General features: G+C 35.4%; 2 protein-coding genes and 2 long non-coding RNA genes across 7 annotated transcripts; 2 read left to right on the top strand and 2 right to left on the bottom strand.

Moving 5' to 3' along the window:
* Positions 1–9022: 9022 nt before the first annotated feature.
* Positions 9023–23646, bottom strand: LOC127092881 (uncharacterized). The gene is made up of 2 exons (XR_007792323.1): positions 22870–23646; positions 9023–9268 (listed from the first exon to the last, which is right to left on the bottom strand). It is a non-coding gene; the product is annotated as an uncharacterized LOC127092881 (long non-coding RNA).
* A 21624-nt stretch (positions 23647–45270) lies between these two features.
* LOC127092292 (uncharacterized) lies at positions 45271–47230 on the bottom strand. Its single transcript, XR_007792150.1, has 3 exons — positions 46933–47230; positions 45943–46390; positions 45271–45561 (listed from the first exon to the last, which is right to left on the bottom strand). It is a non-coding gene; the product is annotated as an uncharacterized LOC127092292 (long non-coding RNA).
* Positions 47231–50632: 3402 nt separating this feature from the next.
* LOC127092291 (OVARIAN TUMOR DOMAIN-containing deubiquitinating enzyme 9) lies at positions 50633–56964 on the top strand. 4 transcript variants are annotated; one of them, XM_051031137.1, is made up of 11 exons: positions 50633–50886; positions 51312–51730; positions 51839–52081; positions 52291–52364; positions 53496–53550; positions 54769–54843; positions 54934–55007; positions 55103–55151; positions 56008–56092; positions 56374–56430; positions 56584–56964. In XM_051031137.1, the coding sequence occupies exons 2-11, from the start codon at positions 51686–51688 to the stop codon at positions 56637–56639; spliced, it is 813 nt and encodes a 270-aa protein (XP_050887094.1). In that variant the 5' UTR covers positions 50633–50886; positions 51312–51685; the 3' UTR covers positions 56640–56964. The 4 variants fall into 4 exon arrangements, with proteins under 4 accessions (XP_050887094.1, XP_050887093.1, XP_050887091.1 ...); XM_051031136.1 differs by having other exon boundaries at positions 50646–50886; positions 51822–52081; XM_051031134.1 differs by having other exon boundaries at positions 50658–50886; positions 51807–52081.
* A 1596-nt stretch (positions 56965–58560) lies between these two features.
* LOC127095843 (uncharacterized) lies at positions 58561–60982 on the top strand. The gene is made up of 4 exons (XM_051034474.1): positions 58561–58906; positions 60060–60139; positions 60713–60783; positions 60892–60982. Exons 1-4 carry the CDS (start codon positions 58561–58563, stop codon positions 60980–60982), a joined length of 588 nt encoding a protein of 195 aa, XP_050890431.1.
* Positions 60983–72089: the final 11107 nt, after the last annotated feature.

The following is a 72089-nucleotide window of genomic DNA, read 5'->3' as shown; positions in this document are numbered from 1 at the left end:
TCCTCTTGATCTAACCTTTCCAAAAAGTCCAACTTCATCCATTTTGGATAAGATTTGCTAGGGCTGCGCATGGTTGGAACTTTGCATCATCAATTGGCAAAGATCAAACTTCAAGCTTCCATAATACATTTGCCTTGCATTCCAAGTTGATTTCATACTTACTCACACTCAATTATGGACCAAATGGAATGATCTCATGGGCCTATACACGCCCATGCACACATGCATCACTCATTGCCAATTTTGGAAACTCATCTGGAAGGTGCAAATATAACATGATCCAGCTATAAATAGAGCTCCATATGCTCAGAATTAAGGACCCCTTCGCGCCAGCTTTGATCCCAAACACCAAACCCTTTCATTTGAGAGGATAATCCTGAGAATTTCCTTTGGAAATTGAGTTTGAATCTCACTGTTTTGAGGTTCAAAACTCCAGGGATCCAAGACCTTTTGTGCATTCTAATCTACTTCTGCAAGCATCATGAGCAAGATCAAGCACATGCCAAAGAAAGAATAAGTGAATGACCTGCATTAAAGGTATTTTCCAGAAAATTTCATCTCTTTGATTCTCTCTCAATTCCACTAAATTCTCTTGGATCTTTGGTTGTCTGAAGTCCTACCAATATAGGCAAGAAGATTGAGTTGCTTAGAGGTTAAATCGAAGCAACTCAGTTGACACACCTCAAAGTTCAACTCCTCGTATCTTTTTATATATGTGGAGTTAGTTAAAATTGAGGTCAGATTCGTGCTCTACGCCAATTTTTCTTTCAGATCATGTCCTCCTTTTTCATTTTCTTGATGGTGATGAGTGAACCAGTCCGGCCAGGGTCACCGGAGAAGATGACCGGCCTTTGGACGTCGGCGATGCGCTGGAAGTGTTCAGAGCCATTGATTTGTTTCAAATTGTTTTAATCTCGTGTGTTGCTTTTAAATACCAAGCCTATGCCGCGTTGACTGCAGTACACCATGGAATGTGCGCTTCTCACCACTTGATCTGCCACCTCAATTAATGAGGGAGATCAAGTGGTCCATGTTTTTCCTGATTATTTGAATTTCATTTTAATTGTTTTATTTTCATTAATTCATACTAATTTTAATATTGATCTAAAAAATATGAGAGTTTCACCAAACATTTTCAAATAATTTACTCTTTCATATTCTGAATTAAAATTATTTTTTGGATCATTATTAATATTTTTCATGATTTAATTGATTTTGCATTTGTTTTTAATTGTTTAAAAATACTTTTAAGTCTTTAAAAATTCTGAAATTTTTTCTCCAAGGTCATTTGACCTTATTTGACCTATGATAAATCTCATGGTCATTTATTTGGTGTTTTGATGAGGTTTTAGGAATTTGACAAACCATATTTAATTTAAATGCCTTATTTTAGTTTTTTTAATTTGAATAAATGCCAAATAATTTTGTTGACCAATTGTGATGACTTGTTTGTGTTTGACTCTTGTTGTTGGGCCTTGGTCAAGGTTGATTTGACTTTGTCAAATTAATATAATTGGATTTAGGAGATTGATGGAATGTACATTCCATCTCCCAAAATGAATGGATGATATTAATTTGGTAAAAGCCCTCCTTTGACCAATTTGAGTTTTGATCCATTCCCCTCCCTCTTCATCTTATTCCCCTTCTTTATGCATTCATCTTATTTGGTCTATGATATCTCAAAATCCTAAAGCTAGTTGATTGAAAAATTAACATGAGTATGGATGAGATTAGGCCACTTCTTTTGCATATTTCTTTTTGTGTGTGGTATGTTTCATGAGCATAGTCCATTATATTATGTCTCTAACATGCATTAACACTAAAATTCTATTGCCCGATCTCAAATAGTTGTAACTTCTACGTAAGTCCAATTACGATTGCTTAACATAGCGATAAATTTGTGACATAAAAGGCATAGCATTCTAGTTAGTGAGATTGTAAGTCTCCCCTCTTTCATGGTATTGTGTGGAAACTTGGTCTTTTTTCCTTCCTTTGGAAGATATCTTGGCTCAAGGATCCATGCTTGTGACAAGTGGGTTGAGTGTTATCCAAAGAATGTCTAAAAAATGAAAAGCAAAAGCAAAACAATACTAACTTCTAATCCATGAATAACTAACTTTTAATTTCAAGCCATTTACTTTAATGTCATTTAATTTTAGCCTTTATTCATTTGCCACTGTTCATATCATTCTAATTGTTTATGTTAATGCAATTTTCACTTTGTCCATTTGGACCATATTGTGTGATATTTCTTGTTTGTATATACTTTGCTTGTTTGTGTGGTCTTTGACCATTAATGTACATAATAACAACAAAAAAACCTAAAAAACTTTTGTGTGGACTGTTGGCTTGATCTTGGACAAATGGACTTAGAACTTAGGCAACATTCCTATGCTAAAGGACTTGGCCAATGCCAACTTATTGAGAAACCAAGTGCTTGCAATGTGAAACTTCATCTGATACATCATTCAAGATCCCTCTGAGTTCATCTGCAACATGATCATTGTGTAGCTGTTATTTTGAACCCGTGACTTGTGGAATTCATCTGCTACATGGGATAATTTTGAGGAAGATCATGGAATGGTTAAAGCTTGGATGTGGCTATCTTTATTTGATGCCTTTTCTCTTCAAGATAATATAATTGTGCATTTGTGTGTTGCTTGCTTCTAATGTCCAAGGGAATTCTGGGTTTCTATTGACATTCTTGTCTATTGGATTGCTACCCATTTGGTCAGATCTTTTCAACTCTTAATTTTTAATTTTGTGCATAGGATTAGTCTATTCATCTTCTCTCCATTTCTTTAATTTCAAAATCTCTCCCTCCCTTTTCAAAATCTTCTTCGTTTGAACTTATCTTGTTCTAAACTTTGACCAATTTGCAAAAAGATAGAAACTTTGGCCTTATACCATTGCATTTTCAAACTTCTTTTCTTAAAACAAATTTGTAAATAAACTTAACTATACTTGACTTAAACTTTCAAAAAGCCAAAAATAATTAACTCATTCAAACCATTTTTAGGCCTTTGTTCCTTTCAAATTTAATTTTTGTTAAAAGCAATGCATCCACTTTGAATTTTGTATCACGAACTACGAGGTTTTGATCCCTCATTTTTATGTTGATACGTAGGCACAGGTCCGAAAGGCTTGTCAAACACAAAAATATAATTAATGAATTCTTTTCTCATCCCCCCCATTCTATTTGTTTGTAAACATCATTTTGTACAAAATACATATGCACACAAAAAGGTCTCCCTATGAGTACCTAGGACACTTTGGGTGCTAACACCTTCCCTCTGTGTAACCAACCCCCTTACCTATAATCTCTGACATTTTATTAGTTTTGATTTGAAAACTTCTTACTTTTGGGTTTTGTTCGTACTTTTTCCCTTTTCCCTTGGAAACAATAAAAGCGCGGTGACGACTCTTGTTATTTGATCTCTAGCTTATCCATAACTTGATGGTCATGAATTTACCACTACATAAATTAAATGGCGACTCTGCTGGGGAGTAGTCTCTAGTGGGTTTAGCCTACTTTTTGTGTGTATATATTTGTATATATGTGATGTTTGTATATATGTATGTGTGATATAATCTACTTGTTATGCTTGGTGATCTCTGAGTGGTGAGATAAGTTCTAACCCGAACTTGAGTGCAATTAAGATAGGAGAATGGTATAGTCATGTTTGACTTGTGTGGAGTAGTCCTTAACAAGTTGGCTTGAGATCCATCTGCTCAGTGGAGACTCTTTTAGATTTGAAAATGTCACACAAGTATTTGTGGTTAGGCATTACTATCTCTAATTTGGGTCTGAGAAGCTGAGGATCGTAGACCATTTACCCCTTCTTGGCCTATTTAGGATGTAGTGCGGAAATTGTTCAAGTGTAGACTTGATAACAGTTGTTACGTGATACTACACTCAGACGAGTTTCTCTTGAGAATATTATGGGTCGATGAGTCAGTCATCTTAACATATAACATTCGATAAATGGAATTAAGACTCTGGGAACTTTTTAGAACATGATCTACAGGTTTTTATCCTTAGTTCACTCCTTTGGGATGGTTCTTACCCAGGCTCTATGCTTGTGATCTACAACAAACCCTTGATTCTTGGTTGATCCAATCAAGTCTTGTCAATATCAATGGAACTTAGGTGTTGATAAGGTGTAAACCATAATCCACCAAAATGGAAGATTAATCTTGACAATGATTTGATTCATCCCTTGACCTTTGTTTGCCTTGTGTGTGACCCCTTATTTGTGATTGTTGCATTCATGCATTCATGCGCATCATAACATTCATCACACGAAAATTTCAAGGAACTAAGATGTCATTTGCAGATAAAGGCTCATTGGGTGAAGAAAGGAGGATTGTTTGGGTTGCCATATGATTTCCTCATCAAGGAAGCTACTGCCTTTGCTCAAGCCGATAGTGTGGATGCTTTTGAAGCTATCTTTGTGTTGCTCATTTATGGATTAGCTTTGTTCCCTAACATTGACGGTTTTGTTGATGTTAACGCCATTAGACTTTTCTTGATTGGGAATCTTGTGCCTACTTTATTGGGTGATATGTATTTCTCTTTGCATCTAAGGAATTATAAGGGTGATGGAACGATTGTCTGTTGTATTCCTCTTCTGTACAAATGGTTTATTTCGCACTTGCCTCAGACACCTGCTTTTGTGGAGAACAAACAATGTCTAAGGTGGTCTCAGAGACTTATGTCTCTCACTAATGATGATATGGTTTGGTATGATCCTTCTTTGAGTAGTTTGGACATTATTGATAGTTGTGGTGAATTCTCTAATGTGCCTCTCATTGGTACACAAGGAGGAATTAACTATAACCCTACTTTGACTCGTCTTCAATTTGCGTTCCCCTTGAGAGACAAACCTAATAACACTTTGTTAGAAGGTATTTTCTACCAAGAGGGTAAAGATCCCCAACATTTGAAGCAGAAGATTGTGCATGCTTGGCATAATGTGCATAGGAAAGGAACGTCTGAGCTTGGTCCGTGCAATTGTGTAGCTTTGGAAGCTTACACTCTTTGGGTAAAGAAGAGAGCTTTGGAGTTGAAGATGCCTTACCCTTGTGAAAGACCTATGTCTATGGTTGTGGTTGGGCCATTAACTCTCCCTAACCAAGACATAGAGGAGTTGGAAGATGCGCTCATCAAGATGAAGCAAGAGAAAGATATGTGGGAAGAGCGTTTCCGTGCTTTGAGCAAAAAGCATGAATAGTTGGAGTTGGAGTCTAAGTACAAGGATGCACTTATTGATCTACTTGAAGACCAAGTGACAAAGAGACAGAGAGAGCCAGATGTTTCATCTTCTAGCATGCCTCAGCCTTCCGTTTCTTGGAATAAGATTGTTGACCAGCTTGTCCTCGAGAAGACTTAGATGAAGGCTTCTTTTGAGACCGAGATCCATCGCATTCGAAGGAAGTACGCGCCTTCATCCAGATCTTCTGACGTTGTTAGGGATCCTTAGGATGACTAGTCTCCTTTTCTCTTGTATTTTTCATTTGGTTTCTGAAATTGTACTCAGTGTAATCCTTCCAATTATATAAATGAAAAAAGAGGTTTTTGGTCATATGAAAGTTATTTCAATTGTTGATATATATATATATATATATATATATATATATATATATATATATATATATATATATATATATATATATATATATATATATATATATATATATATATATATATATATATATATATATATAATATATATATAATTATATATATATATATATTTGCAAAAGATATAGTAAGTTCCTTGAACACAAAAATCAATAATCAAGCATTGCATTTCATGCATCATTTGCATAAGCATGTTTTCTCTTTCGCCAGATGTCTCATTGGTGTTTCTTCCGTGCTTTAGCCAAGCTGACTCACCGATACAACACCCATGCCAATCATATGAGAATTATGGAGCATCTAGAGCAAGAGAACAACGAGCTGAAGGACGAGATCACCCGCTTGACTGCCATGATGGAGCCAGTTCTTGCTGCTCAGAGTCAATATTCTCCAACGCCTGCAACTCCTCCTATGAGGACAGTTATTTCAGAGGTGGCTACCTCTACCATGCCTGCTACTACCACTCATTTTGCACCCACCATGTCTTCCGGATTCCCGTGGGGAATGCCGTCCAACTTTATGCCTGAAGGCTTTGCGCCTGCTTTTGCTTCTATGCCGGCATCTAGCCCGGTCATGTCCGTGCCACCTCCCGTTGTGCACACCTTACCCCGTGTAGAGGATACCATTTATCCCTCCGAGCCATTTGAGGGTCCGGATGTCTACGAGAAAATGGATGAAATGAAGGATCAGTTTCTTGAGTTGCGCAAGGAATTGAAGACGCTAAGGGGTAAATACTTGTTTGGAAAAAGTGCTGCTGATTTGTGTTTAGTAAATTGAGAAATGTACATTTGATGTTACACCATTATTTTTTACTTGAAGTAATTTAATCAATTCTTTATTTCCAGAAATGTACTTTTACCCAGAAGTTTATCTTTACTGCCATTTACTTTCGATTTACAACATTCTTTTTGCCCTCTTTCATTCTATATTTTCATTAAATCCTTTAACGAATTACTGTTGGTATGAACACCATCGAAGTGTTAATATTCATTAGAATTAACCTTCAAAAACAATTAGCACATGTCTTAAGATCAATCTGATTGATCCTGTAAGTAACCAAATATAGTAATTTGGAAGATCAATTATTGTTTACCAATTTTCACGGTAAACAGGTAGAAAGAGTTGCATGTGGTAGAACTTATGGTGTTATAACACAATTTGTTGGAGAAATTTAGAGACCTTGAATAAAACTTCATTTTGACTCAATAAGAAGTCTTGTTGAGCAAAATTAACCTTCTATGTAATCTTAGATAAAGGATTGGTCAAGCCCAAATAAGGGATGAAAACCTATAATAGGTTGAACCAACATGGATTCACTCGAGCAACAAACATAGTCTTTTTATTTTTAGAGAAAGGTGTGTGTTCGGAAGGATATTATCTTGAAGAGGGTGATTTTGGAAGAAGACCGTAAGAGTAATTTCAATATACATCCTTGTTCAACCAAAATGTACAATGACTTAAAGAAAGACTTTGGTGGTCAGGCATGAAGAGAGAAATAATAAAACTTGTAGCTTAATGTGCGATATGTCAACAAGTGAATATTGAACTTCAAAGACCTGGGAGAATGTTACAACCTCTAAAAATATTGGAATGGAAATGGGAGAACATTTTCATGGATATTATAGTAGGACCACCTCATACCCTGTGTGTGTATGATTAAATTTGGGTGATGATGGACAAATTGACAAAGTCAACTCACTTTTTGTCGATTAAGACTACCTATAAGGTTCTTCAATTGGCTCGACTTTTCATCTGAGAGATAGTAAGATTGTATGGTATACCAATAAGTATTATATCTTACCGTGACCTAAATATCACATCGGCATTTTGGAAGGATTTTCATCAAGCCATGTGAACGAGATTGAATCTTAGTTAAAGAACCCACTCATAATCATATGGTTAGACAAAAATAATAATCCAAACAGTGAAATATATGTTGAGAGCTTGCATCTTATAAGACATGGTAAATTGGAACAAAAACTTACTGTTAATTGAGTTTGTGTACAATAATAGTAACCTTCTAATATCATAATGGCACCATACAAGGCTTTGTACGGTAGGAAGTGTATGACATTTTTGTGTTAATAAGAAGTAGGAAATAGAGGAATTTTGGGACCTGAAGTAATTCATGAAACTATTGAGAATATAAAGGCAATACAATAAAAGACAATAAAGGCTCAAATCTGACAGAAGAGATATGCATATTATCATATCCTCGAATTTACCCTACCTCCATATCACTCTCCATAACCCTAATACACGAGCATGCATCCCTCATACATCACCTCATATACATCTACACCCACAATAATCCACAAACTCAAGGCATGTGGTTCATCCATGAAGCTTCAAGACCTTTGATCATGTTAAGGTGTGCCCAAGCCACCTTAACCCTAATCTTCATCCTCAAGCATCCTTGAATCTTAAAGGATCATTCAAGTCATCTCACTAAACCCTAATTGAATGGTGAGTCCCCATTGAAGATATGTGAAGATTCATCTGGTCACCAAAGGACCTTATCCCTAGCTCTTGACCCTCATTGGCTTGTGCAAGTCATGGTTCACCATGTTTCATACCCCAATTTTATCCGGTCATTTGTGGTTCACCCATGAGATCTTTTTATTTCAAAGGCCCATTTGCATAAGTGTGTTCATAATCTAAAATGTGGTTTGAATCTTTTTACAATACTAATCCAAAACCTATCTTTTTATTAGTAAGTGTTAAAAGCCATGTTATTATTTCTATGATCACTATTTACTAGTCCATTTACTCATCCCAAATATTTATATCAAGTTCAAAGTTCTTCATGGATTCCCAAATTAAATTTGCATTTTTTAGAAACATGTATGTGTTTTTTTAAAATTAAAAGTCCCATGTTTAGATTTTTGTATTTAAAATAGAATTGTGTTTTTTAAATTAAAAGTCCCATGTTTAGATTTTTGTATTTAAAATAGAATTGTGCTTTTTAAATTAAAAGTCCAATGTTTAGATTTTTGTATTTAAAATAGAATTGTGTTGTTTTTTTTAAAAATTAAAAGTCCCACATTTAGATTCATGTGTTGAAATTAGAATTGTTTTGTTTTTTAAATTAAAGCACCATATTTAGATTCATGTGTTGAAGTTAGAATTGTGTGGTTTTTAAATTAAGTCACCATTATTTGGGTTCTTTGTGCCATAGTTGAAAGTATGTTGTTTTTGGATTAGAGTTGAAATTGCAATAACATGTTTCATTTTTAACTCTTGGTCACAGTTGTATTTTGTTAAAAAACATGCTAAAAGTAACCTCTAAAGTTGAATGACTCATAATGGTCCAAACAGATTCTAATTGAGATAACAAGACAAATTTTAAAACACCTTAATGGAACATGTACAAACAAAATATTAAAATAAAATTTAGTTGTTTTTAAACAAAAAGAAAATTAATTACATAAACATTTTTTTTAAAAAAAACTTCACACGTTACAAACCATTCAAGAACAGTTGCATAATTATCCACAATACAAATCCAAATAAAAGTTGTTGCAACAATGACAGGTTGAGAACAAAGCTTTTGAAGAACCAACGGCCAAAACCTTTCTTCAGGCCAAAACGCTCCTAAATCCAATTGCCTCATAGAGTGGATCCAACCTTCCATTCAATCAAGTCACTACACGTTGTAACCTGCAGAGAGAAAAAACAGCTTAAATAAAAAGCACTTTTTAAAAGCACTTAAAAAACTAAAAAATAACTAAACAAATTACTCAGTTTGAAACTTTACCCAGCAGGTTAACTTGAACATCCAAAAAGGCATCGCAATAATAACTTAAACCAGAACAAATCCACAGAAATTAAATCCCATATAATATGGGATGGGAAAATCGAAAAAGAAAGGAGTTAAAAAAAACTGATAAAAATTCTTCATAAAAGGTTCATGAGGCGTTAAGAACAACAAATCATAGTAAGAGACCTTAAAAAAAACAGAAACCAAAACAACAATAGAAAACACAACAAGAGATACACATCACAGTAAGAGATTCTTTCAAAAGAAACTAAAAAAACACAACAGCAAACATAGCAATAAACACAGCAAAGCTTTTTTTCAAAACCTTAAAAAAAACGAAACAGAAGAAGGAGGCTTATCTGAAGACGGGACGCATCAAACTCAGCTTCATCTTCTTCTCCTTCCAACGAATCCTTCCAAACCTACAAACGCGCACCTCTTCTCCTCCTTCGACCGCGAACCCCACACGCTCCACACCCTCATTTTCTACCTTCAACGAGCACCCTCACAAAACCACAGTTTCTCCGCCGACCACAATCGACCTTCAATCGCTCCTCACCGGCGCAACCTCCATGGCGGCTTCAGTTGGTCTGTGAGGTCTCACAACCACAATCACTCATTCTGGGAAATTTTTGAAGGTACGATCTGAAGTTTCTGTTGTAAAAACCTAATTATGTTGGTGGGAACTTGGGCCTTTGGCCCAAGCAATTTTGGCCTGCGTGTACACTCCCTCAATGCTACTGCACCCCATCCGAATGGGCTCTGATATCCTTTGTTGAGCCCATTCTCAACTTCTTTGGGCTTATTCCTTTGTTTTTGGTTACTAGTTAATTAAATTTAGTTAATATAGGTTACATATCTTATTTAGATGATTAGGTATTAATTAGATTAAATTAGTTATGATTAGGATTAATTAGAAATAGTTTTAGGATTAGAAATAGTATTAGAAATATTAGAAATAATTAGGAATTTAGGTTCATTAGAATTTTTTAGATTTAGGTTATAACTTTTTTTGAAGAGTTGGATTTAGAAATATTGGAAATATTAAATTTAGTTTAGAAATAATTGTAGATTAATTAGAATTCTATTGTGATTTAGATTTATTTTAGAATTTTTAGTTTAATTTAGAATGATTTTAAAATTTAATCTTTGTTAATATTTTAGAATTTAATTAGATAATTTTTTATTTAGAAATAATTGTAGATTAATTAGAATTCTATTGTGATTTAGATTTATTTTAGAATTTTAGTTTAATTTAGAATGATTTTAGAATTTAATCTTTGTTAATATTTTAGAATTTAATTAGATAATTTTTTATTTAGAAATAATTGTAGATTAATTATAATTATAAGGTGATTTGGAATTATTTTAGATTTTTTAATATAATTTAGAATGATTTTAGAATTTAATCTTTGAAAATATTTTAGAATTTAACTAGATAAATTTAGTTTAGAAATAATTGTAGATTAATTAGAATTCTATTGTGATTTAGATATATTTTAGAATTTTTAGTTTAATTTAGAATGATTTTAGAATTTAATCTTTGGTAATATTTTTGAATTTAATTAGATAATTTTTTATTTAGAAATAATTGTAGATTAATTAGAATTCTATTGTGATTTAGATTTATTTTAGAATTTTAGTTTAATTTAGAATGATTTTAGAATTTAATCTTTGTTAATATTTTAGAATTTAATTAGATAATTTTTTATTTAGAAATAATTGTAGATTAATTATAATTATAAGGTGATTTAGAATTATTTTAGATTTTTTAATATAATTTAGAATGATTTTAGAATTTAATCTTTGAAAATATTTTAGAATTTAATTAGATTTCTTTCTTTTAGAAATAATTGTAGATTAATTAGAATTATAAGGTGATTTAGAATTATTTTAGAATTTTAATTTAATTTAGAATGATTTTAGAATTTAATCTTTATTAATATTTTAAAATTAATATTTTGGATAATAGTTTAGAATTGAGATTTTCGATTGTTTAATATTGTTTTGAGTTTTAATTTAATGATACTTTTGTTAATTGTTTTAACTTTAGTTATTTGTTTTAGATTTAACATTTTATTACAATTCTCTTGTCATTTCATGTTGATTTCAACTAACACCTAACATTTAACGATTAACTCTAATTTTTTAATTTCCGCAATTAACATCTAATTTTTAAAATCTCGCTTCTAATATTTATTTATTTTGTGTATTTACTTTACTTCGCTTTATGCTATATCATTGTACATTCTTCATCTCATCTTAAAATGAACCTAAAGATAATAAAGACTTAAAAATACAAAAAGATTATAATTCCCATGCCATCAATTCAAACCAATTTTTAAAACAAATAGAACTTCTCGATTCAAAGTCGAGCCCATTTTAAATGCCTTTGTAAGTCGATCGCTTGAAAAAGCATCGCCATCAACCTCACATGGCTTACTCTTGGGCCTTCTTACAATGAGACCTATTCGATTTTAATTAATTCAATTCATTCATAAGAACACAAATTTTAAAACCTCGATCCGACATCGAAAGTTAAATTAAAATACTTAATCACATTTAAAACAACACTTCATTTGAAAATGAAAAGGGGGATGGTTTTGAGTTTTCAACTCCTCTCCTCGATTATTTGAATACGAGTTTTCTTACTCGGTTAGTCAAATGGTCGTCATTTCTAATTCACTTAAGAACAAATAAATCAAATTCTTTTATAATAAAAAATGAAAAGGGAGATGACTTTGAGCCTTCAACTTCTCTCTTCAATTGTTTGAATATGAGTTCTCTTACTCGGTTAGTCGAACAATTGTCATTCTTCCACAAATTAATAACTTAATCAAATCATTTTCAGAATAAACTGTACGAAAAGGGAGATGGTCTTGAGCCTTCGATTCCTCTCCTCAAATACTTGGATACGAGTTGTCTTACTCAGTCATTCAAGTACTTGACGTTTATCTAAAATACACCAATCATACATAAAATTATGTTCATAATCAGTCAGATGAAAAAGAAAGTGGTCTAGAGTCTTCTATTCCCTTTCCCGATTATTAGGATACGAGTTGTCTTACTCGGCTATCCGAATATTCGTCATCCATTCAAAATACCTTAATCATCATTAAATCCTTTTTATAATTAAGGATGAAAAAGAGGGTGGTCTAGAGTCTTCTATTCCCTTTCCCGACTGTTAGGATATGAGTTGTCTTACTCGAATATCCGAGTAATCGTCATCCAACCAAAAACATATCAACCAAACAAAATATCCAACATATTAATCCAACTTATCACCCTCGTGTGATCAAAACTTTTTTCAAAAGAACACTATTTAATCCTTTTTGATGCGCATAACAAACCAATGCTTAAGCCTCCTCCGAGAGTGGACAAGCCAGTGTTTAGCCTTTAGGATGCGATATAAATAGTTGTCCGTTAAAAAACACCAACCAACCGTAGTTTCCCGAACTACGAATGCTCTGATTTCCTTATTATACCATAAGGATACGTAGGCAGGAGATTGCTCTATCTTCGCGAGCACACTAATAAAAAACCTCCCATTTCTCCTTTCTGAGGTTCTCATCCATTTCTATTTTCAATATTTTATAACCCAAAGATAACAAACAAACATAAATTAACACTCGAAACGCAAATTAGAACTAAAAGGTTCCCGTTGAGTACAACGGACGTAAGGGGTGCTAATACCTTCCCCTTACGTAATCCACTCCCGAACCCGAATATGGTTGCGACGACCAATATTCCATTTTCCTAAAGGTTTTATCGATATTTTCCAATTCCTTCATTAGGATAAATAAAGTTTGGTGGCGACTCTGTTCGAACGTAATTTTTTCCGCGACCATCGCGAGGAATCGTATTTTCGAGATGCGACAGATGGCGACTCTGCTGGGGACTAGCTCCAAGCAAGAGAGAGTGAAGCCTAATTTAGTTCAATTGATGTATTGTGCGTTAATTTTGTTTATCTGTTTTTTTATTTATTCTGTTATTATTATATTGTCATAATTATTGTGATTTATTGATTATCTCTTATTTGGGGTTCTATGGTTGGTGATACTTTGTGAGATAGGCTCTCCACCCGAGTCTGAGAAAAACCATAAGATTAAGTTGGTGGTTGCGTAGTGGGCGCCCACCAGGAGTCTTCCTTGTTGGGAAGAAACGAAGACCCCGCCTAGAGGAGATTCTCTTGAAATATTATAGCCCGACGAGTTTTCGTCACGATGATAGTATTCTCAAGTTGGATCAATGACTCTAGGGACCTTTTAACCCATTATATCCGGTGGTTATGTAGTATTTACCTGAAAAGTCTCAGACTTATTAGGTTAATACGAAAGCCCCAATCAGATGAGATCCCTTGGGCGTATTACTACCTTACAGCGGTATTCCCAACCTCGATCTATGACTCTGAGAACCTTATTAGAACCTTGGACTCGAGAGTTGTGTAGTATGGGCCCACTAGGAGTTTTCCTCTTTGGGACCATACGAAGGCCTCACCCAGATGAAACTTTGTTTGGGGATGTTATTTGCAGATGAGTTTTCATCATGACAATAACTTTCCTAGATATTGATTGATGACTTTGGGAACTTGTTACCTTTAGCATTCTACCAAAAGGGTTTTGTTTAGTAACCAAGAGTACCCACTCGCATGACCTATATATCAACCTACATGTGACACGCATAATACCATTCATAGCATATCATTCATATTATTTTATTTCCAAGGAATCTGAGTATCATGAGTTGCAGGAATTCAAGAAACATAGAATCAAGCAAAAGAAACATTTACTCCTTCAAGTTCAAAGGATCCCGATCTGAAGAATTTACGTAACTTGGTCTCTCAGATGCACCCTGTATACAGAATCAACTTTGGAAAGAATTATGGCAATTTACTCAGCATCCTCAATCAACAAGTGGACCATACAACCTTGATCACTTTAGCCCAATTTTATGACTTACCTTTAAGATGCTTCACATTCCAAGACTTCCAGCTAGCACCAACGTTGGAAGAATTTGAGCGTCTTGTTAGGATTCCTATGAAGGACAAGCCACTATTTTAAGGGACAGATGAATCTTTGCCCCTCGAGGTCATTGCCAGTGCGCTTCACATGGATGAAAAGGAAGCAAAAGACAATTTAGAAACCAAAGGAAATACCAAGGGTTTTCACTAAGTTTTCTTTTGGAAAGAGCTCATACCCTGTTGAAGGCAGAAAGTTGGGATGCTTGTTACTCTGCTATTGCATTGGCTATCTATGGCATCGTCCCGTTCCCTAATATGGATGGTTTCGTAGACATGACTGCCATTTGTGTCTTCCTTACTGGGAACCCAGTACCCACTTTGTTAGCCGATGTCTATTATCACATAAGTTATAGGTATACTAAGAAGAAGGGGTTGATTGCTTGTTGTGCTCCTTTATTGTATCAGTGGTTTCTAGAACATCTTCCGAAGACAGGTGCTTGGGTTGAACAAACAGATATTAGTTGGCCTCAGAGATTGGGATCACTCTGATCTGAAGATCTCTCTTGGTACTCCAAAGAATATATCAACGCAGACATCATATTCAATTGTGGAGATTTCCCAAATCTACCGCTCATTGGAACTCAAGGATGTGTGAATGCTAATCCAGTTCTATCACTCAGACAACTTGGTTACCCAATGGAAGGCCCTCCAGAGGCAAATTCTTTGGAAGCTTTCTTGTTACTTGACTTTGGGCTGAGACACCCTTCCAATCCTTGGAAGTAGTGAACATGATGGCCATTCAACAAACCTGGAGGTCCCGAAATCAGGACCATCCATGGCCTCATGGCAGGGAGCAAAAGCTGTTATGGAAAGTGAAGATGCACAAGACTGGGGCAAAGTGGTGTAAGTGAAAAGAGAAACGAGACAAGTTTGGTCTGGGGTATGACCCATCATCAGACAAAGCTAGTAGCCAATCTGACAAAGAGAAGATTCCTTCTGTGGAGAAAATGTTTACCAGCGCTGGCCACATCTTTGGCAAGCAGGTGGCAATGGTCAGTGAAGAAGACCGCAAAGAGGGGGTGTCCAGCTGGATGCGTCAAGCCACACCTAATGAAGAACTAACAAACTGGAAGGCTGTGGAAGTTCCCCAAATATTTCAAAAGTAATTTTATCGTTTTTAGACAAAACCTTGTGCTCTACCCAAGGCACAGTGGCATGTTGTAGGGCCTCATTTATCTTTTTCAAGAGTTTTTATCATTAATGAAATGACGTTTTGCATTCAAATTTTTGTTCCTTTTCTTTCGTTTTGATCTATTTACGAAAATGGCAATCAATTATTTATGCACGCACTTTCTAAACAAACTGCATAAATCATAACATGTAGAAACACCACCGAGACTATTGATAACGACACTGCTATGGTCCAATATGACTTTGATTGTCCAATCTACCAAGCTGAAGACGAAGTGGGGGAAGACTGCGAACTCCCTGAAGAGTTGGCCAAATTACTCAGACAAGAAGAAAAGGCTATTCAACCACACCAAGAAGACATTGAAGTTATCAATCTGTGAATAGAAGAAGATAAGAGAGAAGTAAAGGTAGGCGCAACGCTTCAAGATACAGTGAAGACAAGAATGATAGAGCTCCTCCACGAATATGACGACATGTTTGCTTGGTCATACCAAGACATGCCCGGATTAGACACTGACATCGTGACCCACAAGCTTCCCCTTAAAGAAGAGTGCCATGTTGTCAAACAAAAGCTAAGAAGAACTCAACCAGATATGGCTCTCAAGATCAGAGAAGAGGTGAGAAAGCAGTTTGACGCTGGTTTCCTGGAAGTCGCTAAATACCCACAATGGGTTGCCAACATTGTACCAGTGCCGAAGAAAGATGGAAAAGTCCGCATGTGCGTGGACTACCGAGACCTAAACAGATCCAGTCCCAAAGACGATTTCCCATTATCTCACATCGATGTACTGGTGGATAACACAACTCAATTCTCTGTGCTTTCCTTCATGGATGGTTTCTCAGGATACAATCAAATTAAAATGGATCCCGAAGACATGGAGAAGACCACGTTAATCACTCCTTGGGGCACCTTTTGTTACAAAGTAATGTCGTTTGGTTTAAAAAATGTTGGGGCAACATATTAACGTGCCATGGTGACCCTCTTTCACGACATGATTCATGAAGAGATCGAGGTGTATGTCGATGACATGATTGCCAAATCCCAGACAGAGGAAGAGCACATCACCAACCTGGAGAAACTATTCACTCGTTTGAGGAAGTTTAGGTTGAGACTTAATCCTAATAAATGCACATTTGGGGTTCGATCTGGGAAGCTTTTAGGCTTTATTGTAATCCAAAAGGGAATTGAAGTAGATCCTGACAAGGTTCGAGCCATTCAGAACATGCATGCACCAAAGACTGAGAAGGAGGTCCGTGGTTTCTTGGGGGAGACTAAATTACATCGCCAGGTTTATCTCTCACCTTACTGCAACATGTAAATCAATATTCAAGCTTCTGAGGAAGAATCAAGGCGTGGAGTGGAATGAGGACTGTCAGATAGCCTTTGACAAAATCAAAGAATACTTGCAAGAGCCACCAATTCTAATGCCCCATGCCGAAGGAAGACCTCTCATCATGTATCTAACCGTGCTCGATGAATCCATGGGTTCTGTATTAGGACAACAAGATAACACTGGTAGAAAAGAGCATGCCATCTATTATTTGAGCAAGAAATTTAATGATTGTGAGACCAGATATTCACTACTCGAGAAGACTTGTTGTGCACTCACATGGGCTGCTAAGCGTCTCAGGCAGTACATGCTAACTCACACAACTTGGCTGGTATCTAAAATGGATCCCATCAAGTACATATTCGAGAAACCAGCTCTCACTGGTAGGATTGCTCGATGGCAGATGTTGTTGTCAGAATATGATATCCAATATGTTACACAGAAAGCGATCAAGGGAAGCATACTACCAGACCATCTTGCTCATCAACCACTGGAGGATTACCAATCTTTGAAATTTGACTTTCCAGATGAGGATATCATGGCTGTTAAGGATGTTGAAGACTCTGAACTAGAGGAAAGCCTCGAGCCAAGAGCAGGCTGGACGCTCATGTTTGATGGCGCCTCAAATGCAATAGGCCATGGAATTGGGGCAGTGCTGATGTCTCCCAAGAATTTCCATCTCCCATTCACCACAAAGCTCTGTTTTACCTGTACAAATAACATGGCCGAGTATAAAGCTTGCATACTAGGTTGGAAGAAGCTATTGAGTTGAAGATCAAGATACTAGAAGTATTCAGGGACTCCGCTCTAGTCATACATCAAATCAAAGGAGACTGGGAAACAAGACATGCTAACCTAATTCCATACCGAGATTATGTGTTGAAGCTACTCCCAAAGTTCGACGAAATCACTTTCTCTCATATTCCTCAAGAAGAGAATCAGATGGCAGATGCCTTAGCAACTTTGGCTTCCATGTATAAATTAATATAGCCCAACCATCAGCCTCATATTGAGATTAGGCGTTTTGACGAACCTGCTCATTGCTTGACAACAGCAGAAGAGCCAGATGGTAAACCCTGGTTCTTCGATATCAAACAGTATCTGGAGAAGAGGGAGTATCCGGCAGAGGCTTCCAGCCTTGACAAAAGGACCCTTTGGAGGTTGGCATCAAAGTTCCTCTTGAATGGAGAGGTATTGTACAAACAAAACTACGACACGGTTTTGTTGAGGTGTGTGGACAAACATGAAGCAGATCAACTTATGAGGGACATACACGAAGGTTCTTTCGGTACGCACGCCAATGGGCATGCCATGGCCAAGAAGATTATAAGGGCAGGTTACTACTGGTTGACGATGGAAACCGACTGTTATCATTACAACAGAACATGCCACAAGTGCCAAATCTATGCTGACAAAATACATGTACCGCCTACCCCGCTGAATGTCATAGCATCACCATGGCCTTTCTCTATGTGGGGGCATCGACATGATTGGAATGATAGAACCCAAAGCGTCAAATGGACACAGATTTATCTTGGTGGCCATAGATTATTTTACCAAATGGGTGGAAGCCGCGTCTTATGCAAACGTCACAAAGCATGTAGTCGCCCGTTTCTTGAAGAATAACATCATATGTCGATATGGTATTCCCAACAAAATCATCACTGATAATGGGTCCAATCTCAACAACAAGACCATGGATGAGTTATGCGTAACCTTCAAGATCGAGCACCACAACTCATCACCCTATCGACCTAAGATGAATGGGGCTGTTGAAGCTGCAAATAAAATATCAAGAAAATCATCCAAAAGATGGTTGTTACATACAAGGATTGGCACGAGATGTTACCTTTTGCGTTGCATGGCTATCGCACATCGATACGAACTTCAACAGGGGAAACTCCTTATTCCTTGGTATACGGTATGGAAGCAGTTCTCCCTATAGAAGTAGAGATCCCCTCGATGAGAGTCCTGATGGAAGCTAAGCTAGACGAGGCAGAATGGGTTCAATCAAGGTACGACGAGCTCAACCTTATTGAGGAGAAACACTTGAAAGCGTTAGGTTATGGTCAACTCTATCAGAGGCGTCTTAAAAAGGCATTCGACAAGAAAGTTCGTCCCAGGGTGTTTCAAGAGGGAGATTTAGTACTGAAGAAAATCTTGCCCATTCACAAAGACTCTAGAGGGAAATGGACACCAAATTATGAAGGCCCATTTGTGGTGGTTAGAGCCTTTTCTGGAGGCGCTCTAATTCTAGCAACTATGGACGGTGATGAGTTGCCACTTCCCACCAACGCTGATGTTGTTAAAAAGTACTTTGCCTAAAAAAATGGAATAATAAAAGCCGCTAAATCGAAAACCTGAAAGGGCGATTTAGGCAAAAAAATGGCTATCCCGGTGGATCGAAAACCCGAAAGGGTGATCCAAGCAAAAATTAGGGATAAAAATAAAAGAATTTGACCCGCTAAGTTGAAAACCCGAAAGGGCGACTCAGGCAAGAATGGGTATCCCGGTGGATCGAAAACCCGAAAGGGCGGTCCAGGCAAAAGTTAGGGATTAATTCCAAGGCAAAGAGTTGTACTTACAGACATCTTACATACCCTCGAAGACAAAGAATTAATCTACCTCACTTTTCAAAAGCAAAGTGCTCGGGCTATCAAAGACATAAGGATCATAGCAGCGTGGAAACTCAATAAGAACTCAATTTTCATTGCCATTTTGTTTTCTATGCACAACAATTACCTCATTAAGGGATTGCGTCTTTATGTACAATCACCCATTTAAGGGTCAAATTAATAAAAGAGAATTTTTCTCAACAAAGTGTGCCCAAATCATTTTTATTTTATCTGTTTGTTTGCAAAGAACCTTTTGTTTTTTATAAACATCACTTTTTAAAATAAAAAAAACTATTGGAGAAAATAAAACGCATGTTTTAATAAAGTGGTAAAATTGCTTTTGAAACAGTAAACGGACGAATCCTTTAGTCCCCAAGATTCACTCTTGTCTTTCATAAAGGTGCAAGACTGATTGCAGACGATTATGTTCCTTTCAACTACTGATTCATACCTCTCATAAATGTACTCATGGTATAGCCAGACCGGGGCAAGGCTCCACCACATTTCCAACAGAAACATTGATAAATCATGGACGGAGTATCGCGTGTTGAAAAGTCTGAACCTTTCAATGATTCGGAACAACCCAAATATATTCCCAAAACCACCGAGCAGGAACATTAAAATTTGATCTCCATTGGTCGCCCCAATGATAAAAAAATCCATACCGTTGGCATCATACCTTAAAGCAAAATGTCTTAACCGGGGCACATCCGATTACCCAGTTGCATTCCCACATGCATCACACGAATCATCCATACATGGTTTTCCTACCAAACAGAAAATTCAAAAAAAACAGTCATATCAATCATCAACATACTCATGTATAACACTCCCACAAAATGGGAACTTCAACAAATAAAAATCATTTGCATTCTCATACACAGCCAAATATCCCCAACAATTGCATACATACATGCATCTCATGCATCATCCCATGCATGGTATTCCCACCTAAAGTGGAACATCATACGAGAATCAAACATAAAATATCAGGATCCAATGTCATTCGTGTATATCTTGGACATTTCTCATTTCCAAATAAAGTTATTTCCCTGCATGTGCTCGTAGAATTATTTCTCAGCAAATCATTGTTCAACTTTATGATTAAAAATGATATTTCTAGCATTTTTCTTTGCAATCATTGCTCCTTAAGCAGAGGTTACCCTAAAAAGTCTCTTATGAGCTTTTCCCCTGCAGAGCATTTCTAGTATGTCTCCCTCAAAAGGAGTCTTTTCTTAAAATTCCCCCAACAGATGAATATTCGAGATACTGCTTCATTTATTTGAAGAATCTCATTTATCTGTTAGAGATGCTGCTCTAGTATCCTCGGAAAGTCTTAGATTCAATTAAGGTATTTTTCCCTTGCTGGAATATCTTAATTCTATCATACAAGATGCTGTTTCGACTGGATACAGAGAATCTCATTTTTACTGTTTGAGATACTGCTTCATCAATATGAAGAGTCTCATTTCAGTTTTTCTTTAGAGATACTGCTCTAATATCCTCGGAGAGTCTTAGATTCAATTAAGGTATCTTTCCCTTGCTGGAACATCTTAATTCTATCATATAAGATGTTGTTTTGACCCGATACAGAGAATCTCACTTTTACTGTTTGAGATACTGCTTCATCAATATGAAGAGTCTCATTTCAGATATTTTTTAGAGATATTGCTCTAAATATCCTCGGAAAGTCTTAGATTCAATTAAAGTATTTTCCCTTGCTGGAATATTTTAATTCTATCATATAAGATGCTGTTTCGACCCGATACAGAGAATCTCACTTTTACTGTTTGAGATACTGCTTCATCAATATGAAGAGTCTCATTTCAGATATTTTTTAGAGATGCTGCTCTAAGTATCCTCGGAGAGTCTTAAATTCGATTAAGGTATTTTTCCTTTGCTGGAATATTTTAATTCTATCATATAAGATATTGTTTCGACTTGATACAGAGAATCTCACTTTTACTATTGAGATGCTGCTTCATCGATATGAAGAGTCTCATGCCAGATTTTCTTTATACTGCTCTAGCATCTTGAAAAATCTTGAGTTTTAGCTAGGGATGTCATTCCATTGCTAACATATCTTGAATGTAACGTCCAAGATACTGTTTTGACGACTCCTAGAAGGTCTTGACTGTAACATTTTACTGTGGGATGATGTCTTTTGCCATCTCTCACCGCATTTTCTTCCTGTAATTTCTTCCTTTCATTGCCTAGGACAAAATTTGGGTCTTGTATTTAATTATCTCCCATCGTGAATGCGTAAAGACTACTGTCATTATCACTTACCGGTTTGAGGTAATTAAATAGGGGCAGCTGTCATACCCCAATTTTGTCCGGCCATTTGTGGTTCACCCATGAGATCTTTTTATTTCAAACGCCCATTTGCATAAGTGTGTTCATAATCTAAAATGTGGTTTGAATCTTTTTACATTACTAATCCAAAACCTATTTTTTTATTAGTAAGTGTTAAAAGCCATGCTATTATTTCTATGATCACTATTTACTAGTCCATTTACTCATCCCAAATATTTATATCAAGTTCAAAGTTCTTCATGGATTCCCAAATTAAATTTACATTTTTTAGAAACATGTATGTGTTTTTTTTAAATTAAAAGTCTCATGTTTAGATTTTTGTATTTAAAATAGAATTGTGTTTTTTAAATTAAAAGTCCCATGTTTAGATTTTTGTATTTAAAATAGAATTGTGTTTTTTAAATTGAAAGTCCCATGTTTAGATTTTTGTATTTAAAATAGAATTGTGTTATTTTAAAAAAAAAATTAAAAGTCCCACATTTAGATTCATGTGTTGAAATTAGAATTGTTTTGTTTTTTAAATTAAAGCACCATATTTAGATTCATGTGTTGAAGTTAGAATTGTGTGGTTTTTAAATTAAGTCACCATTATTTGGGTTCTTTGTGCCATAGTTGAAAGTATGTTGTTTTTGGATTAGAGTTGAAATTGCAATAATATGTTTCATTTTTAACTCTTGGTCACGGTTGTATTTTGTTAAAAAACATGCTAAAAGTAACCTCTAAAGTTGAATGACTCATAATGGTCCAAACAGGTTCTAATTGAGATAACAAGACAAATTTTAAAACACCTTAATGGGACATGTACAAACAAAATATTAAAATAAAATTAGTTGTTTTAAACAAAAAGAAAATTAATTACATAAACATTTTTTTTTAAAAAAATTTCACACGTTACAAACCATTCAAGAACAGTTGCATAATTATCCACAATACAAATCCAAATAAAAGTTGTTGCAACAATGACAGGTTGAGAACAAAGCTTTTGAAGAACCAACGACCAAAACCTTTCTTCAGGAACGCTCCTAAATCCAATTTCCTCATAGAGTGGATCCAACCTTCCATTCCATCAAGTCACTTCACGTTGTAACCTGCAGAGAGAAAAAACAGCTTAAATAAAAAGCACTTTTTAAAAGCACTAAAAAATAACTAAACAAATTACTCAGTTTGAAACTTTACCCAGCAGGTTAACTTGAACATCCAAAAAGGCATTGCAATAATAACTTAAAACAGAACAAATCCACAGAAATTAAATCCCATATAATCTAGGATGGGAAAATCGAAAAAGAAAGGAGTTAAAAAAAACTGATAAAAATTCTTCATAAAAGGTTCATGAGGCGTTAAGAACAACAGATCACAGTAAGAGACATTAAAAAAAACAGAAACCAAAACAACAATAGAAAACACAACAAGAGATACACATCACAGTAAGAGATTCTTTCAAAAGAAACTAAAAAAACACAACAGTAAACATAGCAATTATAAACACAGCAAAGCTTTTTTTCAAAACCCTAAAAAAAACGAAACAGAAGAAGGAGGCTTATCTGGAGACGGGACGCATCAAACTCAGCTTCATCTTCTTCTCCTTCCAACGAATCCTTCCAAACCTCCAAATACGCACATCTTCTCCTCCTTCGACCGCGAACCCACACGCTCCACACCCTCATTTTCTACCTCCAACGAGCACCCTCACAAAACCACAGTTTCTCCGCCGGCCACAATCGACCTTCAATCGCTCCTCACCGGCGCAACCTCCATGGCGGGTTCAGTTGGTCTGTGAGGTCTCACAACCACAATTGCTCATTCTGGGAAATTTTTGAAGGTACGATCTGAAGTTTCTGTTGTAAAAACCTAATTATGTTGGTGGGAATTGGGCCTTTGGCCCAAGCAATTTTGGCCTGCGTGTACACTCCCTCAATGCTACTGCACCCCATCCGAATGGGCTCTGATATCCTTTGTTGAGCCCATTCTCAACTTCTTTAAGCTTATTCCTTTGTTTTTGGTTACTAGTTGATTAAATTTAGTTAATATAGGTTACTTAGCTTAATTAGATGATTAGGTATTAATTAGATTAAATTAGTTATGATTAGGATTAATTAGAAATAATTTTAGGATTAGAAATATTAGAAATAATTAGGAATTTAGGTTCATTAGAATTTTTTAGATTTAGGTTATAATTTTTTGAAGAGTTGGATTTAGAAATATTGGAAATATTAAATTTAGTTTAGAAATAATTGTAGATTAATTAGAATTCTATTGTGATTTAGATTTATTTTAGAATTTTAGTTTAATTTAGAATGAATTTAAAATTTCATCTTTGTTAATATTTTAGAATTTAATTAGATAATTTTTTATTTAGAAATAATTGTAGATTAATTAGAATTCTATATGATTTAGATTTATTTTAGAATTTTAGTTTAATTTAGAATGATTTTAGAATTTAATCTTTGTTAATATTTTAGAATTTAATTAGATAATTTTTTATTAGAAATAATTGTAGATTAATTATAATTATAAGGTGATTTGGAATTATTTTAGATTTTTAATATAATTTAGAATGATTTTAGAATTTAATCTTTGAAAATATTTTAGAATTTAATTAGATAAATTTAGTTTAGAAATAATTGTAGATTAATTAGAATTCTATTGTGATTTAGATTTATTTTAGAATTTTTAGTTTAATTTAGAATGATTTTAGAATTTAATCTTTGTTAATATTTAGAATTTAATTAGATAATTTTTTATTTAGAAATAATTGTAGATTAATTAGAATTCTATTGTGATTTAGATTTATTTTAGAATTTTAGTTTAATTTAGAATGATTTTAGAATTAATCTTTGTTAATATTTTAGAATTTAATTAGATAATTTTTTATTTAGAAATAATTGTAGATTAATTATAATTATAAGGTGATTTAGAATTATTTTAGATTTTTTAATATAATTTAGAATGATTTTAGAATTTAATCTTTGAAAATATTTTAGAATTTAATTAGATTTCTTTCTTTTAGAAATAATTGTAGATTAATTAGAATTGTAAGGTGATTTAGGATTATTTTAGAATTTTAATTTAATTTAGAATGATTTTAGAATTTAATCTTTATTAATATTTTAAAATTAATATTTTGGACAATAGTTTAGAATTGAGATTTTCGATTGTTTAATATTGTTTTGAGTTTTAATTTAATGATACTTTTGTTAATTGTTTTAACTTTAGTTATTTGTTTTAGATTTAACATTTTATTACAATTCTCTTGTCATTTCATGTTGATTTCAACTAACACCTAACATTTAACGATTAACTCTAATTTTTTAATTTCCGCAATTAACATCTAATTTTTTAAAATCTCGCTTCTAATATTTATTTATTTTTGTGTATTTACTTTACTTCGCTTTATGCTATATCATTGTACATTCTTCATCTCATCTTAAAATGAACCTAAAGATAATAAAGACTTAAAAATACAAAAAGATTATAATTCCCATGCCATCAATTCAAACCAATTTTTAAAACAAATAGAACTTCTCGATTCAAAGTCGAGCCCATTTTAAATGCCTTTGTAAGTCGATCGCTTGAAAAAGCATCGCCATCAACCTCACATGGCTTACTCTTGGGCCTTCTTACAATGAGACCTATTCGATTTTAATTAATTCAATTCATTCATAAGAACACAAATTTTAAAACCTCGATCCGACATCGAAAGTTAAATTAAAATACTTAATCACATTTAAAACAACACTTCATTTGAAAATGAAAAGGGGGATGGTTTTGAGTTTTCAACTCCTCTCCTCGATTATTTGAATACGAGTTTTCTTACTCGGTTAGTCAAATGGTCGTCATTTCTAATTCACTTAAGAACAAATAAATCAAATTCTTTTATAATAAAAAATGAAAAGGGAGATGACTTTGAGCCTTCAACTTCTCTCTTCAATTGTTTGAATATGAGTTCTCTTACTCGGTTAGTCGAACAATTGTCATTCTTCCACAAATTAATAACTTAATCAAATCATTTTCAGAATAAACTGTACGAAAAGGGAGATGGTCTTGAGCCTTCGATTCCTCTCCTCAAATACTTGGATACGAGTTGTCTTACTCAGTCATTCAAGTACTTGACGTTTATCTAAAATACACCAATCATACATAAAATTATGTTCATAATCAGTCAGATGAAAAAGAAAGTGGTCTAGAGTCTTCTATTCCCTTTCCCGATTATTAGGATACGAGTTGTCTTACTCGGCTATCCGAATATTCGTCATCCATTCAAAATACCTTAATCATCATTAAATCCTTTTTATAATTAAGGATGAAAAAGAGGGTGGTCTAGAGTCTTCTATTCCCTTTCCCGACTGTTAGGATATGAGTTGTCTTACTCGAATATCCGAGTAATCGTCATCCAACCAAAAACATATCAACCAAACAAAATATCCAACATATTAATCCAACTTATCACCCTCGTGTGATCAAAACTTTTTTCAAAAGAACACTATTTAATCCTTTTTGATGCGCATAACAAACCAATGCTTAAGCCTCCTCCGAGAGTGGACAAGCCAGTGTTTAGCCTTTAGGATGCGATATAAATAGTTGTCCGTTAAAAAACACCAACCAACCGTAGTTTCCCGAACTACGAATGCTCTGATTTCCTTATTATACCATAAGGATACGTAGGCAGGAGATTGCTCTATCTTCGCGAGCACACTAATAAAAAACCTCCCATTTCTCCTTTCTGAGGTTCTCATCCATTTCTATTTTCAATATTTTATAACCCAAAGATAACAAACAAACATAAATTAACACTCGAAACGCAAATTAGAACTAAAAGGTTCCCGTTGAGTACAACGGACGTAAGGGGTGCTAATACCTTCCCCTTACGTAATCCACTCCCGAACCCGAATATGGTTGCGACGACCAATATTCCATTTTCCTAAAGGTTTTATCGATATTTTCCTATTCCTTCATTAGGATAAATAAAGTTTGGTGGCGACTCTGTTCGAACGTAATTTTTTCCGCGACCATCGCGAGGAATCGTATTTTTCGAGATGCGACAGATGGCGACTCTGCTGGGGACTAGCTCCAAGCAAGAGAGAGTGAAGCCTAATTTAGTTCAATTGATGTATTGTGCGTTAATTTTGTTTATCTGTTTTTTTATTTTTTTTGTTTTATTATTATATTGTCATAATTATTGTGATTTATTTATTATCTCTTATTTGGGGTTCTATGGTTGGTGATACTTTGTGAGATAGGCTCTCCACCCGAGTCTGAGAAAAACCATAAGATTAAGTTGGTGGTTGCGTAGTGGGCACCCACCAGGAGTCTTCCTTGTTGGGAAGAAACGAAGACCCCGCCTAGAGGAGATTCTCTTGAAATATTATAGCCCGACGAGTTTTCGTCACGATGATAGTATTCTCAAGTTGGATCAATGACTCTAGGGACCTTTTAACCCATTATATCCGGTGGTTATGTAGTATTTACCTGAAAAGTCTCAGACTTATTAGGTTAATACGAAAGCCCCAATCAGATGAGATCCCTTGGGCGTATTACTACCTTACAGTGGTATTCCCAACCTCGATCTATGACTCTGAGAACCTTATTAGAACCTTGGACTCGAGAGTTGTGTAGTATGGGCCCACTAGGAGTTTTCCTCTTTGGGACCATACGAAGGCCTCACCCAGATGAAACTTTGTTTGGGGATGTTATTTGCAGATGAGTTTTCATCATGACAATAACTTTCCTAGATATTGATTGATGACTTTGGGAACTTGTTACCTTTAGCATTCTACCAAAAGGGTTTTGTTTAGTAACCAAGAGTACCCACTCGCATGACCTATATATCAACCTACATGTGACACGCATAATACCATTCATAGCATATCATTCATATTATTTTATTTCCAAGGAATCTGAGTATCATGAGTTGCAGGAATTCAAGAAACATAGAATCAAGCAAAAGAAACATTTACTCCTTCAAGTTCAAGGATCCCGATCTGAAGAATTTACGTAACTTGGTCTCTCAGATGCACCCTGTATACAGAATCAACTTTGGAAAGAATTATGGCAATTTACTCAGCATCCTCAATCAACAAGTGGACCATACAACCTTGATCACTTTAGCCCAATTTTATGACTTACCTTTAAGATGCTTCACATTCCAAGACTTCCAGCTAGCACCAACGTTGGAAGAATTTGAGCGTCTTGTTAGGATTCCTATGAAGGACAAGCCACTATTTTAAGGGACAGATGAATCTTTGCCCCTCGAGGTCATTGCCAGTGCGCTTCACATGGATGAAAAGGAAGCAAAAGACAATTTAGAAACCAAAGGAAATACCAAAGGGTTTTCACTAAGTTTTCTTTTGGAAAGAGCTCATACCCTGTTGAAGGCAGAAAGTTGGGATGCTTGTTACTCTGCTATTGCATTGGCTATCTATGGCATCGTCCTGTTCCCTAATATGGATGGTTTCGTAGACATGACTGCCATTTGTGTCTTCCTTACTGGGAACCCAGTACCCACTTTGTTAGCCGATGTCTATTATCACATAAGTTATAGGTATACTAAGAAGAAGGGGTTGATTGCTTGTTGTGCTCCTTTATTGTATCAGTGGTTTCTAGAACATCTTCCGAAGACAGGTGCTTGGGTTGAACAAACAGATATTAGTTGGCCTCAGAGATTGGGATCACTCTGATCTGAAGATCTCTCTTGGTACTCCAAAGAATATATCAACGCAGACATCATATTCAATTGTGGAGATTTCCCAAATCTACCGCTCATTGGAACTCAAGGATGTGTGAATGCTAATCCAGTTCTATCACTCAGACAACTTGGTTACCCAATGGAAGGCCCTCCAGAGGCAAATTCTTTGGAAGCTTTCTTGTTACTTGACTTTGGGGCTGAGAATCCTAGCTTATTCCAGTGAATCAAAGAAGCTTGGAAAAATGTCAATCGAAAAGGAAAAGCTGAGTTAGGGAGAGCAAATGGGATTACAAAAGAACCATATTTTCAGTGGGTAAAGGAAAGGGTGCAGATAATTAAAGTGCCATTCGTCATTCGGACACCTATACCTCTTCCTGAACCTAAGCTCACCCATGTCCCTATTGAAGAAATGGAGGAACTCAAGACCACCATGGCAAAGCTAGAAAAAGAGAATGAAGAGCTGCAGACAAAACTCCAACAAACCATCAATGAGAAAAATAATATGAAGTGGGAGCTTGAGAGAAAAGAAGCGCAACTTCAAGCCCACGTGGAAAAGTTCAACAAGGAGGAGCATAAGAGAAAGAAGATCAAAGTGGGATTAGAACAGGCTGATCATTGTTTGGATACTCTTAAGGGTCAACTACGACAAGCTCAGAAAGAATGTCAAGACAATGAGCGTTGGTGGCATCTAGCCACAAAGGAGAACAAGACAATAAGGGATACACTTGGGGCTCAGATAAAGGAACTCACTAATTCTGTTCGTCATGCAAAAGGTGAAGTAGATTAGGAGCGCCGACTCAAGAAAATAGCCACTGAAGCTTCTAGGGTGTCACCCATGGTATGGGAGGAGAAGTGTCGAGAAGCAAGAGATGCCAGGGAGTCTGTAAGCTATTGGAAGAACCAGCTAGAGTCATTACGCCAGGACAACTCCATATGGTTGAAAGAACGAGACTATGTGATTGAAGATTATGAATCCTTTAAGAAGACCATAAGCTTCTTACAAGGAGATAGGGATAAGTTTCGTGCAAAACTCGATGAGTTAGTAGGATTCTGTAATTGGGAAGCTAAAGAATTGCCATGGAGGTTGAGAGACGCAGTCGAAGAGTTGAAAGAAGATAACACTCCACCAGCCATAATCAATTTCGTTCTGCTCTGCAAAGGGTTGTTGAAGAGATTGAATGAGGAACTAGAAGAGCTTCAGGCCAGAAAGCCAGCTGTTTAATTTGCTCATGTCTTGTATTTTTGTTCCTTTAAACAAATGTACTTTTGAACTATGACTTTTTGGACCTCTATGTTATGTATGGGAATGAATGACGTTTAAATATTACTCTGTTATTGCTATTATAAGTATTTTTTTTTGTTTCTTCGAATTACTAACAACTAATGAAACTCGAATGACTCCCTGGAAGTAAAATATGCATAACATTTGCATCTTCATTATGCATCACACTTCATGAAAATCAAAAAAACTTACCCAACCTTTTTACCCTTTATCCAGCCACACTGACTAATCAACACCGGTACGAGACGCGAAGCAAATACAAGATGACATTGGAACAAGTTAAGGCCAACCAGGTTACCATGAGGACAAACATCAATACGATCCAGGAGAAGATGGATCAACTGTTGGAGACAATGCTGGCGATCGCTTAGAGAGAGAGGAGCGAAGAGGAAGAAGCTAGGGCAAAAAGGAATGATGGCACGCCAGGTCCGAATCCCCAAGACGAAAGTTACGTCCCCACCAAGAAGAGATTGGTTCAGATACCGGTAGGAGGAAAAGAAGATGGAGACCGTGCAGAACCTTCTGATACTTCTACTCATCATGGATCCGAAATTGGAGATGACCAGTATGATGCATTCTATATGCCTGATCAACCAAAGCCTAAGATACTTTCAGATCCCGCCGCAGATAGACTCCTTGCCCTGGAAAAGAAAATCAAAGCCATAGAAGGAAATAACATCTTTGGTGCTTCTGCCATGAACATGCGTTTGGTATCGAATTTAGTCATCCCAGCTAAATTTAAAACTCCTGATTTTGAGAAATACAAAGGACAGACTTGTCCAAGAAGCCACCTGGTGATGTACTTCAGGAAAATGGTTGCTCATACCGAAAATGACAAACTACTTATACACTGTTTCCAAGACAGTTTGAGTGGAGCATCTCTGAGATGGTATATGAGTTTAGAACAGGGGCGAATTCAGAGTTGGGAGGATTTGGCTGACGCATTTCTCCGTCAGTACAAATACAACTTAGATATGGCACCCGACCGAATACAGTTGCAAGGGATGGCTATGAAGGAGAGTGAGTCATTCAAAGAATACGCCCAGCGGTGGAGAGAGTTGGCTGCTCAGGTAGAGCCACCATTGTCTGAGAAGGAAATGACCGGGATATTTGTGGACACCTTGAAGGACCCATTCTTTGATCGATTAGTAAGTAGTGCAACATCTGACTTCGCACATCTCGTCACGATTGGAGACCACATAGAGAAGGGGTTGAGGGATGGAAAGATTCCTGGAGCAGTGACAACATCTAGCGCACCAAAGAAATATTCTAGAGGCTTCCCAAAGAAAAGAGAAGGTGAAACAAACGTCATATCCAGGAACTATAAAGGGAAGCAACAAGCTTCATATGGTCAAGTCGCCGTCGTGGTACCTATACCCTATCAACAGCCAATACAACAACAACAAATGTATCAACCACAACATCAACAACATCATCATCAGCAAAATACTGCACCACCAAGACAGTTCAAGCAAAGACCTCCAAGAAGACAACTTGATCCTCTACCAGTACCCTATAGTCAGATATTCCCATATCTGCAGAAGGAGGGCCTTCTAACATTGAGGGAATTAAAACCAGCCGTTTTTCCGTATCCACCTGGATACGACGCTAATGCCCATTGTGAATTTCACATGGGAGCACCTGGTCATACTTTGGAAAACTGTTTCGCATTTCAGAATCGAGTACAAGACTTGATCGAAGCCAAGGCCGTTTCTTTCACTCCAAGACGCCCGAACGTGAATACCAACCCTATGCCGACGCATAAGGATGCTTCTGTCAGTGCCATTGAGGAGAGTGATCAAGGCAAATTGATCCGTAAGGTTGAAGAGATTCAAACCTCTATCACCATGATAGGAGCACAATTGATGAAGAGCGGTCTGATCCTGGAAGAGCTGGTTGAGGAAGAAAACAATGAAGAGTTGAAGAGTTTTATACAACAAATGCTGGATCGAGGCGAATTACAGATAACTTACCGTGTCAAGAGCAAGCGTCAGGAAGAGGCAGCCGTGGTAGATATCCCCTATGATGAGGTCAAAGTAGAAATACCTATAAGCCCGTTGGTGATAGAGTTCCCAGCACCATTCGAATATAAAGATGAGAAGGCAGTCCCATGGATATATCAGCCCAGAGCTTTTAAGCAGGGGCAGGAAGATAAACCTCTAATGATTAACGAACCAAATGTCACTTAAATTGTGGGCCCAGCAGGAATGACGCGCAACGGCCGAGTGTTCGCACCAAGAACTGCTAATACTTTTGAGAGAGCTAAAGGGAGGGAGGCTGCTGTCCAGATCCCCATTCCTAATTAGGGGATGCAAGACATGCACCTATCTCCTAAAGCTGGTGTCACTCGTGAGGAGGCTGAGGAGTTTTTGAAAATAATCAAGAAAAGCGATTACAAGGTGGTGGACCAGCTAAACCAAACACCTTCCAAAATTTCCATGTTATCTCTCCTACTTAACTCCGAAGCACACAGGAATTCACTGTTGAAGGTATTGAGCGCCGCTCATATCACCAAGGACATAACAATAGAACAGTTTGATGACGTGATAGCTTGTGTGACTACTGGAAATTTCTTGGGTTTTAATGATGACGAACTATCGATATGAAGGAAAAAACCATAACAAGGCTCTCCATATCTCCTTGAAATGTATGGATACTATACTGTCAAGGGTGTTGGTAGACACAGGTTCCTCCTTGAACGTCATGCCAAAGACGACTTTGATAAAGCTGCCAGTAGAAGGGATAAGTATGAAGCCCAGCACCCTAATCGTAAAAGCATTTGATGGCTCAAGGCGAGCAATAATAGGAGAGGTTGACTTACCAACCAAGATAGGTCCAACAATTTTTAATATTACATTCCAGATCATGGATATACATCCTGGTTACAGTTGCTTACTCGGGAGACCCTGGATTCACTCCGCAGGTGCTGTCACCTCCACTCTGCATCAAAAACTAAAATTCATCACAAATGACAAAATGATTGTGGTTGGAGGAGAAGAAGATATCTTGGTCAGTCACTTAACATCTTTTTGATATATCGAGGTAGATGGCGAAATCACTGAGACACCCTTCCAATCCTTGGAAGTAGTGAACATGATGGCCATTCAACAAACCTGGAGGTCCCGAAATCAGGACCATCCATGGCCTCATGGCAGGGAGCAAAAGCTGTTATGGAAAGTGAAGATGCACAAGACTGGGGCAAAGTGGTGTAAGTGAAAGAGAAACGAGACAAGTTTGGTCTGGGGTATGACCCATCATCAGACAAAGCTAGTAGCCAATCTGACAAAGAGAAGATTCCTTCTGTGGAGAAAATGTTTACCAGCGCTGGCCACATCTTTGGCAAGCAGGTGGCAATGATCAGTGAAGAAGACCGCAAAGAGGGGGTGTCCAGCTGGATGCGTCAAGCCACACCTAATGAAGAACTAACAAACTGGAAGGCTGTGGAAGTTCCCCAAATATTTCAAAAGTAATTTTATCGTTTTTAGACAAAACCTTGTGCTCTACCCAAGGCACAGTGGCATGTTGTAGGGCCTCATTTATCTTTTTCAAGAGTTTTTATCATTAATGAAATGACGTTTTGCATTCAAATTTTTGTTCCTTTTCTTTCGTTTTGATCTATTTACGAAAATGGCAATCAATTATTTATGCACGCACTTTCTAAACAAACTGCATAAATCATAACATGTAGAAACACCACCGAGACTATTGATAACGACACTGCTATGGTCCAATATGACTTTGATTGTCCAATCTACCAAGCTGAAGACGAAGTGGGGGAAGACTGCGAACTCCCTGAAGAGTTGGCCAGATTACTCAGACAAGAAGAAAAGGCTATTCAACCACACCAAGAAGACATTGAAGTTATCAATCTGTGAATAGAAGAAGATAAGAGAGAAGTAAAGGTAGGCGCAACGCTTCAAGATACAGTGAAGACAAGAATGATAGAGCTCCTCCACGAATATGACGACATGTTTGCTTGGTCATACCAAGACATGCCCGGATTAGACACTGACATCGTGACCCACAAGCTTCCCCTTAAAGAAGAGTGCCATGTTGTCAAACAAAAGCTAAGAAGAACTCAACCAGATATGGCTCTCAAGATCAGAGAAGAGGTGAGAAAGCAGTTTGACGCTGGTTTCCTGGAAGTCGCTAAATACCCACAATGGGTTGCCAACATTGTACCAGTGCCGAAGAAAGATGGAAAAGTCCGCATGTGCGTGGACTACCGAGACCTAAACAGATCCAGTCCCAAAGACGATTTCCCATTATCTCACATCGATGTACTGGTGGATAACACAACTCAATTCTCTGTGCTTTCCTTCATGGATGGTTTCTCAGGATACAATCAAATTAAAATGGATCCCGAAGACATGGAGAAGACCACGTTAATCACTCCTTGGGGCACCTTTTGTTACAAAGTAATGTCGTTTGGTTTAAAAAATGTTGGGGCAACATATTAACGTGCCATGGTGACCCTCTTTCACGACATGATTCATGAAGAGATCGAGGTGTATGTCGATGACATGATTGCCAAATCCCAGACAGAGGAAGAGCACATCACCAACCTGGAGAAACTATTCACTCGTTTGAGGAAGTTTAGGTTGAGACTTAATCCTAATAAATGCACATTTGGGGTTCGATCTGGGAAGCTTTTAGGCTTTATTGTAATCCAAAAGGGAATTGAAGTAGATCCTGACAAGGTTCGAGCCATTCAGAACATGCATGCACCAAAGACTGAGAAGGAGGTCCGTGGTTTCTTGGGGGAGACTAAATTACATCGCCAGGTTTATCTCTCACCTTACTGCAACATGTAAATCAATATTCAAGCTTCTGAGGAAGAATCAAGGCGTGGAGTGGAATGAGGACTGTCAGATAGCCTTTGACAAAATCAAAGAATACTTGCAAGAGCCACCAATTCTAATGCCCCATGCCGAAGGAAGACCTCTCATCATGTATCTAACCGTGCTCGATGAATCCATGGGTTCTGTATTAGGACAACAAGATAACACTGGTAGAAAAGAGCATGCCATCTATTATTTGAGCAAGAAATTTAATGATTGTGAGACCAGATATTCACTACTCGAGAAGACTTGTTGTGCACTCACATGGGCTGCTAAGCGTCTCAGGCAGTACATGCTAACTCACACAACTTGGCTGGTATCTAAAATGGATCCCATCAAGTACATATTCGAGAAACCAGCTCTCACTGGTAGGATTGCTCGATGGCAGATGTTGTTGTCAGAATATGATATCCAATATGTTACACAGAAAGCGATCAAGGGAAGCATACTACCAGACCATCTTGCTCATCAACCACTGGAGGATTACCAATCTTTGAAATTTGACTTTCCAGATGAGGATATCATGGCTGTTAAGGATGTTGAAGACTCTGAACTAGAGGAAAGCCTCGAGCCAAGAGCAGGCTGGACGCTCATGTTTGATGGCGCCTCAAATGCAATAGGCCATGGAATTGGGGCAGTGCTGATGTCTCCCAAGAATTTCCATCTCCCATTCACCACAAAGCTCTGTTTTACCTGTACAAATAACATGGCCGAGTATAAAGCTTGCATACTAGGGTTGGAAGAAGCTATTGAGTTGAAGATCAAGATACTAGAAGTATTCAGGGACTCCGCTCTAGTCATACATCAAATCAAAGGAGACTGGGAAACAAGACATGCTAACCTAATTCCATACCGAGATTATGTGTTGAAGCTACTCCCAAAGTTCGACGAAATCACTTTCTCTCATATTCCTCAAGAAGAGAATCAGATGGCAGATGCCTTAGCAACTTTGGCTTCCATGTATAAATTAATATAGCCCAACCATCAGCCTCATATTGAGATTAGGCGTTTTGACGAACCTGCTCATTGCTTGACAACAGCAGAAGAGCCAGATGGTAAACCCTGGTTCTTCGATATCAAACAGTATCTGGAGAAGAGGGAGTATCCGGCAGAGGCTTCCAGCCTTGACAAAAGGACCCTTTGGAGGTTGGCATCAAAGTTCCTCTTGAATGGAGAGGTATTGTACAAACAAAACTACGACACGGTTTTGTTGAGGTGTGTGGACAAACATGAAGCAGATCAACTTATGAGGGACATACACGAAGGTTCTTTCGGTACGCACGCCAATGGGCATGCCATGGCCAAGAAGATTATAAGGGCAGGTTACTACTGGTTGACGATGGAAACCGACTGTTATCATTACAACAGAACATGCCACAAGTGCCAAATCTATGCTGACAAAATACATGTACCGCCTACCCCGCTGAATGTCATAGCATCACCATGGCCTTTCTCTATGTGGGGGCATCGACATGATTGGAATGATAGAACCCAAAGCGTCAAATGGACACAGATTTATCTTGGTGGCCATAGATTATTTTACCAAATGGGTGGAAGCCGCGTCTTATGCAAACGTCACAAAGCATGTAGTCGCCCGTTTCTTGAAGAATAACATCATATGTCGATATGGTATTCCCAACAAAATCATCACTGATAATGGGTCCAATCTCAACAACAAGACCATGGATGAGTTATGCGTAACCTTCAAGATCGAGCACCACAACTCATCACCCTATCGACCTAAGATGAATGGGGCTGTTGAAGCTGCAAATAAAAATATCAAGAAAATCATCCAAAAGATGGTTGTTACATACAAGGATTGGCACGAGATGTTACCTTTTGCGTTGCATGGCTATCGCACATCGATACGAACTTCAACAGGGGAAACTCCTTATTCCTTGGTATACGGTATGGAAGCAGTTCTCCCTATAGAAGTAGAGATCCCCTCGATGAGAGTCCTGATGGAAGCTAAGCTAGACGAGGCAGAATGGGTTCAATCAAGGTACGACGAGCTCAACCTTATTGAGGAGAAACACTTGAAAGCGTTAGGTTATGGTCAACTCTATCAGAGGCGTCTTAAAAAGGCATTCGACAAGAAAGTTCGTCCCAGGGTGTTTCAAGAGGGAGATTTAGTACTGAAGAAAATCTTGCCCATTCACAAAGACTCTAGAGGGAAATGGACACCAAATTATGAAGGCCCATTTGTGGTGGTTAGAGCCTTTTCTGGAGGCGCTCTAATTCTAGCAACTATGGACGGTGATGAGTTGCCACTTCCCACCAACGCTGATGTTGTTAAAAAGTACTTTGCCTAAAAAAATGGAATAATAAAAGCCGCTAAATCGAAAACCTGAAAGGGCGATTTAGGCAAAAAAATGGCTATCCCGGTGGATCGAAAACCCGAAAGGGTGATCCAAGCAAAAATTAGGGATAAAAATAAAAGAATTTGACCCGCTAAGTTGAAAACCCGAAAGGGCGACTCAGGCAAGAATGGGTATCCCGGTGGATCGAAAACCCGAAAGGGCGGTCCAGGCAAAAGTTAGGGATTAATTCCAAGGCAAAGAGTTGTACTTACAGACATCTTACATACCCTCGAAGACAAAGAATTAATCTACCTCACTTTTCAAAAGCAAAGTGCTCGGGCTATCAAAGACATAAGGATCATAGCAGCGTGGAAACTCAATAAGAACTCAATTTTCATTGCCATTTTGTTTTCTATGCACAACAATTACCTCATTAAGGGATTGCGTCTTTATGTACAATCACCCATTTAAGGGTCAAATTAATAAAAGAGAATTTTTCTCAACAAAGTGTGCCCAAATCATTTTTATTTTATCTGTTTGTTTGCAAAGAACCTTTTGTTTTTTATAAACATCACTTTTTAAAATAAAAAAAACTATTGGAGAAAATAAAACGCATGTTTTAATAAAGTGGTAAAATTGCTTTTGAAACAGTAAACGGACGAATCCTTTAGTCCCCAAGATTCACTCTTGTCTTTCATAAAGGTGCAAGACTGATTGCAGACGATTATGTTCCTTTCAACTACTGATTCATACCTCTCATAAATGTACTCATGGTATAGCCAGACCGGGGCAAGGCTCCACCACATTTCCAACAGAAACATTGATAAATCATGGACGGAGTATCGCGTGTTGAAAAGTCTGAACCTTTCAATGATTCGGAACAACCCAAATATATTCCCAAAACCACCGAGCAGGAACATTAAAATTTGATCTCCATTGGTCGCCCCAATGATAAAAAAATCCATACCGTTGGCATCATACCTTAAAGCAAAATGTCTTAACCGGGGCACATCCGATTACCCAGTTGCATTCCCACATGCATCACACGAATCATCCATACATGGTTTTCCTACCAAACAGAAAATTCAAAAAAACACAGTCATATCAATCATCAACATACTCATGTATAACACTCCCACAAAATGGGAACTTCAACAAATAAAAATCATTTGCATTCTCATACACAGCCAAATATCCCCAACAATTGCATACATACATGCATCTCATGCATCATCCCATGCATGGTATTCCCACCTAAAGTGGAACATCATACGAGAATCAAACATAAAATATCAGGATCCAATGTCATTCGTGTATATCTTGGACATTTCTCATTTCCAAATAAAGTTATTTCCCTGCATGTGCTCGTAGAATTATTTCTCAGCAAATCATTGTTCAACTTTATGATTAAAAATGATATTTCTAGCATTTTTCTTTGCAATCATTGCTCCTTAAGCAGAGGTTACCCTAAAAAGTCTCTTATGAGCTTTTCCCCTGCAGAGCATTTCTAGTATGTCTCCCTCAAAAGGAGTCTTTTCTTAAAATTCCCCCAACAGATGAATATTCGAGATACTGCTTCATTTATTTGAAGAATCTCATTTATCTGTTAGAGATGCTGCTCTAGTATCCTCGGAAAGTCTTAGATTCAATTAAGGTATTTTTCCCTTGCTGGAATATCTTAATTCTATCATACAAGATGCTGTTTCGACTGGATACAGAGAATCTCATTTTTACTGTTTGAGATACTGCTTCATCAATATGAAGAGTCTCATTTCAGTTTTTCTTTAGAGATACTGCTCTAATATCCTCGGAGAGTCTTAGATTCAATTAAGGTATCTTTCCCTTGCTGGAACATCTTAATTCTATCATATAAGATGTTGTTTTGACCCGATACAGAGAATCTCACTTTTACTGTTTGAGATACTGCTTCATCAATATGAAGAGTCTCATTTCAGATATTTTTTAGAGATATTGCTCTAAATATCCTCGGAAAGTCTTAGATTCAATTAAAGTATTTTTCCCTTGCTGGAATATTTTAATTCTATCATATAAGATGCTGTTTCGACCCGATACAGAGAATCTCACTTTTACTGTTTGAGATACTGCTTCATCAATATGAAGAGTCTCATTTCAGATATTTTTTAGAGATGCTGCTCTAAGTATCCTCGGAGAGTCTTAAATTCGATTAAGGTATTTTTCCTTTGCTGGAATATTTTAATTCTATCATATAAGATATTGTTTCGACTTGATACAGAGAATCTCACTTTTACTATTGAGATGCTGCTTCATCGATATGAAGAGTCTCATGCCAGATTTTCTTTATACTGCTCTAGCATCTTGAAAAATCTTGAGTTTTAGCTAGGGATGTCATTCCATTGCTAACATATCTTGAATGTAACGTCCAAGATACTGTTTTGACGACTCCTAGAAGGTCTTGACTGTAACATTTTACTGTGGGATGATGTCTTTTGCCATCTCTCACCGCATTTTCTTCCTGTAATTTCTTCCTTTCATTGCCTAGGACAAAATTTGGGTCTTGTATTTAATTATCTCCCATCGTGAATGCGTAAAGACTACTGTCATTATCACTTACCGGTTTGAGGTAATTAAATAGGGGCAGCTGTCATACCCCAATTTTGTCCGGCCATTTGTGGTTCACCCATGAGATCTTTTTATTTCAAACGCCCATTTGCATAAGTGTGTTCATAATCTAAAATGTGGTTTGAATCTTTTTACATTACTAATCCAAAACCTATTTTTTTATTAGTAAGTGTTAAAAGCCATGCTATTATTTCTATGATCACTATTTACTAGTCCATTTACTCATCCCAAATATTTATATCAAGTTCAAAGTTCTTCATGGATTCCCAAATTAAATTTACATTTTTTAGAAACATGTATGTGTTTTTTTTAAATTAAAAGTCTCATGTTTAGATTTTTGTATTTAAAATAGAATTGTGTTTTTTAAATTAAAAGTCCCATGTTTAGATTTTTGTATTTAAAATAGAATTGTGTTTTTTAAATTGAAAGTCCCATGTTTAGATTTTTGTATTTAAAATAGAATTGTGTTATTTTAAAAAAAAAAATTAAAAGTCCCACATTTAGATTCATGTGTTGAAATTAGAATTGTTTTGTTTTTTAAATTAAAGCACCATATTTAGATTCATGTGTTGAAGTTAGAATTGTGTGGTTTTTAAATTAAGTCACCATTATTTGGGTTCTTTGTGCCATAGTTGAAAGTATGTTGTTTTTGGATTAGAGTTGAAATTGCAATAATATGTTTCATTTTTAACTCTTGGTCACGGTTGTATTTTGTTAAAAAACATGCTAAAAGTAACCTCTAAAGTTGAATGACTCATAATGGTCCAAACAGGTTCTAATTGAGATAACAAGACAAATTTTAAAACACCTTAATGGGACATGTACAAACAAAATATTAAAATAAAATTTAGTTGTTTTTAAACAAAAAGAAAATTAATTACATAAACATTTTTTTTTAAAAAAATTTCACACGTTACAAACCATTCAAGAACAGTTGCATAATTATCCACAATACAAATCCAAATAAAAGTTGTTGCAACAATGACAGGTTGAGAACAAAGCTTTTGAAGAACCAACGACCAAAACCTTTCTTCAGGAACGCTCCTAAATCCAATTTCCTCATAGAGTGGATCCAACCTTCCATTCCATCAAGTCACTTCACGTTGTAACCTGCAGAGAGAAAAAACAGCTTAAATAAAAAGCACTTTTTAAAAGCACTAAAAAATAACTAAACAAATTACTCAGTTTGAAACTTTACCCAGCAGGTTAACTTGAACATCCAAAAAGGCATTGCAATAATAACTTAAAACAGAACAAATCCACAGAAATTAAATCCCATATAATCTAGGATGGGAAAATCGAAAAAGAAAGGAGTTAAAAAAAACTGATAAAAATTCTTCATAAAAGGTTCATGAGGCGTTAAGAACAACAGATCACAGTAAGAGACATTAAAAAAAACAGAAACCAAAACAACAATAGAAAACACAACAAGAGATACACATCACAGTAAGAGATTCTTTCAAAAGAAACTAAAAAAACACAACAGTAAACATAGCAATTATAAACACAGCAAAGCTTTTTTTCAAAACCCTAAAAAAAACGAAACAGAAGAAGGAGGCTTATCTGGAGACGGGACGCATCAAACTCAGCTTCATCTTCTTCTCCTTCCAACGAATCCTTCCAAACCTCCAAATACGCACATCTTCTCCTCCTTCGACCGCGAACCCACACGCTCCACACCCTCATTTTCTACCTCCAACGAGCACCCTCACAAAACCACAGTTTCTCCGCCGGCCACAATCGACCTTCAATCGCTCCTCACCGGCGCAACCTCCATGGCGGGTTCAGTTGGTCTGTGAGGTCTCACAACCACAATTGCTCATTCTGGGAAATTTTTGAAGGTACGATCTGAAGTTTCTGTTGTAAAAACCTAATTATGTTGGTGGGAATTTGGGCCTTTGGCCCAAGCAATTTTGGCCTGCGTGTACACTCCCTCAATGCTACTGCACCCCATCCGAATGGGCTCTGATATCCTTTGTTGAGCCCATTCTCAACTTCTTTAAGCTTATTCCTTTGTTTTTGGTTACTAGTTGATTAAATTTAGTTAATATAGGTTACTTAGCTTAATTAGATGATTAGGTATTAATTAGATTAAATTAGTTATGATTAGGATTAATTAGAAATAATTTTAGGATTAGAAATATTAGAAATAATTAGGAATTTAGGTTCATTAGAATTTTTTAGATTTAGGTTATAATTTTTTTGAAGAGTTGGATTTAGAAATATTGGAAATATTAAATTTAGTTTAGAAATAATTGTAGATTAATTAGAATTCTATTGTGATTTAGATTTATTTTAGAATTTCTAGTTTAATTTAGAATGAATTTAAAATTTCATCTTTGTTAATATTTTAGAATTTAATTAGATAATTTTTTATTTAGAAATAATTGTAGATTAATTAGAATTCTATTATGATTTAGATTTATTTTAGAATTTTAGTTTAATTTAGAATGATTTTAGAATTTAATCTTTGTTAATATTTTAGAATTTAATTAGATAATTTTTTATTTAGAAATAATTGTAGATTAATTATAATTATAAGGTGATTTGGAATTATTTTAGATTTTTTAATATAATTTAGAATGATTTTAGAATTTAATCTTTGAAAATATTTTAGAATTTAATTAGATAAATTTAGTTTAGAAATAATTGTAGATTAATTAGAATTCTATTGTGATTTAGATTTATTTTAGAATTTTTAGTTTAATTTAGAATGATTTTAGAATTTAATCTTTGTTAATATTTTAGAATTTAATTAGATAATTTTTTATTTAGAAATAATTGTAGATTAATTAGAATTCTATTGTGATTTAGATTTATTTTAGAATTTTAGTTTAATTTAGAATGATTTTAGAATTTAATCTTTGTTAATATTTTAGAATTTAATTAGATAATTTTTTATTTAGAAATAATTGTAGATTAATTATAATTATAAGGTGATTTAGAATTATTTTAGATTTTTTAATATAATTTAGAATGATTTTAGAATTTAATCTTTGAAAATATTTTAGAATTTAATTAGATTTCTTTCTTTTAGAAATAATTGTAGATTAATTAGAATTATAAGGTGATTTAGGATTATTTTAGAATTTTAATTTAATTTAGAATGATTTTAGAATTTAATCTTTATTAATATTTTAAAATTAATATTTTGGACAATAGTTTAGAATTGAGATTTTCGATTGTTTAATATTGTTTTGAGTTTTAATTTAATGATACTTTTGTTAATTGTTTTAACTTTAGTTATTTGTTTTAGATTTAACATTTTATTACAATTCTCTTGTCATTTCATGTTGATTTCAACTAACACCTAACATTTAACGATTAACTCTAAATTTTTTAATTTCCGCAATTAACATCTAATTTTTTAAAATCTCGCTTCTAATATTTATTTATTTTTGTGTATTTACTTTACTTCGCTTTATGCTATATCATTGTACATTCTTCATCTCATCTTAAAATGAACCTAAAGATAATAAAGACTTAAAAATACAAAAAGATTATAATTCCCATGCCATCAATTCAAACCAATTTTTAAAAACAAATAGAACTTCTCGATTCAAAGTCGAGCCCATTTTAAATGCCTTTGTAAGTCGATCGCTTGAAAAAGCATCGCCATCAACCTCACATGGCTTACTCTTGGGCCTTCTTACAATGAGACCTATTCGATTTTAATTAATTCAATTCATTCATAAGAACACAAATTTTAAAACCTCGATCCGACATCGAAAGTTAAATTAAAATACTTAATCACATTTAAAACAACACTTCATTTGAAAATGAAAAGGGGGATGGTTTTGAGTTTTCAACTCCTCTCCTCGATTATTTGAATACGAGTTTTCTTACTCGGTTAGTCAAATGGTCGTCATTTCTAATTCACTTAAGAACAAATAAATCAAATTCTTTTATAATAAAAAACGAAAAGGGAGATGACTTTGAGCCTTCAACTTCTCTCCTCAATTGTTTGAATACGAGTTCTCTTACTCGGTTAGTCGAACAATTGTCATTCTTCCACAAATTAATAACTTAATCAAATCATTTTCAGAATAAACTGTACGAAAAGGGAGATGGTCTTGAGCCTTCGATTCCTCTCCTCAAATACTTGGATACGAGTTGTCTTACTTAGTCATTCAAGTACTTGACGTTTATCTAAAATACACCAACCATACATAAAATTATTTTCATAATCAGTCAGATGAAAAAGAAAGTGGTCTAGAGTCTTCTATTCCCTTTCCCGATTATTAGGATACGAGTTGTCTTACTCGGCTATCCGAATATTCTTCATCCATTCAAAACACCTTAATCATCATTAAATTCTTTTTATAATTAAGGATGAAAAAGAGGGTGGTCTAGAGTCATCTATTCCCTTTCCCGACTGTTAGGATATGAGTTGTCTTACTCGAATATCCGAGTAATCGTCATCCAACCAAAAACATATCAACCAAACAAAATATCCAACATATTAATCCAACTTATCACCCTCGTGTGATCAAAACTCTTTTCAAAAGAACACTATTTAATCCTTTCTGATGCGCATAACAAACCAATGCTTAAGCCTCCGCCGAGAGTGGACAAGCCAGTGTTTAGCCTTTAGGATGCGATATAAATAGTTGTCCATTAAAAAACACCAACTAACCGTAGTTTCCCGAACTACGAATGCTCTGATTTCCTTATTATACCATAAGGATACGTAGGCAGGAAATTGCTCTATCTTCGCGAGCACACTAATAAAAAACCTCCCCTTTCTCCTTTCTGAGGTTCTCATCCATTTCTATTTTCAATATTTTATAACCCAAAGATAACAAACAAACATAAATTAACACTCGAAACGCAAATTAGAACTAAAAGGTTCCCGTTGAGTACAATGGGCGTAAGGGGTGCTAATACCTTCCCCTTACGTAATCCACTCCCGAACCCGAATATGGTTGCGACGACCATTATTCCATTTTCCTAAAGGTTTTATCGATATTTTCCTATTCCTTCATTAGGATAAATAAAGTTCGGTGGCGACTCTGTTCGAACGTAATTTTTTCCGCGACCATCGCGAGGAATCGTATTTTTCGAGATGCGACACCATGAATCTTGACCATGTCATTGAAGACCCCTAAAATCCAAAGTTTGTTCATACCCCAATCCTTTGAATCTTCTCAATACATCCCTTACATTTCAAAACCCTATTTTGACTGACCATGGTTCTTGATGAAACTTGTGGTCCAAGAAACCGCAATTTCATCTAATTCTCCTTCATTTATGGTGCTTGATTCATTTAGTAGTTTCTTGTTCATAGCCATTCATTTTGATTCTTTAGTTTTGATTACATTCATTTTGATTCTTTAGTTTTGATTACATTCATTTCATGGTCTCACAGGTGTCACCTTGTGTTTGTTTGTAACCATTGTTTCTAGTATAAATCCATGGCCCTATAACTTTCATTTGCTTTCATTCATCCTTGACTTTTCATGATTAGCCCATTTAACTTGCCCATGACTTGCTTATGTTCTTTTCATTTGGTCATTTCAAGTACATAATCCATCCTTGGTTTATTCATGTCATTGACCATTTTAGTCTTTTCCAAAGCCTAGGGATTCATCTAAGTCTAGTATCATCTATACACATCCATTGGTTTGATTTTGTTTCTTTCATGGTTTATTCATAAATCTTTGGTTTGATTCAATCCAAGTTATGTTCATGTTCAAGTCAATTTAAGTCATGATTCATTCCATACAATTCATTAAAATACCATACAAAAGTCCATTCAAATATCAATCCAATTTCATAAAAAACATCAAATTCCATTTATTACATATTCATTACAAATGTCCATACATGAAAAATTACAAAAAATTGCACTTTGACCAAATGTTGACTTTGGTCAACCGTTGACTTTTTGGTCAACTTTGACCAAAGTTAACTCAACCATTTTTCATCCAAAATCTCTACCTTAATTCTAATCATATCTTCAAATTCCATCTTTGATCTTTGGTTGGCCATGTGTACTTGGATGCTTGAAGTTCCAATTTGGATGTCATGGCATGCATTACCTACAACATACATAAACCATAAAACAAAAATCAAAGCTAGCAATGTAACCCTAAGTCAGCGCATGAATGAGACCATGAAACAAACACAAATCATGATTCCATGCTACATAAGGTTACCAAGTCATAAATGCATAAGTATGAACCAATATCATGACATGAAGCAATAATACATACATGAGCAAACAATACATAATATCATGATGCATAATTTATAGTATGATAGACCAAGTCAGAGTTCAAACACATCAAGGCCAATTACAAGTCATTAGCATTGAGGTTTAAATGGATTAATTTACAACATAACAGTTCAAAAATGATCAGAGCACGACATCATAACCTCAACTAAATGGAACCTAAATAGAGCTAACTAACACATCACACCTGTTGTAAACCACAAAGCACACCAAACTAGAATGAAGTCAATGGAGCAAACATGGGGTACAACATCAGAACCATAACCAAACCTGCAAATGAGAGCATCATCATGCACAAACCATGAGGCTATGCAAACATGAGCAAGAACCTGATGCAAACCACAAACCAAATGTTGTAGAACATAAGAAAAACAACAATAATTCACCTACAAAATCTGATTCAACCTGCAAAGTACAAACAACTTTTCAGCATTTCCTAGCATTTCATTGCAGCCCATGACAACATCAGCAATACAACAATTCATCTCACATATTTCAAACAAGGTAATAACTAGTATCCACTTGCAGCCAATAATGCAACAATCACCTGTAGTTGACTTCACCACATCAGACCATACAATCCTAGGTCATGACAAAATTTCAAGCATAGCATCATTGGCTCAACATCACTAAACCTACAAGTTCAAACAAGCCATCAGTCCATGCCAAGCCTTGCAACCTGTCTCGGAAATTCAAGCAACATCAAATGCAAAAAGCACACAATCACTTAATTGTTTTACTAAGGTAAAAAGTAAAAATATGGGATACAACAATCCAAGACATACAAGCTGCAACAGGACAAACTGAGGTACAGTTGGCAGTGTTGCTTTTCATACAACAAGCATGGAAATAGACAAGCAGAACTTGCACAAGCAAAGTCCACTACTTTCCTTTCTGATAAAATAAACCCAAACCCTTGTTTACTCCCCTATTTAAGCATCATATTTTTAGAGAAAACAATAGAAATACAGTGCGAAAATAGAGAGAGCAAAGAACGAACATGGGTATCATTTTTCCGGTCATTTTCTCTGGTGAAGGTAGACCCTAAAACTTAACTTGCTTGCGTTTTAGTTACTCGCTTGTAGAGTTCAACTAGGGGTGTGTTTCCCCTAAGTTTTCAAAGTCATCCAGTCTAAGTCCACCGTTTAACTTTATTTCTTAGTTCTAGGGTTCTTACCTATTTTCCTTCGATTTGCTCAGAAGGTTGAGAATATGTTGAAAAGAGCTAAGTTTTCATGATCAACAGAGTAAAAGGTTGAGATTAGTGGGTCTGGGGGTGGTAGTTAGAGTTCCATTGCCGTCGACCACGAGCTCCGACCTGACAGAGTGAGAGAGTTTTAAATTTTTGAACGAAGAATGAGGGAACTTATTTTTTCTTTTCCCTGAGTGTTTCGTGGGCTTAATCCCACTGGCCCTTGTTCCCACACTCCTCTTCCTTTTCCTTCACACCTATCACATTTCCTTTATTTCTGTTTCTTTTATTTTTGGATTTATTTCTTTTTATATATATTATTAGGCGCACCTATATACCAGCTGGGCAAGCTTGGCCCAATGGTTAGCCTTTTGGTCTGCAACCACAAGGTTGGGAGTTTGAATCCCAACGCCCCAACTTTTGTTTTTATTCCCTTTCTTCCATTATTTTATTTCCATTTATTATTTATTTACTTTTGTTTATCTTTTCATTTATTTCACCATTTATATTTACTTTTTTGAAAATGTTTTCAACATAGACTCATGTTATTTTTACCTCTACTATTTTATTATGCTTTTTATTATTCCATTTGAGAAATTTTTCATTAAGTTATGAGGTCTTGAAGTTGAGTAGCTAATGATGTCTATTAGGTCATGATATTGGTTTGATTAGGGATGTTTGAACCTTCCATGCTTCAAACCTACGAATGAATGATCAAAGTTTCATTCATGGTACTTTGAAGCATAAGTAGGTTGTCTCTATATCAACCAACTTGGATCATTTGACATATATATGAAGCTTGGATGCATACTAACTTGTTGGTTCCATCTGATTCATGTTATTTCTTTTGCTTATACTAACCCACTAACTATCATTCTAACTTGTTCATATTGTACATTAACCCTTGATCTTTATAACTTACCTAACTTAATCTTTTAATCAACACATTAACTTTTAACCCTTTAGTTGGTAAAGTCTTCCTTTTGTTAAGCTATTGATAGATGAACTTGGGGTTTGCATAAGTGATAAGTTATCCCTTGATGCATCATATTTTGAATCTTTTCATCTAAGATAGATAATCCCTAAGAGTTTAACTTGTATATTCTTACTAACCACTAACTTTGTTTATCACAAACCATTTATTATTGGACTTTACCTCTATTACTTGTTCTTTACTTTTATGTCATTACTTTATAATTTACATTCAAGTACTCATTATCATTATCATCATTGTATAAACTCATCATGCATGTTTATTCATTGTCATTTATCTTTATTGTCATCATACATTAAAAACAACAAAAAACATGATAAAATGATAAGACAAAAAAATATTCCTTCCACTTAATCAAATTGGACTTAGAGGATCTCATCTTAGGACCTTTGCTTGGAGGACCTTACCCTTATCTTGTGATACTCTGTTTTAACTTTGGATTTCATCTGTAACTTACATACCTGTTCTAAGAATGACATCATGGCACCACCCTATGGAGCATGACTGCAAGACCATTATCATTTGTTAGCTTAGGTCACTTTTGCATACACAAAACTTTATCTTGGGCTACCTTACAATGAGACCCTTTATTTTCTTGTTTGGTTACTTTGTATATATTTTATCCATCACCCAATTTCATAATCAAATCAACAAACCCTTGATTCAACATCAAGAGGCATTTTCATAATCAAATTCAAAATACTTAAAACTAAGATTAATATTGTGCGCCACGAGCCTTAAGTGGTGGAGAATGAGTAAGAATGAAATATTCCTACCATTACTCTGATTATTTTGGACGCAATACTCTTGGCTTGTTGTCTAGAATTTTTACCTCCGCCCATAGACTTTAGCGCAATCTAATCACAAACTCTTTTCATAAACCCTTGTTCAAGGTAAAAAAACATAACTCATCGAACTTCACTTTTGTGCCTTAGGGCACCACTCCGAAAATCCTTTTCTCAAAGGAAAAATCAACCACCACACAAACATTTTTTATTCCGAACTACAAAACTTTGATTCCTCATCACCCGGTGAGTGATACGTAGGCATAAGAGTCACAATCCTTGGCGAGTACAATAATAAAACCCAAAATCCCACTCTTTCACACTCTTTTGAAAACAAAATAATAAATGAGATAAATACTCACGTACGTAAACAAGCCAAATGGTTCCCATGGAGTATCATGGATGTGAGGGGTGCTAATACCTTTTCCTTGCGTGATCGACTTCCGAATCCAAATCTCGGTTGTGAGACCGATTATTTATCCTTGCACTATCCGTGTGCACCTTTTCTCTTTGAGGATTTTATTGATTATTTTCCCTCTCCTCTCCCATAGAGGAAACCCCAAATAAAATTCGATGACGACTCTCCTGTTTTCTCTTTAAATACGACGACAATCCCAATTTCGTTATTGTGAAATCCCGGTAGCGACAACTGGCGACTCTGCTGGGAAAATATAAACTCCTAAGCAAGTCTAGCCTAGTTTGGGTTGTTTTTTCTTTTCTACGTATGTAGGGATTTATCCGTTTATTTTTTTTTCAGTGTATATATTGCTTTTTTGTTACTAACCTGAGTATATATTTCTTTATTGGTTCCAAACTTTGGCTTTGTGACGAAGGAAAATGGCTACAATAATGATTGCAAATGAAAACCATGTATGAAAGACTCTTCACCCGAGTCTGAGAGCTTACTTGAGATAAGAGAGGTTGAGTAGTATGGGTCCCCGGGGAGCTTTCCTCGTTTAGGGTCGTACGAGAACCTCACTTAGTGGTAGACTCTCTTAGAGGTATCGATGATCGTTGAGGTTTCGACATAAGCATCTTTATCTTCATTAGAGTCCGTGACCCTAAGACCCCCTTTTTAGAACATTTAACCTTGGTCGGCCTATACCGATGGTCGCGTAGTATAGGTCCCCGAGGAGCTTTTCTCGTGAGGGTCGATACGAAGATATCACTTAGAGTAGATTTTCTTGATGAAGCTGTCACCTGACAAGTAAATTGACATAAGCGACAAACAGTCAAGGGAGTCCATGACTCTAAGGGCAGTGTCTTACACCCAATTTCTCAAAATTCATAGGTCATGCAAAGTGAAAACACCTGTTTTAAAAAACAGTCATTATTAAACCTCACTTCGTCATGTTGGTCCCCAGATTTTGAACCCCATCCCTAAAGTTCTGTGGAAACTAATAAAAAAAATTGTTCATCCATTCATGCATTCATACATCATAAATCAATAAGCAAAACCCTTAAGCATTCCTCAGACAAGACTTTAAGTTGAGTCCCTCATGTGAAACTATAAGTTGATTTACTTGTCTCCATAGCTCGTGGTGTACTATATGATCCGACGTGAGATTAACTTTAAGTAAGATGAAACCTGCAAATTTAATGTTGGACCAATACTTATATTGCGCCTTAGGCGATAAGAAACTTTAAGTGAGAGTCCATCAATAATATTATCTCAAAGAGCGACAATGATCTTATAATGAAAGTCCAATTTCACATGGTGCTCACAACCAAAAGGCCTGCACCCAATCCTAAACCTCAAGGAAACCCACACTATATAAAGTCCAACACACGTCATTTCAAAGTATTAGAAGTTCACTCCACCCACTTAAATTCATTATCTCTCCACATTTTTGGTTCCAATATGGAAGACAACTGAATCTTAGTAAAAAAGTTTTATAATCTAATATTTATTTATATCATAATGAAATTATGAAATGAATTTAAATAACTTTGTTGATGTATTTATGTTTTTTATTTTATTTTTAGATTTCACTGTTTTTTTTATTTGCTACATAATCCAGATTCTGTAACCATCGTTTTCTTCATCATTCGTTCACTCAATTCCTTTACGCTCGCTCTTTTCCTTTCACACCTCCCTCTGTTCTTTTCATTCGCTAGCCTTTCCCATCCATCTTTGCTTTTTCATCGTTTTTCGGCAAGGTTCGTCTTTCTTTTTTCCACCCTTCTTCTTTTTCATATCATTCCTTTTTAACTGTTTGTATTGGATTTTTTTCTCCGGATTTTTAGAAATGCCGGTTTCAGAAAACGGGTTTAGGGTTTCGTTTATGATGATTATTGCTTTGCATGTTGAATGTTGAAAAGTTGATGCTTTGGAAGTGAAAAATCAAGGGTTCTTTTTTGCTTCCGTTCATTTATGCAATTCAATTTCGTAGCTTTTTAAATTTGATGTCTAACTTTAATTAGCATTGTATTGGTTGGTCTATGTAATTTAGGGCATTTCTTGTTTCAATTTTCTTGATCTGATCATCGATGCTTTGTGCTTTTCAAAATTTCCATTTTGAAATAGGTTTTGTTAGTTAGACATAAATAGGAAGTGTGACTATCAAGTTTTGTTCTTTTTTCAGCAAATTGAACTCTTACAAGCATAACACTCAAATCAAATCAAATCGAAGGTTTTTGGAGTAGGTAGATATAGAGTTAGATGTGTTTGGTAGGCTCATGATGACATCACATGACATCGATCCTGATGTTGTTCGCTGGGGCTTACATCTTCTAGATGTTTGTACATTTTCCCATGGTGGTAACCCTGGTGTTGTAACTCGATGTGATCCCGATTTAAGTCAAGTTGAATATGTTAGGGAAGGCTTCTGCGAGCCTTCTTATGTTGAAGATGATGAGGCTGTTGCACGTGCTTATCAAGAAGAATTATCACAACTTGATTCTATGGAGGCTTCTGGGATTTCAAACTTTGAGAATGAGCAAGTGCGGGCATCCGTAAATGCGCAAGATTGGCTATCTTCTTCAAATAGGAGCTATAACTTCGGTACAAGCTTGGTGATAGCTGTTTATTAGTTATTTTCATATGTAATAGTTTTAAAAAAAAAACTTTTTCATGATAGATAATCAACACGTAGGCAATGAATCTTGCCAGAACTCTGTTGGCGAATCATGCCAGAACTCTGTTGGCGAATCATGCCATATGAAAGGAATGGAGGAAAGTTGTCCAAATGAAAGGGAAAACGATGCACATGAAGTTGGATTATTTGGTTCGTCTTCTAGGTCAGGAGAGTTTCCCACCATTACTGATGAAATGTGGCATTCATTGGAAATATCGGATGAGTCTTCTCTTGACGGTGAAGTAGGAAAAAGATTAAACCAGATGGTTTCAGTTCCGGTGAGTGTGGCTTTAGTGCATCAACTTGCTTCTGTCTCTTCTTTGGATGATTTTGTTAAGAATTCAAGTACAAGTTCATAGATGTGCATATGCAAATTATGAGCTTTTAAGCTTTATACTTAAACGATATATCATTAAAAGTATAGTTTAAATGTGTAAGTCTAATTTAAGTAATTATTCATGCTTCTATTTCTCGTCTATGTTTTCAGCATGTTCCTAAAACCAACGAAAAAATGCCATCTGACGATGAAGAAATATCCGACCATCAAAGGCTGCTAGACAGGTCTTGGTTTATTTTATTTTGTCTGTTGGTTTGTTTGACTAGTCTCTTAGAAGAAGTCAATTAAATACTAGAACTATTATTCTATACCACTATAAAAAGAGGAACAACCCCCTCTCAAAAAATACAGCCACTTGGTGTCCTTCAAAAAAAATAAAATAAACACCCAAAATTTTGTTAGCGCTTACCAAAGCCAGGAAGAGAGGACAAATTCTTCATTGGATATTACTGCAAAGGCTTACCTCTCATACTCTCTGCATTAAGAAAATTTTAAATTTTTGCATATCTATTGTAGACTACGTATGGTTCGGTTTGGAAAAAATTGTCTTCTAATGGTTTGGTACAGTTCGGACTTCCGAACTGTTATGCCAAACCAATAATTTTGGTTCAGTTCTGAAAAAATGGAAACGGTTTGGTTCGGTTCGGATGACCATATATAATGGTTCGGTTCGGTTCAATTTTCTCACAGAACTATACCATGAACAGCCCTAACTGTAGTTATTTTAGAATAAGTATCCTCAAAGAGAAGTTCAAATGGCGCGACAAGGATAACACATCCTCAAGATCTGGAAAGGGAAAAAGTAACAAAGAAAAGGAAAACTAGGATTTGAGCAATCATGTTCAATTCCTTTTGCATACTAGTGGTGATTGTTCGCTTAAATCATTGGGTAGAACCACAAATTTGAGGGGCACACCTACTGACCTACCTAGTGCTCGTATTCTATCATACCCTATTTAGTGCAGTTTTCATTTTTTATCTAGAGAAGTGTAGGGGGAAGTGCCCCTCAGTAAAAGGTCTGATGCAGTTCAACTGCTTTACTGAATTAGTTTCTCAATGACTTGATGCCTTAATGAGTTAGTTGCTAAATAACTTGGTGCCTTAGTCCCGTAGCTCCTGAATTACTTAGAGTCTTCTTGACTTAGTTTCCAAAGGCAATTGCCATACTAGTTGCCTAAAGGCAATTACTTGGCATCTTCTTTATTAACATGAATACAGGATTGTTCTATGTAGTTCAACCTCATTTTTTATTTTTTCTACACCGCTTTGCATGTAAGTTAGAACAAATTCTGTCTTATCTTTGTCCTTTATGTCATTGAGCGTATATCTAATTTTAATAATTTGAATTCTGTTAGACTGCAGTTATATGAACTGATTGAGTCTAAGGTTGAAGGAGATGGTAACTGCCAGGTTGGTTCTTAATCTTTCCGTGTGGTGCTTCCTATAGTCATCTAAAATGCAATTCAATTCAATTCATGTATTATAAGATTTATTTCATCCTTGTTAAAATGTTTGTAAATTTATTATGAGAAACATATTATGAGACTTTAATGTTATAACTTGTGAAAAGTAGGCTTAACAATTGAGGGAGTTTTTACCCTTCCAAACACTGCCTCACGCCTATATTAAACCCTACTTGCTCCTACTCATTAAGTATTTAAAGAAAAAAAATCCAAACTGGCTTGTGAAAACTTCAGACATATATTTAATTATTTATACCTGTTAAGAATGTGTGGTTTGACCTAACTCAACCCTATAAAATCGGTTAGTAAGGTGAGGACTGCCCCCACTTATAAACACATGCTCAGGTCATATATTGTCCGATATGGGACTCTTAACACCCCCCCTCATGCCCAGGACTAGACATCTGGAGCGTGAAAATAAATGGTGGGTGGCCCGGAAACCATAGTAGGTGGCCCACCGGATCTTAAACCAGACTCTGATACCATGTTAAGAATGTCTGATTTGGCCTAACTCAACCCTACAAAACCGGTTAGTAAGGTGAGGACTGCCCCCACTTATAAACACATGTTCAGACCATATATTGTCCGATATGAGACTCTTAACAATACCATTTTCCAATTCGCGTAAAAGGAAATAGCATTTCAAATTTCCAATTTTTAAATCGTATCTTTCCACCAACCATCCATCTAAGAGACACAACAATGTCAATTCATTCCTTATCTTAAAATTTTAAATTTGTTGTACTATGAGTAGAAGATCAGAGTTTAACCAATATCTATACAAGTGAATAACATGGTTCATTGATAGCCTAAATACTCCATACTTAAAGTTTATCGAAAGTAAATCCTTTGCGTTGGGGTGGAGGTTTGTCAACATTCCTTTTTTCTACAAATGTTATAAATCTTATTATATTTGTTATTTTCTTTAAACATTATTTTCTATCTATTGCAATTCAATTGTTTTGTTATTATTGAAGTTTGATGAAGTACAAGCTTAATTTTGTATATCATTATTATTGTTTCTAGCAAAATTGAAATATAACTAAAGATTTGGAATATTCTAATTTTTTAGCATTAATAACTTGTTTTGTTGATCACAATGCATAGATTTCATATACAATTTTCTACTAATAAAGATTGCTTTGTTGATTTCATTTTATTTCAGTTTCGTGCTTTGTCAGATCAACTCTATCGCTCTCCAAACCTCCACAAATTTGTACGGGAACAAATTGTTCAACAGGTTTGTTGGTTTTACAATAATGTTTTTACATGTTTGGTGGTGCTTCCAATATTCATATGTATTGATAGTGTTCTTTTGATGTTTTGACAGCTCAAGTCCGACTCAGATCTGTATGCTGGTTATGTTCCAATGTCTTATAGTGAATATTTAAAGAAGATGAGCAAGTATGCGACTATGTGCAGACACTGTTGTGTTATTTATGACGATATGACTTTATTGAAGTATATGTTTGCTGATAGCTTTATGTGTGATGTTGTAGGAGTGGTGAGTGGGGTGATCATGTCACGTTGCAGGCTGCTGCAGATTGGGTATGCGGGAAATACATAATTTTTATTAATTTTTCCTTCTGATTTATACTTTTCTTCTGTACCAAGTGTAAGAGTTTATTTTAACACCAACTCCTATCCATCAACTTTAATTAATCTAATTGTCCACATTTAATCACCAAATTCGCTCAACGGCTCTTGCTCCCGGTTTTGAGACTCTGGTAAATATTTTGAAGTTCTCTATGGTTTTTGCTCTCTGTCGTTTCAATGATACATACTACAAGCCTACTTAGAATTTCTCTCATTTTAACTATGAAAGTTGATCCATGTGTATCCGACTCCATTTAATGGGATAAGACTTGGCTGTTGTTGTTGTTAACTCTGAGACCATGTCCTTCCAAACTCTTTGCGAGCCCTCTCTCTCTTAATGCTCCAAACCCCAGTGCCCCCTCATAACAATTAAAACCCAAAATCCTAAAGAATGAAGAATTGGTGTCATAGAGCTTTGACCTTTCAGACGTGCTTCTGGATTTTTTTTACAGCTTTCGTGTGACCGAGTTAAGTATTTACAGCTTTAGAGACAGTCTTGAATTTACATTAATGGTTTAAGCTCTTTTCTAAAAATAAATCCTTGATTTATGATAGGTTTAAATGATTGGCATCATAATCCTTATTGGATAAAAGAATTATTTGTTTTTAAATAGAAACTGCTGTAAAATGGTGAACACCGGCGATATGATATTTACTTACAAGATGTTGTAATGTAAATTTCTTTAATTATTGTTTTGAAGACATAGTCTAAGTATGTTTTGATGTCGTTAATGATAATCATTGCGTTTTTGTTTATTCCTCAACTACTTTTGTGACTGATATGTGGTAATTTCTCATGTCCTTTCAGTATGGCGTCAAAATATTTGTGATTACATCTTTCAAGGACACATGTTACATTGAGATTCTTCCACAGATACAGAAGTCTGGAAGGGGTAAGATTTTATCAGTATTTGTTAAGACGTAGAGAAAACAATGATGACATATTTTGTTTATGTACTTTGTATTCAAAAAATTCTTCTTGATAAAGTTCATGCAATTGTAGATATGGTTTAAAAAAATGTTCTGATATGTAAAATGTGAAATGATCAATATCCTGAAAATAGTAATTTCTGAGTGTGGTGCATAATCTATGTGATGTGTACTGTTAGTATATTAATTCCTGTTTCAGCAAAATGCTAAGTGTAAGACCTTTCTTTACCTGTGACTTCTGCAGTAATATTTCTGAGCTTTTGGGCAGAGGTGCATTACAATTCAATTTATCCGGAAGGAGGTAACAAATTTATCCTTTATACAAACACTCAATAAACACACAATAAATGAAATTACGAAGCTCTTGAGCTAAGAAGTTAATGATTCAATTATTTGCACATCCAGTTTAATTATCATGATCGTATTTAACTGTATTATGTTAATTCATATTCAGAAATGCCTTCATCTTATATAAAGAAAAAGAAGAGATGGTGGAATTTCAGCAGTTAGGAGTAGCGCACAAATGGATGCAATTATTTCACGCATCTGTTGCAGACGATCTGACCATATTTTTGACTCTTAAACCACCTGTTCTCATCAGTTTGACAGGCTTTGTAATCACCTACACTTTTATTTCCAGATGCTTATATATTTTTTGTTTATTTATTCCTCTGATGCTGCTGGTGTCAATAGCTAGAGTTGGTTCCTCCCTCTTTGCTTCCTTCTATTCTTTTCTGTATATATATAATAATAAAAATAATAACAATAACCTTTGTTTTCCCTTCTTGTACAGTATTCAAATGGTATGCAAAGCAAAAGAATGTTTCTAAGCTCATTTGCTATTGGTTTCTGAACCATTACAATCTTGCTATCTGATCACATGAGTGAAACCTAATTGAAAGCTAGATGCAGATATATGTTTTGTTTCATTCCAACATTTAAGCCTGTTTACATCTAAAAAATGTGTGCCATACATCCTCAATTTATCTCTCACACATGACACAAATTGAAGATGGTTAAATTCCTGAATACAGAGAGGTTAAAACGCCTCTGTAGGTAGTCCCAAACAGAAGATTCAAACCTTTTGCTAGTATAACTATAGGCTCTTGTCTTAGACATCACTGAATCTATAAAGGAGGGAAGGTTTTAAGCAGGGTAACGCTATATGGGGCCGTTTTTTTTTTTAATAAATAATTTTTATAGTGTAAAATAATTTACAAAGTAACTTTTCATAAAAGGCTCAAATAAAAATTGATTTGAATAGTTTTTAAATGTTATTTAGATATTTTATTATTTTATTGAATTTTTTTTGGATATCGTAATTAAAAAAATTATCTAGTTTTGAAGTTATTTTAAATAATTTTTCATAAAAATTCTTTTTGAGACACAATATTTTAAAAAAATTGCGATTTCGATTATGTTTTTGATATTTAATAATGTGTGTTTATGTTATAAAATATTCAAATTAAAAATGTTCAGAAATAGATGGTGATGTCAAACATTTGAGTTTATGTTAAGAAGCATATGGTGATGCCAAACATTTGAGTTTGGATCAGATAGTTGATCAATTGTTGGGGCTTGCAACTCCTCATATGGAGGTTTCTTCCTGTCATCCCATTTTTGACCTGGCATCCCCATATTTTGTAATAATGATAATTTACCTTTAATATTATTTATCTTTTAAGTTTTTACATTCCGTAAAAAAATATTCTTTGTAAAAACCATTCTTTGTAAAAACCAGAAGAGATTAAAAATACGATAGTTATTTTAAAAGATTTGGTACGAAAAGTTTTGTCAGACAGTGTCTTTATGCTTTTTTATCGAACATTTAAAAACCCGATATGAGGTTTAACTGGATTTTTGGCAAAAATTCAGAAATTTTTACCAGCTTTTTGCAAAGATTCAGAATTTGTTGAAGTTTTATTGATTTTTTTAGAAAAAAATTTGGAAATATTTTTGAATTATTTCTAGATTTTTAGTAAAAGTTTGGATACGTTTTGAAGTTTTGCCTATTTTTTTAGATGAAATCAGGAATTTGCAAGATTTTACTGTTATTATTACTAGAACTTTCCAAAAATCCAGTAGATTTGGTTGTATACCGTTTTTTTTTAAATCTGATATACCATAAATCTAAAAATCTGGTAGTTCATAATGCTTTATTTGTGTGGTCCTGATCCTAATGGTTCTCTTGTGGATTTTACTCAGTTTTTCACCACTAATGGAATATATTTTACATAAACGGTTCCTTTTTATTTCAGATATCTCTCATATCGATAAATTATTTTGTATATGTTGTAAATGTCAGATATTTTTCTCCCGGACTGACGTTTTGGCATGAGTGCACTCAGTTGTTAAACAACATGATATTATTAGTGTTACTATTTGTTTCGATGCCGCAAATGGGATGAGAGGAAGGAAATACAAATTGATTATGAATAGTGAGAGAGGAGGAAATTACAAGAAAAAGGATGTGATTGCAGGAAGTTATACTATAAAAGTGAAATGTCCATTTATGCTGAGATCTGTGTCAAGTGGAAGAGGTTGGAAGGTTACAGTTATGTGTGAGTTTCACAATCATATACTTTCTAAGAACTTAGATGGGAATGACGTATTAGATCGTTTAAAAGATCATGAAAGAAATTTTGTGAATGACATGACCAAATGTAATATGACTCCTAGATACACAGTTGTTGCTTTGAAAAATAGAGATCTAGAAAATCTAACGAGTGTTACCAATGTCTACAAGGCAAGATCTACATTCCAGACGAGCAAGAGAGGTTCGTTGACTAAAATACAACATCTGCCGAGTCTTATTCATGAAGATAAATACATGTACTCGACAAGAAACATGGACTCTTTAAATATTGTTGCTGATATCTTTTGGACGAACCTTGATTCAGTGAAGTTGTTGAATATGTTTCATATTGTGTTGATTTTTTATTGCACATACAAAACAAACAAGTACTTCTTATTCCAATTGCTTCTATTTTGATTTATCACATTCTGAAGTTGTTGCGGGCTATTATTGATTTAATGTACATACAAAACAAACAGGTACCGACTACCACTACTTGAGATTTCTGGTGTTACATCCACAAAGTTTATATTTTTGGTCGGATTTGCATATATGGAACATGAAAGGGAGGAAAACTTCACACGGATACTAGGGAAGCTAAAAGAGTTGTTCGCTTCAGAGAAGTTGCTACCTCGTGAACTAACATTAATGAATGTTGTGGAAGTTGTGTTTCCAAACTCAACTCATTTGTTGTGTCAGTTCCATATTTCAAAAAATGTTAGGATGAAGTGTATTGACTATGTCGAATCACATAGGCATGAACATATTATGGATATGTGGAACAATATCATATATTCGAATACAAAGACTAATTTTTTGGTACACCTAAAGTATTTTTAAGTTGTATGTGTTGATATTCCAAAATTTGTTTAATATGTGCATGAAACTTGGTTAACACCCTATAAAGAAAGATTTGTTATTGATTGGGCTAATATAGTCACTCATATATAGAACACAATAACGAACAAGTACATCAATGTGAATATGAATATAGTTACATTACTAATTATTAAATAATGACATCTTGTTTTGTTTATGTTTTTTAGGATTGAGTTTGCTTACTGGAGACTAAAAAATATGTTGACAAGTAGTAAGAGAGATTTATGTAGAAGTTGAGATGTTGTTAACACTATGTTGAAGCTGCAATTAGGTTAAATTAGAGTATCATTTAATAAAAGTGTTGTTAACATTAAGCATTAGTATAACACTCCATTTTAATCCAAATTGCACAACTTTGTTTCAAGACAGTGTATACAACACATTGGAAAGGATACAATCCGTTGGTTATGAAAAATCAACATGTGGTTGCTTTATTAGAATAACACATGAGTTATCTTGTGCGTGTGAATTTGCAGGTTATCAAATACAAGGAGAGCCTATTCCGTTAGAATTGATACATGTGTTTTGGAAGAAATTATTCATTGAAGAGCATAAGGTCACTGAGAAGAAAATGGAACACAATTGGATTTAGAAGAAGAGTGTGAAGAGCTAAAGACGTATTTCGGTACACTGGATATTGTAGGCCAGAGGGAGATGAAGAAGAAAGTGCATGAACTAACACATTCATCCACAACTTTCATGTGTCCACCACCAGTGAAGTACAAGTCAAAGAAGGGAACTAAAAAGAGTAAAAAAAGAGTGAAGAGAGTGATGTGCATCGTGATCCTTCCTAGTGGGAGTATGTTGAGGGCTCGTAGGAAAGTCAGAGTACGAAAAGGTCATGTACAAAACCAACTGAAAATCAACTGTGTAGTGTGTCTTCAAAACTAAAAGGCTTAATTGCAACTTTGGTCCCTCTATTTTACTTTTTTTTTAAATTTTGATTCCCCATTTTAAAAACCACGATTTTGGTCACTTTTTTAAGTTTTTACAAAACTTAAAAAAAGGACCAAAATCGTGGTTTTAAATATGGGGGGACCAAAACCCAAAAAAGAAAAAATAGGGGGACCAAAATTATAATTAAGTTAAACTAAAATATTTGCCTCAATTTCCCATTTTCTTGCATCAGTACATTGATGACATTATTAATGTGGAAGATGATGGAAATTATGGTTTTCGGGCTATTGCAACTTTACTTGGGTGAGGCGAAGAGTCTTGGCCTTTGGTTCAAACGCAATTAGATACCGAAGTTTATCAACACCATCATTTGTATTCTAATTTTTTATATGACACATTGACGAATTTTAGGAGTGCGTTGTGGGTAGCTAACTTGGGTGTGCAAGGTTGTGAGAAGTGGATGACGATTTCTGATATAAGTTACCCTATAGCTTCTAGATAGAGTATTATATTGGTCTTGTTGTCTAGGAACCTTAACATCACATTCTTTCCATTAGTGATAGCTTCATGCATAACTTCAAGTAGACACAAAATGATTGTAGTTGGTTTTATTAATAATAATCATTGGGTTTAGGTGAATTTGAAACTCAATTGTCCTTTGCCTCCCGTCAAAAATTGATGGAGACAAAACTGTAGTGAAGTTGCAAGAGCATGAGAATCATCATATGCTAGACGCATTAGGCATTTGGAAGAAGAAACTAGGAAGTCGACATAAATTGTTTTGTAATGATATTATATCATTTTTGCATTATATGTATGTGTTTTATCTTATATAGTTTCTTAAAAATGTAATAAAAAAAAGTTTTTTCATAATTTCTTTACTGTCTACTAGATTTTTAAAATTCCCGAAAGATTTGGTGCGTATCGAATATTTTAAAAAATTCGATAGATTTTATATGTTATCGGTTCCTTATAAATATCCGGTAATTTTGTTCCGGATATTTTAAATTTATGGTATTTCTGCATCATTTTTCCAAAAATCCTTGAATTTTTACCGACAATTTAAAAAAATTCTGGTATTTTTGCATTATTTTGCGAAATATCCGGTACACTTGAAAAAAATCTAGAAATTCTTCATCCAAACAATAAAAATTGCTAAACAAATCCAGTATCTGAGTCAAATACCCGATATTCATAAAAAACAGATTTTTTTTAATAAGAGTAAAAACGTAATTGCAACCCCCTTGTGTGGGTGCCCGATCAAAAATGGGGATGACAAGAAAAAACCTCATGCATAAGGTGGATAATTGACTACACCTTTATTTTCTGTTCCCATACTGATTTTCCAACATTAACCTAGTGTAAAAAAAGAAATGGTACTTTTTACACCCTCTAAATAATCATTGATTTTATAGATTCTCCAATAGATAGTATCAGAGTTTTGGTTTGATGGAGTATATAAGTTTTTAGTATGCTCTTAGTGTTAGTTGGAAAAGGTTGACTGTAATGTCAAACTTTTCAAGTGCAATGAAACTTGACTTAAAGAAACTTGATGAAATAATTAATTTTGGTTTGTGGAAAATTCATATCAAAGATATGTTGACACAATTAGGATTAAACAAGACGTTAAAAGGAAACATTTCCAATTTGGACAACGAAAAATGAAAGAAACTAGATTTGAGAGTTTCGAGTATAATCTACACGTCTTTGGCTAAGAATTTTCTTGTAAATGTTCTTGGTAGATCGTAAGCCAAAGAGCTTTGAAAGAAACTCAAAGGTCTATATCAGGGAAAAGATATTTTAAATCAATTGTTGTTGAAGAAGTAGTTTCATAAATTACACATGGATGAAAATAGGAAATTATCAAATCAACTAAGTACCTTCAATGACATTGTTTATGAATTAGAAATAATTGGAATCAATATTGATGATGAAGATAAATATTTGAGACTTATTTGGTCTCATCCATCTTCTTATGAGCATATTAAACCCATTTTGACATATGAGACAACAAATCTGAGTTTTAAAAAAGTTGTTAGTAAAATTACTTTTGAAGAAAGAAGATTGAAGAATGAAGATAATACTTCATTAAATATAGTGTTGGTTTTTAGAGGAAGGTCTTATGTGAAAAAACAATGAAATGAATGTGAGCTATTGAAAATGTGAAAAATCAGGGCATGTGAAAAATAAATATCTTGATGGAGTAGTGTCAAAAAAGGGCTCCAAGTCAAATGCTAGCAATTATTAGAAGTAATTCATATTTATTAGTTGTACTATTTTCTTAGCCCTTAAGTTTGTTAGAGGGTATTTTAGTATTTTATCCTATTCTAGTAACCCTAGTTTTAGCTTATAAATAGGGTGACAATCATTGTAACTTTTATCATGTTTTGTAGCCGTCATTCTTAATAGAATATTTCCATTCATTTTACCTTTGCACCAACAATTGGTATCTAGAGCTCCGTTTCGGATTCATTGGGAAACACGGGAAACACGAGTGAACGTGAGGTCTTGTGTGTTTGATTTTGATTCTTAGATTCGTGTTGAATCTTGAACAAAATCTGATCAGAATTTTAATTCTGTGGGTTGGGAAACACTGTGTGAGAAATCTGAGTGTACTGTGCAAGGTAGAAAGATGAACGGAAACGGCAACATGAACACCAAACTTCCAGTATTTGACGGTAAAAACTGGAATCGTTGGATGATCCAAATGCGTGTACTGTTCGGTGCTCAAGATGTTCTAGATCTTGTCACTGATGGTTATGTTCCGGTAGCAGCAGATGCGACGGATGAACAGAAAAACGCGCAGAAGGAAGTAAGGAAGAAGGATCAGAAAGCATTGTTCTTCATTCATCAATGTGTTGATGTAAATGTGTTTGAGAAGATTGCAGATTCAACGACAGCAAAGGCTGCGTGGGACACACTGGTTAGATGTTATGGTGGTGACGCATCAGTGAAGAAGGTGAAGCTTCAGTCCTTGAGAAAGCAATATGAGAATCTCAACATGAAGAATAATGAGAAAGTTTCTGAATACATCTCCAGAGTGATTCTGATCACTAATGAGATGAAAGCGTGTGGAGAAACTCTTTCTGAAGAAACAATCATGGAGAAGGTATTGAGATCCCTTACCTCTCAATTTGATTACATTGTGGTAGCAATAGAACATTTCAAAGATCTGAGCACCATGAGAATTGAAGAGCTGCAGAGCAGTCTAGAAGCGCAAGAGTTGCGTTTGACTGAGAGAACTTCTGAAAGGGAAGTAGAGCAGCAGGCTCTGAAAGCAACTTCTGATAGGAGGTATCAGAAGCAGTCAGAAGCCAGGAGAAGATCTGATGGTGGTCAGAAGTCAGAAAGCTTAACCTCTGATAGACAAAAGAATGCTCAGAAGGGAAAAGAGAAGTATGACAAGAAGAAGATCCAATGTTACTGTTGTAAGAAGTTTGGTCACTTTGCTAGAGACTGTTGGTCAAACAAGGAGAGAAAATCAGAAGAAGCAAATATAGCCAGAAGTTCTGATGACGAATCTGTGCTATTGATGGCCTCTGAATCTGATGATATGGATCTGATAGACTGGTGGTATATGGACACTGGCTGTTCAAATCATCTTACTGGAAACAAGAAATGGCTGGTTGACTTTGACTCTGAAAAGAGGACAAAGATCAGATGTGCTGATGACAAATATCTTAATGCAGAAGGTATGGGAAATGTCAGAGTGATTCTGAACAATGGGAAAACAGCATTGATTTAGAACGTGTGGTATGTACCTGGCATCAGAAGCAATCTGATGAGTGTGGGACAATTAATTGAGAAAGGTTTTTCAGTTGCCATGAAGGACAATCTTCTGAAGCTGTATGACTGCAATCAGAAGTTGATTATGGAGTCAGAACAGGGAAGGAATAGAACATTCAAGGTGAATGTCAGAACTGCAGACTCAGAATGTCTTAGTGCAACAAGTGCTGAGAAGGAGAGTGAGCTGTGGCACAGAAGATTTGGTCATTTGAATTTCAGAAGCTTAAAACATCTGAATTCAAAGAAGTTGGTACATGGAATTCCTGCAATTAAGAAGCCTGAAAAGTCATGCAAAGTTTGCATGGAAGGAAAACAACCACGATTGCCATTTGCATCAGAAACTGCTCCAAGAGCAAAACATGCCTTGGGAGTTGTACATTCTGATGTGTGTGGTCCATTTCCAGTAGCATCGATTGGAGGGAATAAATACTTTGTGTTATTTGTTGATGAATTCACAAGAATGACATGGGTATCCCTTATTAAGTTTAAACACGAGGTGTTTGATGAATTCAAGAAGTTCAGAATGAAGGCTGAGAATCAGAGTGGTCAGAAGTTGAAGATTCTTAGAACTGACGGTGAAGGTGAGTATAACTCCAAAGAGTTCCAGAAGTTCTGTGAGGAGAATGGAATTGAGCATGAGGTTACTGCTCCTTATACCCCTCAACACAATGGTCTTGCTGAAAGAAGAAACCGCACTTTGCTTGATATGGTGAGAAGCATGCTAAAGGAGAAGAAACTTCCTCAGAAGCTCTGGGGAGAAGCTGTTGCCACTGCAACGTATGTACTCAACCGATGTCCTACGAAGAAGTTGAAGGAAATAGTTCCAATACAGAAGTGGACTGGAGATAAGCAAAGTGTTAGTCATCTGAAGGTGTTTGGTTCTGTTTGCTATAAACATGTTCCAGAAGCCAGAAGACAGAAGCTGGATGATAGAAGTAAAGTGATGATTCTGATAGGGTACCACAGTACAGGTGCATACAAGCTCTATTGTCCAGAAACCAACAAAATTGAATTCAGCAGAGATGTGATTGTGAAGGAATCAGAATTTTGGAATTGGGATAAGTCTCAATCTGATTCTGATGTTAGAACTTCTGAAGAAAGGTCAGAGTTAAGAATTTCTGAAGTTGGAGTAAACTCTGACGTTGATTCTGATTCTGATAGTGATTCTGACTCTGGAGAAGACTCAGAAGATGAAGGTGACTCTGATGATCCAGACTCTGATGACCCAGACTCTGATGATAATCCAGATTCTGGTGGCAATTCAGACTCTGGAAATATGCCAGGCCCTGAAGATGGTCAAAGCTCTGGAGGAAGTCAACCATCTGAAGCTAGAAACTCTGAACAAGTTCAGAGACCACAAAGAATCAGAAACATCCCCAGAAGATATGCAGAATTTGACATGCTACAAGACACTGAAGTAGACTCTGAAGGAGAAGTTATTCAGTGTGCCATGTTAGTAGACTCTGAACCCATAAGTACAGAAGAGGCTCTTAAGCAGAAGCTCTGGCTGAAGGCCATGAAAGAAGAACTTGATGCTATAGAGAGAAACAAGACTTGGAAGCTGACAGAACTTCCAAAAGACAAGAAAGCCATCAGCGTCAGATGGGTTTTCAAGCAGAAGTTAAAGCCAGATGGTTCAGTTGGAAAACATAAAGCAAGGTTGGTAGCCAGAGGATTTCTACAGAAACCTGGGCTGGATTACTTTGAAGTGTTTGCACCTGTAGCAAGACATGAAACAATCAGAATGGTGATTGCAATAGCTGCTAACAGGAATTGACCTCTGATGCATTTAGATGTAAAATCTGCATTTCTGAACGGTCCATTAGAAGAAGAAGTTTATGTGTCACAACCTCCTGGATTTGTGAAAAAGAATCAGGAAGGGATGGTGTACAGATTATACAAAGCTCTATATGGATTGAAACAAGCGCCCAGAGCTTGGAATCAGAAGATTGATTCATTTTTCAAGAAGCAAGACTTTCAGAAATGTGAGATGGAGTACGGTGTCTATGTTCAGCATACTTCTGAAGGAAATATGACTCTGGTATGTTTATATGTTGATGATATACTGTTGACTGGAAGTTCTGAACAGGGGATAGCCAAGTTCAAGAAAGTTCTGATGAATGAATTCGAAATGACTGATCTAGGCAAAATGACATACTTTCTAGGGATGGAATTCAGATACTCTGAGAAAGGTATTATTTTGCATCAGCTCAAGTATGAATTAGAACTTCTGAAGAGATTTGATCTGAAGAATTGTAAGATTGCTGTCACACCTTCTGATACAAATCAGAAACTGGATTCTGACTCTGATGGAAAGGATGTGGACGCTACAACCTTCAAACAGTTGGTTGGTTCTCTGAGGTATTTGTGCAATACCAGACCTGATATTTGCTATTCAGTTGGGATGGTTAGTAGGTTCATGAGTAAACCTAAGTGGTCCCATTACCAAGCTGCTGTCAGGATTCTGAGGTATATTAAGGGAACTCTGAAGTATGGAGTATTATTTCCTTCTGGAAGAAAGGATGAGTCAGAACTTCTGAGTTATTCAGATTCTGATTGGTGTGGAGACAGAGTTGACAGAAGAAGTACGTCTGGGTACTTATTCAAATTTCTGGGAGGTCCCATTTCTTGGTGTTCCAAGAAGCAACCTGTTGTGGCGTTGTCAACTTGTGAAGCTGAATATATTGCAGGTGTTGTTACTGCATGCCAAGCTGTGTGGATTCTGAATCTATTGCAGGATCTGAAGATTAAAGTAAACAAACCTCTGAAGCTGATGATTGACAACAAGTCTGCAATCAATCTTGCCAGAAATCCAGTGTTGTATGGGAGAAGCAAGCACATTGAGACCAAGTATCATTTTCTGAGACATCAAGTTCAGAGGGGAGTGTTAGAAGTTGTACACTGCAGCACTCAGAAATAGTTGGCAGATGTTCTGACGAAAGCTATCAAGACTGATCAATTTCTCAGATTAAGGGATGGAATTGGTGTTACAAGTTTTGATGGAATATGAATTAAGGGATGATATTAGAAGTAATTCATATTTATTAGTTGTACTATTTTCTTAGCCCCTAAGTTTGTTAGAGGGTATTTTAGTATTTTATCCTATTCTAGTAACCCTAGTTTTAGCTTATAAATAGGGTGACAATCATTGTAACTTTTATCATGTTTTGTAGCCGTCATTCTTAATAGAATATTTCCATTCATTTTACCTTTGCACCAACAGCAATGTCTCTCTCGATTTGTGAGAAAATGATATTTTTTGAAAAATTGAGAACTTTGTACTCATGATATTTTCGATGTTATGAAAAGGGCCATCTATTTCTAGCAGATTAACACATGGATATTAGTTGGCATTGATATAAAGTATGTTGTAAGATTATGTTGATGGTTGAAGAGTTTTTTTCCAACATCAAATTTGCACCATAACTTTTCATGATTTTCGACATGTGAAGATTCTTAGAGTGGTTTAACTTCAAGTGAATTATACTTTTCTTCGGGTGGAGTATGATAGTTCTTTTTTGATTATGATTGTCGGTGAAGATTGTCAAAATTCTTGGATGGTGTAACTTCAAGTGACTACACTATTTATGGTGAAGTATGATAGTTCTTTTGAATTATGATTGTCTGTGTAGACAATGAGATATTTTTTCTTTATAACTTTTTTGTGAGTAGCCATGTAGGGTTCAACTACACTAAGATTATTAATATATAGAAATATGCTCGAAGTACTACATCCCGATCCATTGACTTAACATTTAAATCCTGAATACCTCTACCTTCAAATATGTCAGCATGACGAGACTTCGAAATTCCAATAGACTCTGTTTCCGACAAATAGTTTGAATAAAACTCAAGAGCTTCTTCTATGATGTACCTTTCAACGGTCGAAGTTTCCGATCGGTGATGATTCTTCGTATATCCTATAAATATCTTCATGTATCGCTCTATAGGATACATCCACCTTAAATGAACTGGACCATAATATCTGATTTCTCTGACTAGATGAACAAGTAAGTGAACCATAATGTCAAAAAATGATGGAGGAAAATACATCTCAAATTGACATAATATTATTGCAGCCTCATCTTCTAATTCATCTAATTTTTTGAAATCAAGAACTTTATTACATATAGCATTGAAGAATAAGCAAAATCTGGTTATAGTTACTCTTACATTTTTTGGAAGGATGTCAAGGATAGCCACTGATAGAAGTTTTTGCATCAAGACATGACAATTATGAGTTTGTAAGCCAACTAACTTGAGATATTTCATTGATACAAGTTTCTTGATGTTTGAAGAGTAACCTTGGGGAACTTTGATATCATGCAAACACTCGCAAAACCTTTCTTTTCCTTTTTAGATAAAGTGTGACATGCCAAAGGCAAATAAGATCTTTGTCCTCTATCTTCTGGAGCCAACTGTTGTCGTATACTCATCTCTACCATATCTAAACGGGAATTCTTATTATCTTTAGTCTTGTCTAGAATGTTTAAAAATGTTCCTATCAAACTATCCATCACATTTTTCTCCACATGCATCAAATTAAGACAATGTCTTATATTGTGTCTAGACCAATATGGAAGATCAAAGAACACCGATCTTTTCTTCCAAATATTTCTCTCAAAGGGGCTGTCTTTTTTATTTCCAAAGCTAACATTAAGATATTCTTATCGTTGCTAAACTTCATCGTCAATTAAAGGCTTAGGAGCGCTTTCAAACTCATGTTCTCCATTAAAATCCTTCCGCAATCTACGATAAGAATGATTGGGTTTTAGAAATTTCTGATGCCCAAGGTAAACGGTCTTTTTTCCAAACTCAAGCTGGTGAAAACAGGTATCAGATTCATATATAGGACACACTTTATGTCCTTTGACACTATATCCAGCCAAATTACCATATGCAGGAAAGTCATTGATTGTGCAAAATAACATTGCATGCAGCTTAAACTTTTCACTAGAATATGCATCATCAAAGTCAATATCTTTATCCCACCGAAGTTTTAAATCCTCAATTAATGGACTTAGATAAACATCTATGTCGTTTCCAGGTTGTCTTGGTCCATAAATCATCATATTTAACATCATATACTTGCACTTCATGCACAACCAAAGAGATAGGTTATAAATCGCGAGAAGAACAAGCCACGAAGAATGGTTAGTGCTCAGATTACCAAAGGGGTTCATTCCATCTGTGACAAGCCCAAGCCTAAGGTTTCTTGGCTCAACGCCAAAATCCAGAAATAATGAATCAATTTTCTTCCATTGCAAATAATTAGCTACATGGTGAATGTTTCCATCATATTTTCTTTCATCTGCATGCCATATAATATTATTTATATTATTCACATTAGCAAAAAGTCTCTTTAACCTCAAAATTATTGGCAAGTACCATAACACTTTAGCAAGAGGACGTTTCTTACTAACATTGTCATTGCCATCACCATTGTTTTTCTTCAACTTGTAGCGCGACTCACCATACTCTGGACATTGATCCAATTTTTCATACTATTTCCTGTATGATATGCAATCATTAGGGCATGCATGTATTTTGACATATTCCAAACCCATTGGACATAATATCTTCTTGGTCTCATAAAAATGATCCGATAAATTGTTATCTTTTGGTAGCATTTGTTTCAACAAATCAAGCAAATATGTGAAACTTTTATCCGACCACCAACCTTTTGCCTTCAGATTAAACAATTTTAACAACACAAACAATCGGTTAAAATTGGTGCACCCCTTATGTAAAGGCACATATTTGTCTATACATAAAGTATCATAAATACAGGCTTTCATATAAGAAGATTCTCCAATATCATATATCATATCTTCTAGTCGATCATCCATATCATCTTCATCTTCATCCATTTGTGATGTCCCATTTTGATTATTATCCACTTCTTCATGCCACGTACATGTTGTATAATTTTGACATATTCCATCACAACAGAGGTGATGTAATATTTATATCTTTGACCGTTTTCTGATATTCTCGCAAACAACACAAGGATAATAAAAGATACCATTATTGTCGGGAACATTTTTTCCCAGAAAATTCAAGGAATTCAAGAACTCATTTCTCATACACCGGACCTAACCTATCAGCTTTCATCCAACTATTATCCATAATAAATTTTATAAAATTTATATCAAAAGAATAATGTGAATGGAAACCTAATGCCACACACACAACATCCTAATATGATTATATGCATATGACAATATCTGAATAAAATATGAACATGGATACACCGAAACATAAACATATTCAGAAGCATCACAACGTCTGAATAAAACATAAACATATACAACACTAAAACCTAAAACATATTCACAAAATCTGAATAAAACATGAACATGGCAACATGAACAATACACATGACAATGTCAATATACACAATATCCTAGCAAAGAACTTAAACATTCAGAAGTGTCAGAGAGAGAGAAAGATAATGGTAAATAACCCTTACAAAGAAAATAAACATTCAAAAGTGTCGAAGAGACATAATGGTAATGTACTGTAATTCGAAAAGGATGATGATTTACTTTCCATAAATGATATTCGTTTCCATAAATGAATGAAGATGGAGAAGGTTTCGCTATCGTTGTCGTCTCATTCACTAGGGCACCCTTGTGTGTTATGAACAAAATGAAGTACCTGTTATGTTTTAATTTTGTGGGAAATAACTTCACAACGGTTGCAAGATTCAACCGTAGTGAAATATGGAACATATAACCACGGTTGGACGAAAAAACCGTAGTTGTTATACTTTTAATTTTTAAATAACAATAAATATGAAGGGACACACACTTATTTTTATTGAAAAAAGGAAAAATGTTTATGCTGGGACTCGAAGCTTGTCATCCAAACTCTATGACCACAGTTGTTTTAAGGACTCATGATGAAATGTTTCTTTATAAAATAAAATAAAAATCCATGCGCGTAAAAAATGTGATATGAAGAAAGTGGAAAAATGGTTGTTGTAATATTGTGTCACCAAATGTATATTTTCTAGTAGTGAATGTTACTTTTGAAATACCATGCTCATATCAACATGGAATGATGTAACCAAAGTACATCTATCAAATATCTTTTCAAGTATATACCCAAAGGCTATGACATAATCACAATAACAATAGTCCCCTCTAAATCAGTTACAACGAATGACAAAGATCTCATAGATGAGATCAAACAATATCTGGATTATAGGTATGTCTCCCCGAGTGAAGTGTGTTGATGAATTTACGCTTACAATGTTCATGGCAGGAACCGGCGGTTCAATGTATGTTCTATCATTTAATAGGTGAGAAAGCGGTTTACTATATTGATTTCGACCAAATGGAGAATATCTTAGAAAAGGCAAGTGTCACTGAATCTATGTTCACTGCCTGGCTGGTTGCTAATGGGAAATATGAAGAAGCTCGACCATTTACTTACAGACAATTTGTATCCAAATTCATTTATGAAAAGAGAAACAAATTGTGGAAGCCGCGAAAAAAAGGAGTTCACTATTGGCCGTTCGATATGGGTTCCACCAACCACTACATAACTATTTTACCTGCGATTGATGTTGACAGTAGTGAAGGGACCTACAACTTATGAGAAAATTCACAAAATTAGCGATATTCAATTCGATACTTTTAGGGATGCCTTCTTTGCAATGGGCTTCCTTGAAGACGATTGAGAGTACCTTGGGGCTATTAAAGAGGGGGGAATTCATATGCATTTATATTTCTTTTAAACAACAACCCTTTTACTTTTTATTGGCTATAATGTCAATGTCGTTCCTCATTTCTTCCTCTTTAACAAACATTCTGATG

This window comes from Lathyrus oleraceus, chromosome 6 (genome assembly GCF_024323335.1).
Source record: "Lathyrus oleraceus cultivar Zhongwan6 chromosome 6, CAAS_Psat_ZW6_1.0, whole genome shotgun sequence".
In the NCBI taxonomy this organism is placed as follows: Eukaryota; Viridiplantae; Streptophyta; class Magnoliopsida; order Fabales; family Fabaceae; genus Lathyrus; species Lathyrus oleraceus.
This window is presented reverse-complemented; position numbering and strand designations above follow the sequence as displayed.

Coding starts and splice junctions, on each gene's coding strand:
- LOC127092291 (XM_051031134.1), top strand. CDS start 51,406: ATGATGACATCACATGACATCGATCCTGATGTTGTTCGCTGGGGCTTA. Junction 52,082..52,290: donor ACCAGATGGTTTCAGTTCCG/GTGAGTGTGGCT, acceptor CTATGTTTTCAG/CATGTTCCTAAAACCAACGA. Junction 52,365..53,495: donor CATCAAAGGCTGCTAGACAG/GTCTTGGTTTAT, acceptor GAATTCTGTTAG/ACTGCAGTTATATGAACTGA.
- LOC127095843 (XM_051034474.1), top strand. CDS start 58,561: ATGAATAGTGAGAGAGGAGGAAATTACAAGAAAAAGGATGTGATTGCA. Junction 58,907..60,059: donor ATTCCAGACGAGCAAGAGAG/GTTCGTTGACTA, acceptor GTGAATTTGCAG/GTTATCAAATACAAGGAGAG. Junction 60,784..60,891: donor GCTATTGCAACTTTACTTGG/GTGAGGCGAAGA, acceptor GACGAATTTTAG/GAGTGCGTTGTGGGTAGCTA.